The 72,089-nt window shown below is 42.8% G+C and overlaps 1 protein-coding gene across 1 annotated transcript; it reads right to left on the bottom strand.

Annotated features, from left to right (window-relative positions):
• Window positions 1–2,833: 2,833 nt before the first annotated feature.
• On the bottom strand, window positions 2,834–36,099 carry rps6kl1 (ribosomal protein S6 kinase-like 1). The gene is made up of 11 exons (XM_080202312.1): window positions 35,764–36,099; window positions 21,511–21,873; window positions 13,664–13,788; window positions 12,003–12,095; window positions 11,658–11,705; window positions 10,522–10,654; window positions 8,415–9,929; window positions 8,197–8,286; window positions 7,089–7,171; window positions 5,880–5,975; window positions 2,834–4,449 (listed from the first exon to the last, which is right to left on the bottom strand). Exons 2-11 carry the CDS (start codon window positions 21,794–21,796, stop codon window positions 4,333–4,335), a joined length of 2,586 nt encoding a protein of 861 aa, XP_080058438.1. The 5' UTR covers window positions 21,797–21,873; window positions 35,764–36,099; the 3' UTR covers window positions 2,834–4,332.
• Window positions 36,100–72,089: the final 35,990 nt, after the last annotated feature.

A 72,089-nucleotide genomic window follows, 5' to 3' on the forward strand; every position in this document is an offset into this window, starting at 1 on the left:
ATTCCTCCTTAGAATTGTATCCTCTATTTTATATTGTCTCTACTCATTCACCTCAAATACGTCACCTCACACTTCTCAGCAGTTTCATCAGCCACCTATTCCATTAGCCTACGATGTCCTGTCTGTCAGAATCGTCTGCACAGTTCATATTACTTCTGTCATCTTAAAGATCCTTAACTTACATCAACAGAAGCAGGGGTTCACTACTATTCCCTGAGGTGCCTCTATATACCTTCTCCATAGGCCAAAAGACAACTGTTCATCATTACTGTTCCTGTCACTCAGCTAACCTAGTATCCATGCATTCATTTATCCTTTTAGTCCACAAGCCTACCATGTGGCACTTTAGCAACTTTGGGAAGTCCACATACGTTATAACTGCACTGCCTTTGTCAATCCCCTTTAATATATCCACGCTGAATGTCCTTAATTAATCCAAACTTATCCAAGAACCTTAACTGTGTCACATCATTTCTAAAAACTTGTCCACCATAGTGGTTAAACTGACTGACCTGTAGTTGGAGTTTATCCATGCACACTTTTTTGAACAAGAAATGGAACATTTGCAACTCTCTAGTCCTTGGCACCATGAGGTGGTGGAATTCCTGCCATGGTGTCAGAAGCTTTGGTGAGGACAAAGTCAGATACAGATTTATATATTTGAGTACAACTATAAGAAAAAGGACCACCAAAGACCTATCAGTTTAACATCCACTCTGAGGAAGCTGACAAAGAGCCAGAATGGATTTGTAATAGGTAGGTCATATCTGAAAAATTTAATCTCAATGGCCCTGAATTAAGGAGGCCAAAATCAATGACGTTTTCCTTGCCTTATATCGCTTACGATTCCTACTGGAAAGTGGTTACGTGTACAAGCTTTCACGGTAAAATAGCCTGCTGCTACTCAATCATGATGCACAAATAAATAACGGTCACTTGGTGCCTGTAGAACTGTTTCCTAATGAGAGGTCAATACCTTCAAGGAGAGAAAAGTGTCAAGAAAATAAATATAATTTTACATCATGTACAAGTTAATCTATTTGTCTCACATGTAAAGTGCCAAGCTTGAAAGCACATATCGCACCTACAAAAGTGTGAAGTCATTCACTTTGGTAGGAAGAATGCAGAAAATATAAAGGGTACAATTCTAAACGGGTGCAGGAGATATAGGTATTGAAAGTAGGTGGACAGGTTAAGATATGCTTTGTTAAGCATTTTACCTGCTTTGTCAACAGGAGCAGAGTACAAACACAAGATGGTTATGATAAACTTGTACAGAGTTGGTTCATCCTCAACTGGAGTATTGCATCTAATTTAGGAAAAACGCAATAGCATTAGAGGGCAGAAAAGATTCACAAGAATGGTTCCAGGGATGGAGTGGAGAAGCTGGGACAGTCTTCCTTGAAGAACGTTGCGAGGAGATTTGGTAGTGCTATTCAAAATCATGAGGGCCTGGACAAAGTGGAAAGAGAAATAACTTTACATTGGCAGAAGGATTAAAAAAAAGGACACAGACTGGAGGTAATTGGAGACAAGAAGAAAATCATTTTCCCAGAGCGAGTGATTAGGATCTGGAAAGCACGATCCAAGAACACATTGGAAGCAGATTCTACCAAGGTGGTAAAGAGGGAACTGGCTTGTCGTCTGAAAGAGGAGTAAGATGCAGGGTTACAGAGGTGGTGGTGGAGTGGCAGTAAGCAGATTCTCATTTGGAGAAGTGACACAGATATGATAGGGTGTATGGCCTCCTGTGCTATAACAATTCATAAAACAGGTAAAGACAACTGAGGAGGAATAAGTAGCATCTTTAAAAAAAAATAAAAATTTTCTTCGCACCAGTTTACAAGGAGCTGTCGATCTACAAGTAACCCTCAGCGACAGCAATAACTTTTGTCATCTTAAAGAGGCAACTTTAGCAGCAAAATAATACATTGTGCATTGCGTGGTTAACACTCCTGTAATTATATAGCATAAACTTCCAATACATGAGCAAACCATGGGCATTCAGCAAACATAAACAAAAGCAGTGAGAGAGGGAGATGTCATTAGCTCAACAAACCTGTCCACAACTGGGAGGGAGGTAGATTGTCTCTTAATCAAATAGTACCCACCAAACTATTTATCGAGTGCAGTGTTGTTAACATCTTCTCATCCATGAGTTTTCATTAAGGGGATAACAACCCTCGCACAACAATGCAATTGTGAACATTGCAAGTAATTCTGATACCCAGCAAAAGACGAGGCATACTTTACAGTAATGCAGTGTGAAACTATTGCAGCATATATGACGTTATGGTAAATACTAGGGTAGAATACAAAGACACGCACAATTACTATAACCAGGCATTAAACTGAATCATTCCCCTTTACAGAAGCCAACAAAACTCCAGAGTACACAGCAGACTTACGTGAGATTAACATGCCCCAGTTTACTGGACAAGGCTGGGTGGTTCAGCAACACCCAAAACGTAAGCAAAAGATTACAAATGGACAAAAACATGTTGCTGGATCCTTTCCTGGCAGTATTTAATCTTTAAAAAAATGCATGAGTTGCTTTCACTTGCACTGAAAAGAAGGGAATGTGAAACTGTAAGACAAAGTCAAAGTTTATTTATTAGTCACAAGTAGGCTTACATTCACATTGTGATGAAGTTACTGTGAAAATCTCCCAGTTGCCACAATCTGACACCTGTTTGGCTACACCAAGGAAGAATTTAGTATGGCCAATGCACCTAACCAACAAGTCTTTTGGACTCTGGAGGAAATCCACGCGGACACCGGAGGAAAATGCAAACTCCACAGACAGTAACCCAAGCCGGGAATCAAACCCAGGTCCCTGTGAGGCAGCAGTGCTAACTAGTGCCACCATGCTGGTAGTAAAGGATGGTCACTTGTATTAGTAACAATTATTTTCACCTGTTCAAACAATCCATAAAGAGAATGAGCGCAACCCTGAAAGGAGCAAAGAGAGGTCTAACCACAAGTTCCCCCACTTACAGCTCTATCAGACTAACTTTTAAACGAGTCAGTACAACAGCAGTCACAGTGCAGCCCTTCATTCACTTGTATTTTCATGCTTTTTGTTAAAAAGTTTCTGAAGGTTATTTGAAAAAAAGTTTGGCAGCAGGGACTGTTGGAGAATTTGCAATCTCATGGGGTCAAAGGGTTATCTGACTTGAAAGGTCAGCTCTTTTCTCTCCTTACAGATACTGCCAGACCTGTTGGGATTTTCAGCATTTTCTCTTTTGGTTTCAGATTCCAGCATCCGCAGTAACTTTGTTTTTATCTCAGGGTGTATTGCCCAGGAACCTCTTCTCATTCCTGAAGGTCCTAAATGTCTGATCGCTAGCATGCCACCAATCAGAAATTTCCTCATGTGACGGAAGGGAAAAGATAAGGAATTTCCTAATACACAATTTCGTATAGTTGGAAACCGCTAAGTAGTCAAACAATAATTTTTTTTAATAAAAAGCACAATTTTTTAAGAAGTCCATATGCAAGTGTACTTTCATTTGATGCATAAAATCCCATAACCTTTTCCCCACGATGACTTCAAGGGAAAATAGTACAGAAGCCCAAAAGCAAATGGATGAACTGGGCATGTCTGGATTGAAAGAAAACCATAGTTAAACATTTTTGATACAATTAATGGACACGCTTTAGTATGTGGTTCATCGTCAATCTACTTATTACCTCATACCCTGGCTGCATTTTTCATATTCAAGGAAGGACAATAGTTTGGAACAGCTGACCATGTCAGTACTGATGTAAAGGTAGGCTCAGGAGGAGCAGCAAGCCTGGTCAGTTGGGACCAACAGGAAATGGGGAAGGGGGTGGGATGTAGGTTGGCTATTGCTACAGAGAGATTCATCTGAGCAATGAGGAAAGAGACTAAGAGGTGAAAATGGAAAAAAGTTAAAAACGGGAAAAAAGGAAGCAATCCCTTTGAGGAAAGGGAGATGCTGTCTGTCGAACAAAGAACTACTTAAATTAGCAACAGACATTATTTCCAAGTACATTTCATCACAAAGATGTGTGCATAATTAATGTCAAGGTTAAAGATTTTGTTGAACAGCATCTTGTTGGTTTTGTGCTACAGAGATATTTTCTTGGTTAACTGAAGAGACCCATGATCAGCTTTAGTGTTATATTAACTGTCCTAAACACAGCAGGTGGAGTTTCCAATCTTTGCAGCAAATGGTCATGTTCTGCTGTTGCTCATAGTTGCTGTGATTGGTTGTTAGTGTAAGAGCGTGGATTCCCTGATCTGTTCGGTTCACTCAGTTCTCCATCCCAGCCGCTGTTGCTAGTCACTAGGTTAGGCAACTTGCCTCACCGATAACCATTCAGCTTGTTCCAATGTACAGAGCTGAAGAAGGAGTGAGATTTTATTTCCTGTGCTCCATTTTCCCCTGAACCGAGTCGGCAACGATAATTCCACTGTAATAACTGGGGGAGAAAGAGATAGACGAAGAAAACCTGGTTAGACCTGGCATTCATTTGTGCCTGAAATAGGTATAAAGAAAGGTTACAGATACTATTAGCAGAATTGAGTGATGACCTTCTAGGTCTGCTGCAGCATTACATAGTTGTCTTTATTCTCCCAAACTCTTAACACAAGAAAAGAATCACTTTTTACTGCATCTACTTTCCTCACAATTACATTTAGTTATATTGTGGAGTTCACCTGCTTTCTAGTGATTGCTCTTTGTCTTCCATACACCAATACTTGCCAAATTAATTGAATGGACAATCAACTTAAAGTTTAACCTTCCAAAACCTATTTTGATTCAGTAGTGTGCAGTTAGGTAGTTAGGTGCATTGGCCATGATAAATTCTCCCTTAGCGTACCCAAAAAGGCGCCGGAGTGTGGCAACTAGGGGATTTTCACAGTAACTTCATTGTAGTGTTAACGAAAGTCAACTTGTGACTAATAAATGAAAACTTTAAAAACTCGAGTGCAGTCAATGTTAGCTCAATATCCAAAAACATTCGCTTATGAAGCAAAACTCAGTTCATGCTCTATAACTCAATTTGTATAGCTCAATTCCAATAGTCTTTTCCTATTTTAGAACTCTAGTGAGACGCTGGTTCAATTTCTAGGCCAGGTGGTCATTTATATTCCAATGAGAGGCACAGGATTCATTTGTTCAGCTTTAACCAGAAAGTGGTATCCCCATTTCATGGTCTGATCACTCTTTTCAAATAAAAGATAGATCACAAATTATGCCAAAATCCCCTCAAATTCTGATCACAGTAATGCTAACTTCAATTGAGCAAAGTCTCCATGCTTGTCACCAGTCCAGAGAAAGATGCTGTACAGGTTTGGGATGTAAAAAAAGATAATTATGGATATTATTAGAACCCACACAAGTTTATTATTGCTACTTTCTTCTTGGGAATGCTGTTACTTTATATCAAAAGTATTTGTTTCAGTTCACTTCATGATTACATGCCTCAACTTTGGTTAATTTAGTAGCAATTGTTGGTTTAAGCCTTTTCCAATCCAGGTTGACTGACATTTCACTGCATAAGCGTGGAGTATTACACCATCAGGTGCTTCTGTTGGAACAGATGTTGAACTGAAATGCTGCTGGGATAGTCTCAAAATATTTCATGATGCTATCTGAAGAGTGAGCTTTTGTGGTGCCAAGCTTTTTCCCCCAATCAGTGCTACCAAAAACAGAAAATCTCATGTTACTTGTGACAAACTGCCTGATAAAGTGCTACATAAATTGAAATAATCTATTCCTACAGTATTGATAGTCTAGATAAATTTAAAACATCATTTTCTTGATCACTAACTCAAATAGACAACCAATGTCCATTCTGAGACAGTCCGGATGTAAACAGCACAGACAGCTCATTGGTATCCTCACCTGCTGGAGAAGTGACACCGCTGCAGGGCTGAGGTGGTCTGGGAGTCGGAGTTGGGTGTGAGGATGGATTCTGGAGGGGTAGCACTGAGACAGAGCCTGAGACACACAAAGATGCAACAATCAGCCGCACACAATCTGGGTAAACAGCAGTTTCAATTTTATTTCCTTAGTAGGGGTACATCTTTTAATAACTGACTCAGTAAAATTTTAAAAATCTATATTAAGACATTAAGATTAAAGGTCGATATTGTGGGGGCTTTGAGGCTTGGGAGTATATTAAGAGTGGCTGAAGGATTGGAAATGTATTTTGTTAGAGAAGTCATGCCTCGACGGGGCATATACTCAATGGGATACCTAAGCGATCAATGTCAAGGATGCTACTGTTTCTAACTCCGATCAAATGACTCATTCATAACTCAACCTATTGCAAATTGGCCAATTTTGCAGATGAGGAGCAATGATACTAAAGAACAAGTTAAACAAAACATGCAAGCAGATAAAACAAAAGCAGATTACATTTATTGCTTATATTAAAGCATTGCATGCAAGAAGGAAAAAAAAGAACAGCATTTTAGTATAAATGGCTTTTGAATAGATTAAGGTTGAAAGAAACTAGTTTTAGCAGAATTGACATGCTGCAAATCCAACCATTGCAGGACAAACAGGATGTCCAACTACAAAATCCAAACAAGTTTGAGAAAGTTGTGACCAAACTATGTAGTCAGCCCACATCACCAGTAACGGACTCAGTCCTGGCCACCAAGATGCAAGGAACAGAAGAACTGCAATGGTGAGCAGGAGCATCAGTAGCTTGAGATAGAAGAATAAAGAAGCTTGGGTTTTTGAGCCTTGAAAGGTGGCATCAGAGAGGTGACCTTATTAGAGGTCAGCAAGATAATTAAGGGGATGGAAAAGGGAAAGACAGAATATGGTATTCGATAAAATTGAGAGTGTAGAAGGAGGACATTGATTCAGGCTAGCAAAAGATACAAACTGAGAAATGGTAATAGGGTGTTCTTCACAGAAAGAAGGTAATCAACAAATGGATTGGAGTCAGAGTGCAGGAGATCTAAACCCTGGGATCATTTAAGGAAAATTTGCAGCAATAGGGTCAGTAGGCATCAATGCACCTACTGTCTCACATACAGCCAGTATAAATCTTCATCACACAAAAGATCAGGATGTCACAAAAGTAACAAGAACAATTACCATCCCTGTTAGAAGTTCGAACAACAAAGCTCCAAGGCTCCACCAGTCACAGGCCTGTGTTACTTCTCCAACCCCACCAACCTCTGTCAAAAATCAAAAAACAATTAGAAGGGATGTTGATCTTAAATTGATGGAAACATTATGATTTTAGTATTCTACAATGTTTCTCTTAAACAGTGTAGGGACAATTCTCCTTATACCTTTTTCTTCATCTGGCCGCACATCCTTATCTTGCAGTCAAAGGTATTTAAGACTCTGGGCCAATCTTATTCATCCATTCAGAAAAAAAACTTTACACTTCTCCACTGTTGAATCTAATTGTTTTTTTTTGAATGATTTCAGGCTTTTTGCCTTTACCATCTGTTGCGAGTATCATTTTGAGTGAAGAGGTTCCTGATATCAGTCCTAAAATTTCCACCTACTGGCTTGAATCTGTCTTTGCTTTCCCCACTCCCAGATAAGCTTCTCTACAGTTTACTTCCATACATCGGGGAAACTGCACATGTCTGACGCTATCTTCCAGGCTATCTGATTAAGGATGTTGAAGAGACCAGAATTGGATGAAAGCAGGTATTTCATAGGGTTGTGGCCAGAGAAGGTTACAGAGAAATGAGGAGCGGTGTGGAGAGATTAGAAAACAAAAAAAAAATAAGAATTTTATGATCAAGGCATTGCCTGACCAGAAGCTAATGTAGATCAGTGAGCACAGGGGTAACAAGTGAACTTTGACCCTGCTTAGTTGAAAGCAAACTCATTAAGAGTCACTAGCAGGCTGTTCATACAGAGGGACATCACAAGCAAGATTTAGAGCTCAGCTAGCTACCACTTATTTGAATCTCAAGCAGCCATTTGCACAAAAAAGTAGGAGCAAAGAACCAAAATTTTAAATGATTCAAAAGCACAGCTCAGGCCAGCTAAAGCAGGCCAAGAACTGAATGTAGAATCTTTAGAATCTGTATGTCTCAGTATAGATGTTGTGATTGCCAAGTAAGTAAATCAACAATTTATATTCATATATTCCCTTCAACAATAATTCCCAAAGCATTTCATTGGGAAATCCAGTACAGCACCTGGATTCAATCTTGTACTCCCAAAGCTCAGCCCTTACCTGGTGCACAATACATATCCTCTATGGCTTTGGTGCTACACTGAACTTCAACTTCACTCCACTGACCAAAGTATGTGAGACAAATGTGACCTGTCAAGATAAAAAAAGACAGTAGTTCTAGTCAATGACGTAACACAACAACCCCCATCCCAATATGACAAAGAGGCATCATTTGAGAAATACCAATGTAAATCTTGCCTTCCCTTCTTTTCTCTCACCTGCATTATCCACAAGAATGTTTCTTGGGTTTAGATCCAGACATATAATTCCCTGCTGATGTAGACTTTCTAAAGCAAGAACCATCTCAGCTGCCCAGATTCTAATTTGATCCTCAGACAGATCAAAGGCAGTCTGACTTGGGATAGACAGTTCTGCTTTTGGATGTTGGGGTGAAATAGATGAAGACTCCCCATCATCTACTTTATCAGGAGTTGAAGACCTCAGAATCCTATTAGAACAGCTTCCATTCTCACCTCTGCAAAGAGATGTTTTGTTCAATACAGTTTTGCAACTGCAATCCTCATCGTCACAGCAAGCTTTTGATACTGAAATCTGGTTCAAAGGTTTAAGCTGGTGGTCAATCTTATCAGGATTCTCATCTTCAAAGTTCAATGCTTCCACTGCATTAGTTGAAATACCTTTCAATTTTAATGATTTTGTTGGAGGTTCAATTATAGGTAAAGATATTAAATGTGCATTGGGTTGCTGTACAGGGTTGAGTACACTTACTGAAGTTTTCTGCTCTGATTGTCCCTTTCCCAAGACAGTGACAGCTATATTTCTTACAGGCATGGCAGAAGATGATCCCATAAGGACTAGCTCAGAATTATCCATAGCACAGTTGACTTTGCTGTTCTCAATTGTATCCAAAGGATTGACTGTAATTTGATATGAACCTTTTTTCCCTTGTCTCCTGCTAGCCTTCAAGTTCAAGCTGGTGGCTCTCACGGGGCTTCTAATTGGGGTAGATCCATGCCAAGATCCCTCATTGACCAACAAAACGTTTTCTTTTGACAGATCTGAAACTGCTTGGCTTTGGTGAGTTTTTGGTGACTTTGGGCTCATTGCGGTAGTGGAACTTTTGGTCTCTGAAAAACAATCATGGGGTCGTAAAATCTTACCCTCATAGAGAAGCTGACTGTTTTCACCTTGTAGGTCTTTTTGCATCAAACGGTCCACAGTTATGGTCATGGTGTGGTTCACAGTTTTACTGCTTTGAGCTAACTCAACATCCTTTTTTGAAAGCAGGGAGGGGAGGTCAAATTTTGCATCATCACTGTATATTAGTTGCGCCACCTGCAAACTTGTCCCCTCAACACTCTCCCTCAAGCCATTCAATGCTATGCAACCTTTTGAAATTCCATTATTTCCCTGCCAAAAATTTGCCTTGTTCACACTTTCATTCTGTGTATTTAGTTGATCCATGTCATTTGCTTGGTTTGATGAATGATCATTCACAAGTTCTTGTTGTGCATCACTGATACCATCAGTACTGTACCCATATTTTTTGTTGCATTTCCCTTTCATACTGTTTTTGGTCTCTTTTTGCCAGTCCATCTCGCTGTTGGGTGTGTGTATGGAATTATCATTACACATGGATGAGAGAGAGGGAGCAGTGTAGCTGTTCTTCAGTTTAATGGTCCTGTGGTGTGGACAGGAGCATTCTGGAAATTCCATGCCTTTTTCCACAGTAGACGGACGGAAGTAGCGCAGCTGAGGCCAGAGCTTTCCTGCTGTAGGTTAAAGAGGAAAACAGTATTACACGTTGCACCAGACATAGGAAAACTTGCCAGAGATTTCTACAGTGGCTCTCCCAACATAAAGCAGTAAGCAAACTGTGTCCTAACTGTAGCTCAGTTGATAGCACTCTTTGGATTTAGAAGGTAGGGGGTTCAAGTACATAAGAGACTTGAGCACAGAATTCAGGCTGATGTTCCAGTGCAATACTACTCCACTGTCAGAGCAGTATTCTCTTGTGTATGTGAAGATTCCATGATACAGGTTGGCTCAGGGCTGACACAAACACATTTGTGTTTGGCTCTATGTATCTTTCCAGGAATGATTGCCCCGCCCCATTCATTCATTACGTACTAGGGAAATTTTGCAGCGACTTCATTGCAGTGTTAATGTAAACCTTACTTGTGACTAATAAATAAACTTTAACTTCTACATTCATAAAGCAAGACAATTAGTCACATCCACCCACTCCATGTGAGCAAACCTTGAATACCAAGCTTTGTGATTACTATGTTTTCCCTCAACAGGATCTAGGTTCTCATCGCATACTCCAATAACTGTGATCTTGTCCTTCATGCTGGTCATTACCTGGTACATGCTCCAGGTGAAGGAAGACTGCATCATCACTGACATAATACTGTAGAAGTCGCACCATAAATGGAACACCCTGTGGGATTATTGTCTGACGTTCACGGTTCACCAGGCTACATTTGGGCAGGCTCTATAAGAGGAGAAAGATGATGTCGGACTGGGTCAACTTGTATCACACACAACCCATGCCTGAACTACTGGACAGCCAATTTATTCCCAAGTCTCGAAAACCAACTGTTGCACGAAAAGGCCTTGCAAATTCATTTTCTTTTTGTCTGCCACTTAGTGCTTTCCACTGTGGGAAATCATTGTTCATAACACCCTATAATCCTACCACTCTGTGGCATTTCTGAAGTGGATATCAGCTTGTCATACTGTGATTATACAACATAATGTAATGACGTGGCACAAATGTTCAGATGATAATGGCAAAAGATAATGGCACCCATCTTATAAATGATGGATGATTAGACACAAATATTTGACGTACATCAGAAGTAACCAACTTCAAGCTCCTAAAGTGGAGTACGCTGGAGGATCCTGAACTATTTTCTGATCTTTTAAAGAAGTTATTACTGGAAAACCTCTAACAATTCTAACTTCTTTCAATTCTGATTAAAGGTCTTCGATCAAAAATATTTGCTTTGTTTTTCACTCAACGGATGCTGCCAGACCTGGGAAATTTCCAGCATTTTCTGTTTTTATTTGAGACTGCAATATATCGTGCGCAGGATTTCAAAATACCCAGTAACCGGACTGCACTTCCTCATCAAAAATCAGGATTCTGGATTAGTGCCATTCAATAACAAACTTGCTTTATATGGCACTCTCAATATAATAAAGTGTTGCAATTATCCAACAAATTTTGACATTGAATCACAGAAGATATTTGGATAGTTGACCAAAAAATTAGTCAGAGATATAGATTTTAAGGATTGTCTTAAGAGGACGTTGAGAGACAGGAATTCCCTCGCATAGCTCTCCCTAGTTTAGAGACGAAGCAAATGTAAGTACAGGTCAACAATAGAGCTTCACTGGAGAACACTGCAAAAGCTCGCTGTCCTCTACTTCAGTGTCTAATAACTGATATTTCACGAAAGCAGTTCTCATCAATTTATAATTCAGATACCTACTTTAACAACGAAGGGTTCATTTGTGGATGGATTCTGCACCAATAACACCTAAACAAAAAAATGGGCAGAAAACATTGTTTTACTTATTCTCTGAAGTATTTCTTATCAGTAATAGTTCATTAGCTGGAAGAAACACAAAGCAAAGCCTACCAGAAAATCTTTCTTGAACAACGAAAAGCAATGTAATCGTACAAGCAGTTCCACTTTAAATATTAGCCTTGAAAACCTACGCTGAATTCACAGTTTAATTACAAGTGTCTCTTACTAAAAATCAATTATACATTAGTAAACTAATGCTGTACGTTATGAGATAATTAAGGCAGAGGGAAGTGTGGGAAAGGTTACCTTGTCAATGATTGCTACAACCTTGGACATTTTGAGATCCTCTACAGGAGAGCTGAGAATTCTATTTGGTCGAAACCTCAAGCTACTGAAACCCTATAAATGGAAGGAAAGCAAGAGAGTTGATGCTGTTATTATAGAGTTAATTTTAAATATTGGGGAATAAGATAATTTGATACATTATGTATAAGCACAGTGCAAAACGGTCCTGAGAATAATTGAAAGGACAGTGTAAAAGACACCATCTAAACCCATCCTAAATCTCTGTTGAATGTTGAATGTTGAATGCTGAGAACAATGATCTGTCGCATATATTGGGATACAGTGAAAAGTATTGTTTGTGAGCTATGCAGACAAAGCATTCCATTCATAGAGTACATAGAGGAGAAGGAAATGATGGGTGCAGAATATAGTGTTGCAGTTATTGATAGGGCAAGGAGAAAGATCAGCTTAATATGTGATTGGGCCAAAGTCTGATGGCAGCAGGGAAGAAACTTCTTGAGGCAAATCCATGAGTCAGAACTATTTTCTTTCCATGCTACTGACTGACATTCTTTTCCTTGATTATGCAGGGTAGGTGTGGTGTATATTAGTGCATCTGTAAGATGCCATCTGTGCTGGAACTCCAAGCAGGCAGTCTGAAGTCTGAATGTGCACCATCATTGTAGTGATGATTTGTTTTCATTAACATATATGTAATCTAAAGATCCATCACACATTTTCTGGTGAGAAACAGACATCATGAAAGATTTGCAGTTTTCTTCAACTTGCAAGTAGTGCAATGGTGCGTTGACACAGTCACTTGATTAAGTGGTGAAACTTGAAAACATCTGCCAAATGCTATTCAAATTTGTAAATACAAGTTAAGCAAATAATGCATGTTTATGTAGGAGAAAGAACATGGTTATAATTGTTAGTATAATTAAGCATAAATATTGTGCATGTTTATGTAGATGATGATGATGGTTATATATGTTGGATAAGAAAATGTTATTTTAAAAAAACATTGCTTTAAAAGTAAAGTTTTAGTAAAGTTAGTTCATTAGTCACAAGCAGGCTTACATTCAATGTAATGAAGTTACTGTGAAAATCCCCTAGTCACCACACTCCTACACCAGTTCAAGTACACTGAGGGAAAATTTAGCACAGCCAATGCACCTCACCTACACATCTCTGGACTGTGGGGGGAGACTGGAGCAGCCAGAGGAAACCTGCGCAGACACAGGGAGAACGTGCAAACTCTGCACAGACATTGACTCAAGCCAGGATTCGAACCCAGGTCCCTATGCTGTGAGGCAGCAGTGCTAAGCACTGTGCTGCCCCTTGCTCATCTTTGTTAAATATCTGAACATTAGCACCCAGCTTTTTTTGAATATTAAAACCAGCACCATCTAACATACTTTCTAGGACTACCGAGTCTGGACATGGGCTAACTGAGGATACATTACATGGATGATACTAATCCTTAAACACCATAATACAAGTGCTATTCACAGAGCAGTCAAAGAAATTCTGATATCTGCACAAGGACTACAGAAATGAGAAATCTCAGGAAAAAGGACCGACTTTGTCAGAGGGCCTCAGCCTGCTCACTATCCTGTGTGAATTTAGTACTGCAAAACTTAAAACACATCAATTGCCAGATTCTACGCAGCTTTTCGTACCCCAGAATCGTCGGTACCATTTCCTAAGCTTCCCTGTAAGTGAGAGTTGAATATTTCTTCGGCTCGCTTCAAATACTGGGTTGTTTTGCGTTTCACAGCTTCGCGACGCTCTTTGTTTGGATCAACTGTAATTAAAAAAAGCAGAACAATAAAAGTTGCTTGAGCCAGAATAGTTAGAGAATTAAGTTGAACAGTACACACACTTCATAGCAGATGCAATAGTTAACCAACTACCAGGTCTCTGCCTACACTGGGAGAAACATATAATGTAAGAATGATTCTTTTCCACCATATTACCCTGGCAAAAGTTATGAATGTGATCACATGAATGTATAATTCAAGAACACAAGAAATGTGAGGAGGGGGCCTTTCAGCTTCTTAAGGCTTCTCTTCCATTCAGTATCATGGCTAATCTGTTGCGGTCCCAACTCCTCTTTCCTGTCTACCCACAATAACCCTTGGATTCCTTTGTTGATCAAAAATCAAACTCAGTGTTGAATATATTCAACAACCTCCACTGTTCAAGTTGCAGGTATAATAGGTATCATTCCTAATGAGATGACTGTCCTGCAGGGAAATCAGAATGGCACAGATCTCAGTATTCTTTGCCACTACCAATACTGTCTCCATCAATTAAAGTCAACTGCACCCCTTCTTGCCGGCGCAGAGTGCGATGATTATTCTATGCACACACATACAGTGCAAGACAGAGAAACCATAAGATGCCAGCTCCGACAACCTGGCTAAAACATAATCAATGTCCAAACAACTCAATTTAGAGTGGCGTGACAGCTCGCCAACTCACACCAAGGTCATTGGCTAGTTGAGATGCCACCATACTACACAGAAAATAGTTCAGCCCATGATGTCTGTGAAAGCTGAAAAACCACAGTCAAATTTTACCCCACTCTTCTGTGGGATATGCATGTGAAGTGCAATAACTTAATTTATTTTTAAAATGTGCTCAGAATTTCTGCTTCTGCCACTCCTTCCGGCAGTATGTTCCAGATTCCAACCATAATCTGGATGGAAAAAAAAACTCTGAATATCTTGCCCAGCCTGCTGACAATTCTTTTAAGTCACTGTTCCAGGACATTCTCCACCTCCCATAAAGGGATGGGCCACCGGCAAAACCACCACTTTATTGCAGTGAAGCCATGTTGTGTAACTACATTATTGAGAAAGGTGAAACTCTGCAAGTGATATCCTGACCCTGGTACATAATTAACCTAGATTAAGTTCTGCTTCACCATGCAAACAATAACTACTCTCAACTATCTCATTATTTGTGCACTAAGTATTAATTCCAGATTTTCATGTTCGCTCATTCCTGCTGAGTGTTATTTATCTATTGTCTGTCCTTGCCCTAAACCTATTCACTCTCTGGTGGGTTACAGATTCACAAGCAGCACACACCCAAGGACCTCAAACAAATAGTCCTCATTTACCCATAAACGTTTTTTTAAATTCATTATTCTTAGGATATTGGCATTGCTGGCTAGGCCAGCATTTATTGCCCATCCCTGATTGCCCCTGAACTGAGTGGCTTGCTAGACCATTTCTGACTGCATTTAAGAATTAAGCATATTGGATTTGGAAGGAAATCTTAGAGTATGAGAGCAAGCTAAGTAGATAGTAAGAGTTTCTATAAATATTTTAAAAATAAACAAGTTAAAAAAGTGTTTTAGAAACTTGAGGCTGAAGAACTGATGTGGGGAGAAGTACTGAAATGGCACATTAATTGAACAGGTACTTTGCATCAGTTTTCACTATAGAGGATACAATTAACATCCCAGAATTGGCTATAAATCTTAAAATGGAAGGGAGGAAGGAACTCAAGCAAATTACAATATCCAGAAAAGTAAATGGCATTGAGTAAATTGTTGGAGCTGTGGGTTGATAAGTGTCCAAGTCCTGATGGACCTCATCATAGAATCTTTAAAGGAGCTAGTGGGATATTCGATGCATTGGTTTTAATTTTTTGAAACTCCCAAGATTCAGGGAGGTGGCAAATGTAACTTCATTATTCAAAAAGGGAAGGAGACAGAAAGCTGGAAAGTATAGGCCAGTTAGTTTAACATCTGTCAGAGGGAAAATGTTACAAGCTATCATTAAAGAATCTATATATGAGGGCACTTGGGAAAATTCAAGATAGATCAGGCAGAGTGAATATTATTTTGTGAAAGGGAAATAATTTTTAAACACTTAATGGAGTTTTGAGGAAATAACATATGCTGTGAATAAAGGGGAACTAGTGCATCTACTGTGCTTAGATTTCCAAAAGGCATTTTTATAAAGGGCCACCATCAATGGCTATTGTGGAAAATAAAAGCTCATGGTGTAGGGCAGAGGTTCCCAACTGGTGTGCCGTGAAGGCCCCAAAGTGTTGGCATGTGCCAGGAAGACTCATTCCTGACTAGTGAATGTACAGATGGATTACCAATATAAAACAAACAATCTGAACCATTCAGGTGGCACATGTGTGGGAGACCCAAGATTTCTTGTGACCAGAAGTGTTGAGCATGGAGCTGAAGATAAAAGCACCATGTGGCTGTGTAAAAAGTGAAAACACAAAAACCCTGCGGGAAGTGAAGGAACTAAGGAGGGGGTAGCAAAACAAGAGAGAAGACAGGAAGAAAGAAAACAGTTTCCAGCAAGGAAGGAAGTCAAAGTTACAAAGCAGGAACAAATAAAGCTAATCAGAGAAAGGACTGTGAGGAGCAGAACTAAAGTGAGCTGGACTTGAGAGATGCCCCAGTAGTCGAAGAAACCCTGGAAAAGGCCCAAAGATCTGAGAAGGCAACTGAAGGTTGGTAACTGCATGTTGCAGGGGGAACTAGGGCAAGGATACACCTTTGGAGTAGTTGAGAGCTTGGCATTGCCAATGACCTGAAATTATGCTTGTAAATTGATGCTTCAGGGTATTTATTGCATAGTGTGGCATGTTTGACCACAGTTTGCTATGGATAAGTTCTTGGAGAAGTGAAGAATCCCATTCTGATTCAGATTCAGATGTCGCCGAAAATAACGGAACCTCAGGAGAAAAGTAAAATTCAATTGCAGACAGTACAGTGATGGCTACTTGGCCTTAATGCCCAATTTGCAGGGAGGAGTTTGCAAATACTGCCGTTATCATCAAGTAAGCTGAAGCACTATTTCAATACAAAATACTTTTCCAGTAATGGCATACAGAACTTCAAAAGCTTTAGAGAACAAAACATGAAGAAAAATCAATGTATGATGGAACATGTGCAGGTTTCAGATAACGCACAGGAGGCAAGTTACCTTGTGGCTGAGCTCAGTGAAATTGAAGAAACCACAGACTATTGCTGAAACTTTAATTCTGTCGGTATGCAGAAGTACTGAGGAAGTAATACTGGGAGCTGATGCTGTCCAGAAAATTGACAAAGTTCCTCTTTCTGATAGTACAATCAAACAGCATATTGACAAAACGCCAGTTGATGTTGAACAGGTGCTTCAGGAGAAATTTGGAGTGAGTGGAAAATTGGCCCTGCAGATTGATGACTCCACAAATAGTAGCCGATCCTATCCGCTCTTAGCCAATGCCAGGTACGTAGCTGGGGATTCTATCAAAGAGAATTTCCTCTTTTGCAAAGAATTGCTTGATCATGTGACCAGAGAGGAACTCTTTCATGCCACAATTATTTTTATGGAGGAAAGAAAATCTTAACTAAACCAAGCGCAGTAGCATCTGCACTGAGAGCATCTTCCATGATGGGAAGAACCAAAGGATTCATGAGTAAGGTGAAAGAACAGAATCCTGACATCCAGGTTAGCCACTGTATCCTGCATTGTGAAACCCGTGTTGCCAAAACAATGATGTGGATATGCCGGCGTTGGACTGGGGTCCAATAAATCGGTTGGACTAAAACCAGGTGTTGTCAGACTTTTTACTGCCAAAACAATGCCAGCTGAGGTGATGGCCTAGTGCTATTATTGCAAGACTATTAATCAAGAAAATCAGTTAATGCTCTGGGGACCCGGGTTCGAATCTTACCATAGCAGATGGTGGAATTTGAATTCAATAAAAAGTATCTGGAATTAAGAATTAATGATGACCACGAAATCATTGTTGATTGTCAAAAAAAAAACCCACCTGGTTCATTAATGTCCTTTAGAAAAGGGAAAGAAAATCTGCAATTCTTAAGCTGGAATGGACTATATGATCAATGTGGTTGACTCTCAGTTGCCCTCCATGGGCAACTAGGAATGGGCAATAAATGCTGGTCAGCCAATGACACCCATATCCTATGAATGAATAAAAACTGCAGGGTTGGACTAAACAGTGAAAATTGTGTGAAATTAAGTCCTTTGAAATCGCATTTGTTCTTATTTTGTGTGAAGAGATGGGAGTACCAGTGTTTATCCATCCACATGTGACTGTCTCTGCAAAAAATCCTCTCTTGTGGTTATAAGCTCCATAAAGCATTAAAAAGGGTTTTCCATCCTGCATGAATTGCTGCATAAAGATTTAATGTGATGATTCTTGATGTGCTCAACTTGCACATCTTTCAGCACGTTCAGCATGTGCATGTTAAAATTATCTGACAGCCAGAGATAGATTTTAAAGCTTCAGATCAAAACTGGCCACTTGACAGGAAAATGTAGCACATGGGTCAATTGAGATAAAGTAAAGTTTATTAGTCACAAGTAGGCTTACATTCACACTGTAACAAAGTCACTGTGAAAATCCGCTAGTCAGCGTCTAGGTTGGGTATACTGAGGGAGCATTTTGCATGGCCAATGCACCCAACTTGCACACCTTTGGACTGTGGGAGGAAACCCACTCTGGATGAGAGAGAATGTGCAAACTCCACATATAGTGACCCAAGCTGGGAATTGAACCCGGGTTCCTGGCACTGAGAGGCTGCAGTGCTAACCACTGTGCCACCGTGCTGCTGGATGTTTAAGTCCTACTGGCAAAACCATACTCAACCTTTTCACCAGACATCTGAAAACTCTACAAAAGAAGTTTGAATGTTACTTCCCCGGTCCATTTAGTTCGCTTTCTTTGAATCAAAGAAATTGTCACTAAAGGACAAGAGGAATTCACAGAATTCAGGATGGATCATACACCAATTTGCTGAAATGCCTCTGGATACATTTGAGTTGCTTGCAGGACAACAGCACCATCTGAAATAGATGGATACTATTACAGTACTCGTACAATTTCCCACAACCCACGCTTGTGAGTTGACTTTCTCAATACTGGCTTATGTAAAGAAACAATGGAAGGAAGCACCTGTTAGGGCAGTAAGACCTGCAAATGCCCTGTTATCAGTTTCTCCTTGGATCAAGAGATTGCTCACAGAGGCAGGCCCAGATGTCACATTAATGTTGTCAGTAAGATGTTGCTCACAGTATTTCTTTCAGTATGGAACTTCCATGTTGAGAAATGCAGACTTAACAAAACTGGAAATATTTGAAATCTTTAATGAGAAACTTTTAAATTGTGCACATTTTCAATAAAAATGTATATTTGACATGTAACTACTGATAAGACTGTCACTGTAAACTGCAAACTAATAAAAATCACATTGATGGTGGCTTGACTTTTTTAAAAAAAAAGGTTTGAGATAAAATGCTTTTGTTAGTGGGCAGCTTGGTTGGAGAAAATTGGAGGTGTGCCTTAAAGTTTTTTTTGAAAAAACAGTATAAGCATGTGCCCCGACACATAAAAAGTTGGGACACACTGGTATGGAGTAACACATGGGCATGAATAGAAGATTGGCTGGCTAACAGAAAGCAGAGCATAGACATAAAAAATCATTTTCAGATTGGCAAGATGTAGTGAGTGGCGTGCCACAGGAATCAGTGCTGTGACTTCTATTTACAATTTACATAAATGACCTGGCTGAAGGGGTGGTTGCAAAGTAGGAAAGTTGTAAAGACATAAGGAGACTATGAAAAGATGTAGATATATGTTAAGTGAATGAGCAAAGATCTGGCATTTGGAGTATAATGTGGGAAAACATTAAATTGCCCAGGAAGAATAAAGGAGAAACAGAGCAATCAAATGGAGAGCGATTGCAGAGCTTTGATTTTGAGGGATAGGCGTGAATTGGGTACATGAATTGCAAAAGGCTAGCATGCAGGTACTTTAACTGGAAAGCTAATAGAATATCATTTATTTCTAGGGAATCTGAATACAAAATTAGGGAGATTGTGCGTCAGTTATATGGAGCTCTAGTGGGATCACACTTGGGAGTATTTTGTACAGTAGTATTTATATCCTTCCTCAATTAAGATAAATGCATTGGAAGCACTTTTGAATGAGCGGGTTGGCTTCTGTGAAAAGGTTGATCAGGTCAGGTTTGTATGCTCTAAAGTTTAAGTAAGAGGCAACTTGATTGAAACATGCAAGACACTGTAGGGACTTTACAGGTGGATGCAGAGAGGATGTTTCCTCTAGTGGGAGAATATACATCTAGGGGTCACTGCTTAAAAGTAAGGGGTTGTCCATTTAAAATGGAGATGAGAATTTCTTTCCCTCAAGAGAAAGGACGTAGAAGCTATTGAAAGGGTACAGAGGAGATTTACAAGGATGCTGCCTGGATTGGGAGGCATGCCTTATGAGGATAGGCTGAGGGAGCTGGGACTCTTCTCCCTGGAGAGACGAAGGTTGAGAGGCGACCTGATAGAGGTTTATAAAATGTTGAGAGGAATGGATAGGGTGGATTCTCAGAAGCTATTTCCCCGGATTGAAATGGTCGCTACGAGAGGACACAGATTTAAGGTGCAGGGAAGCAAGTACAGAGGTGATGTTAGGGGTAAGTTTTTCACTCAGAGGGTGGTGAGTGAATGGAATTGGCTGCCGTCAGTGGTGGTGGAGGCGAACTTGCTGGGGTCTTTTAAAAGACTTCTGGATGAGTATATGTGATTTAATGGGGTTGGGGGTTATAGATAGGTCTATGGATTGGTAGGTATTGATGTGATCGACGCAACTTGTGGGCCGAAGGGCCTGTTTGTGCTGTAGTGTTCTATGTTAAGAGGGTCGAGTGCCTTTGAAACTCTTCCTAAACAGGCTGTGGAAGCAGTCTTTGAACATTTTTATGGATGGATTCTCTGTAAGGGGATGATAGGATATCTGGAGTAGATAGGATGCAGATTGCGATTATTAGATTAGCTCGAGGGACTGAATGGCTTATTTGATCGTGTGCTCTCTCTTTTTCCCTTGGTATCTTTCCACCCCCTTTACCTGGCACTGTCTTCACCTTTTACATACTCGCTCTTCCTCTTGATAAGCGTTTCCCTTATTCTGAGGGCTACCATTAGTTAGTAGTAAAAGAAGCACTGACAGTACTCAGTTTTTTTCTGCCATAATATCAAAGCAGAATTTACAAGATACATTTTGGGATAATTCTCTGCAAATTAGTCCTTAATTCAACAATCAAATATTTCAAACACAGCTTTTCTTCCATTGCTCCTGAGTGCAGTGATTCACGTCAGTAACTTTAACCTCAGGCGCTGCAGTTAAGCAGACTACTTTCATTGCCATCCTAGCGAACATTGCTAGCTCAACACGGATGGATGTTCAAAATGGAACTATCCTGACCTTAGTAGCATAGCTGACACAATGAGTCATCAGTAACAATGCAACAAATAATAAGATTTGCCGTATGTGTAAATAAAGAGGGCACCACTTTAAATATAGGTGATACTATATAGGTGAGTCCAAGAAGATTTTGCTGTGTGGTTTAATTCTGTCAAAATAACAATGTGCTCATCAAAACATTTGCTGTTCAATTATAAGACATCTCAGGAATCTAATCTTTTCCCAAATTACTGTAGGTTAAAGTATTTACAGCTCTAAATAAAATGCATACCTTGCACTCCCTTCAGAAGCAGATCCACTCCATTTTTGTAATAGTTAAATGCAGCTTCATAATCCTCACTGACTTCTCGATCCAGCGCTAAGCGAATCTGCTTTGCTGCATCAACAAGGTAGTCTCGTTTGGTGGCTGTGCTTCTGGTTGCCTGATGGCCCTCCTGTATGTTGGGAGATACTCGGCTCCGGATCTGCTCCAAGTATACACGAGCCTGAGACAGAGGGCGAGAATAGGGTTCAGCATCCTGCCCAGGAGGCCTCTCTCCAGCAAGGTTGTACATCATTGGTGTCTTCAGAACATGCAGGCACTTCTGCACTCAGTCCCATTCAGTCCAATGCTGCCAAAATAAGTCAGCTGAGGCTACACGGACAAGAGCAGAAAGTTGGAAAAGTTAATTATATAATCCTTCATATATGATTAAAGATAAGGGACATGGTACATTTCTCATTTTGTCAGCAATGAGTATTCACTAAATGAATCAGATACAAGTAGAGTTCTATCTGTTGTGGCAAGTCTGCCCAAATCCTTGCAACAATAGGGCAGTTCAAATTGTATTAGTGGGACACTTCCGTTTCAGACATCTACTCTCTTTATGCCTTTTGTGAGTGAAATTGTAATTAATTGCTCAATTATATTGAATGGCAGTTTTGTATTGCAACTTCCCAACTAGCAGTTTGAGACTACCCACTGTTCACTTTGAACACACACAGATGTTATAGATTTGCAGCTCATTAAACCTAATAGATAAAAATGCAAATGTCAACTTTAACTAGACTGACCGCTGACAGATGAAAAATGGCAGCAAGTTCATTTTTATAAAAGACTTCACAATGTGGTAGCAGAGTGAAGGGGTGAGCCTGAGTGGATTTATTTTGCATCTACCTTGTACCATGACCTAATCATACAATTGAGAAGCAGTCCTGTTGATGTCGACAGCTCAATTTGCATCTCACACAGCTTTTCACCTACAAGGACAACAAGCAACTGGCTGCCTGCCACCTTGAAGTGAAGTACCAATATCAGATATGCAAGTTTAAAAAAAAACAAGCAAACAGCATTTATACAGCAGCTTTTCCAAACAGAGAATTGTGAAAGTGCTTCACAGCCAAGTAATGCAGCTGTTCAAGAAAGCAACTCACCACTGCCTTTTCAAGGAAAGCAGTGATGGGCATTAAATGCTGGCCCAGCCAGCACAGCCCACATCTCTTGAAAGAATAACAAAGCCAGTATTTTTTTTAAAAATTGCTCCCATTGTAACAGGCACAAATGTAGCAGCAAGGTACATGGGTGGTACAATAGCACAGTGATTTGCACTGCAGCCTCACAGCACCAGGGATCTGGATCCAATTCCAATCTCAGATCACTGTCTGTGTGGAGTTTACACATTCTCTCTGTATCAGCGTGGGTTTCCTCCAGGTGCTCTGGTTTCCTCCCACAGTCCAAAGATATGCAGGGTAGGTTGCAGTAAACTGCCTGTTAGTGTCAGGGGGTCTAGTTGGGTGAATATGTAATGGAAATAGGGCCCAGGTGGGCTTGTGATTGGTGCAGACTTGATGGGCCAAATGGTCTCCTTCTGCACTGTAGGGATTCTATGATACCATCAACACGATGGAATTAAACGAGCAAACAGTTTTTATCAAAAATGTGATGTTGCTTAAGGGGAAAAACGTTGACCAGGACAATGGAGATCTTTCCTCCTGCTTTGTCCATATTGTCGGAGCTTTTACATCCGATTAAGATTAACTAAGCCCCAGGGTAACATAGTTCACAGGAAATTAGGGGCAGTAAACAAATACAGGCCACATCACTAGTTCCCACATTTTGTGAAAGGATCTTCCATGGCACTACATTATTACCAAGGACCGAACAAAAACTACTTCCCTCGAGACTGGTCCAAAACCAAATGAACTGTGCCTTAGCTTGGTGGCATGCTGGCAACGGAAGATTGTTTCTCAATTGTATTCATCAAGATCTAGAGAGTATAAAACAGGACTCATTGAAAGCCTAAAACAAATGTTACAAATGTCCTTTCTATACTACTGCACTAGCGGCAGTTTGCTTTCTAGGTCTCAGTGGCAAGGCATTCAGGGTCCAATGATTTCATATTTCTAGCTTGTGCAAACCTTGCCCAGCACCTGGAAAAATATGTGACCAGAAAATGGGATGATTTTTAGTTTTTTTGCTTAAAAAAAACATACATGGTTGTTACTCTGCTGTTTTGCTTATTTAACAGAACAGAAACAGGGTAAAACCTGGAGAATTGAGTGGCTCGGCAGACTGTAGAACTGTTGCATATAGAAGTGGTTCTCTGACTGAAAAGAGGCAAAGGCTGATCCATAAAGAATGGACATTTTCATTTCAGCTAATAGAAAGAGGCAGGAAAACACTACCACAACTGCAGCACATTCAGCACAATAAGTGTTAACATTAAAACTGACGACATCTGCAAGGTGGAGACAATGCACCCACACACAGCAAAAACTGAATGCCCCTTGAACACAAAAGTGCTCAATGTGGATTGGTTACTAATGACATCAGCCTGTTGTAACTGTCACAGGGAAGCACCCACCTGTGGGAGTTACGCGTTCAGCTCTCTTGTTCTTCTACAGAACTCGGCAGAAATGGAACAAACAGTATTTAACAGTACCACATGCCTGGTTTAATTACACCGATCTTGTGCAATTTAATTGAAAACACCCACGCATAAAAAACACAACTAGCTCTTTTCAGTTTTCTAGAAAAAAAAATACAGCTGCATTTAGAAAAGGGTTTAGTGTACAGCAAGTTTCACACTTAATCCCATCTTGTTCTTATTCACTATTCTCCAGAACACCAGAATATTACTGTTTATGCTCCATAGTATTCAAATTACCTCTAACCAACCTTGTCATTAGAGCCTTCAAATATCTTCTGAAAGAGATATTTAGCTAGACTTCCATCCCAAAAAAAACAGTTCAGTCTATTGAAGTCCATTGCGTAAATCCACTATTGAACAAGAAAATTGCTCCCGTTTTTAACTTAGATTTGTCATCTAATTTTTTTGTGCCTGTGCCCATTAAGAACCTAAGGAACATGGAAGCAGGAGCAGGCCATTTGGCCCATCGAACCTGCTAAGCCATTCAATTAGATCATGGCTGATTATCTACCTCAATGCCACTTTACCACACCTTCTTCAAATTCCTTGATGTAATTAGTATCCAGGAACCTACCGATTTGTGTCTTGAACATGTTCAATAGTACACCTTCCGCACCCCTGAGGGCGCGAGAATTCTAAAGATTCACCAGAGTGAAGATATCCCTCTCAACTCAGTCCTAAATAACCTACTGCTAATTCAGACTCTCTCTCTCATGGTTCCAGATTCACCAGCTAGGGGTAATATCATTCCTACATGCCTCCCAATCAAACCCTGTAAGAATTTTGTAAATTTCAATGAGATCACCTCTTATTTTTCAAAACTGAGAACACAGGTCCAGTTTCCTCAAAATCCCTCATTAGGCAAATTTGCCATTCCAGGGGTTAGTCTGATGAACCTCTATTCCATTGCCTCAATAGTAAGTACATCCTTTTAAAAAGGAAAGGAACCCAAAACTGTACACAATATTCCAGGTGCAGTTTCACCAAGGTTCTGCAGCAGAATGTCTTTACTCCTGTACTCAAATCTCCTTGTAATAAAAGGCCAACATATCAGTTACCTTTCTAATAGCTTCCTGCTTGTGCGTGTTAGCTTTTAGTGGCTTAAGAACAAGGACACCCAGGTCCCTTTGCACATCCAACACTTCGTAATCTCATTAATTTTCTATTGAAGTGAATAACTTCACACTTGTTCGTATGATATTCCCTTCATGAATCTATGTTGACTCTGCCCAATCACATCATTATTTTCTAAATGTCCAGCTATCATATTCTTTATAATAGAGTCTAACATTTTTCTCCCATGACTGACATCGAACCAACAGATCTGTGGCTGTTTTCTCCCTCCATCCCTTCTTAAATAATGGGGTGACATTTGCTACTTTCCAGTCTGCAGAAATCTTTCCAGAATCTACAGGATTTGAAAGATAACCACCAACAAAAGTCATGAAACAACATGCAGGGTTAAGTTATCTGCTTACATGCCTTACACTCCTTAAATGCCTGAGCAAGCCACTCAGTTCAGAGTAATTACAGATGGGCAATAAATGCTGGCTCACCCACATCCGACAAATGAATAAAAACAACCCGACATTATCTATATTTTAAAACCTTGCTCGCATCTCTCTATAACTCTGGTACAAACAAAAATAAATGTAACTAACTCCCTTGTATTTCTGAGTTTTCCAAATGTGTCAATGCTCTTTTAAAGCTTGGGAACCAGAACTACCTAAATTTTATGTTGTTAAAATCAATGAATTCCACAAGCTTATTAAAATAATTCTTCCACTTATGTATTTAGTAGTTCTATTAGAACATTTGAATTCACTTAAGCCCAGCCTAGGCAATTTCACTTAGTAGTCAATGAACACAGATAATAGGAGAAAATTTGCCTTTGCTGTTGGAAATGTTTTCAGCCTGTACATTGGTCACGTTCTGTTTTAGGGTGCATGACATAAGAACATAAGAAATAGGAGCAGGAGTAGGCCATCTAGCCCTTCGAGCCTGCCCCGCCATTCAATAACATCATGGCTCAGTTCCACATTCCCGCCGTCTGGCTGATTGTGGACAAGTCGCCAGGACCGGATGGAATGCATCCGAGGGTTCTGAAAGAAATGGCGGAGGTGATAGTGGATGCCTTGGTGGTTATTTTCCAGACGTCGCTGGATTCCGGGGAAGTGCCGGAAGATGGGAAAACGGCTAATGTTACGCCGTTGTTTAAGAAGGGTGCCAGGCAAAAGGCAGGGAATTATAGGCCGGTTAGTTTAACGTCTGTTGTGGGTAAAATGTTAGAATCCGTCATCAAGGAGGAAATAGCGAGGCATCTTAAGGGGAATTGCTTGATAGAGCAGACGCAGCATGGTTTCGTTAAAGGGAAGTCGTGTCTGACAAATTTACTGGAGTTCTATGAGGATTTGTCTAGGGCGGTGGATAGAGGAGAGGCGGTGGATGTGGTCTTTCTTGATTTTCAGAAGGCGTTTGACAAGGTACCTCACAAGAGGTTATTGAAGAAGGTCAGGGGGCATGGAGTTGGGGGTAGGGTGTTAGCGTGGATAGAGGATTGGTTGTCAAATAGGAGGCAGAGAGTGGGGGTCAATGGGTGCTATTCGGATTGGCGGATGGTGACTAGTGGCGTGCCCCAGGGGTCGGTGCTGGGGCCTCAGCTATTTACCATTTGGGATGCTGGCCTTCATAGCGAGGGCGATTGAATATAAAAGTAGGGAGGTCTTGCTGCGGCTGTATAGGGCATTGGTGAGGCCGCAGCTGGAGTACTGTGTGCAGTTTTGGGTGCCGCACTTACGCAAGGATATTTTGGCCTTGGAGGGAGTGCAGAGGAGGTTTACTAGGCTGATGCCGGAGTTGAGGGGGTTGAGCTAAGAGGAGAGGCTGAATAAACTAGGCTTGTACTCGTTAGAGTTTAGAAGAATGAGGGGAGATCTCATTGATCGAGCACCGCCTCTCTAGTAACAGTAATGTCATTAAGACCCTCCAGTCCTACCACCTTTCCATCTCTAACACCTGGCAAATTATTCACGTCCTCCTCTGTGAAGACAGAAACAAAAAAGTTATTCAAGACCTTAGCCAAATCCCCATCCCCTACCACTAAGTCCCCCTTCTCATCCTCTAAGACATCTCATTTGCTAACAGACATGACAACTGGATTTTATAAGTCAATAAAAGGCTTAGCTCCTTTGAATGGCACAAGTCAAAATACTGCTGGCAATTAAATCTCATTAATATTTCAGCATAATCAAAAACATGTAGCAAGAAATATTGATACTTTTTTTAAAATTTGGGAAGGAGACAAAATAAATACAGCAACTATCACTCGAGAAAATGTAATGGGGCTCTGAACTAATAGAGTCATAGAGGTTTACAGCATGGAAACAGGCCCTTCAGCCCAACTTGTCCATGCCGTCCTTTTTTGCATTGGAGGCAGTCCAGAGAAGGTCAACTAGGTTGATCCTGTGCATGGAGGGATTTTGTTTTTAGTGAGGCGAGGTTAAGCAGGCTGGGCCTGTACTCATTGAAGTTTAAAAGAATGAGAGGCAACGTTATAGAGACATATAGGATTCTCGGGGGGCTTGACAGGGTAAATGCTGACAGGCTTTTTCCCTTGCGGGAAGAGTCCAGGATCAGATGGCATAATCTCAGATTAAGAGACACCCATTTAAGACAGAGTTCAAGGCAGAGATAGATCTTTGATCAATAAAGGGAATCAAGAGTTATAGGGATAAGGCAGGAGAGTAGAGTGGAGGACTATGTCAGAGCAGTCATGATCCGCGCTAATGGCTGAGCAGACTCGATGGGCTGAATGGTCGTCTTCTCCTTCTCTTGTGTCTTATGGTCTTATGAACCTGACAGCCTACACAATTGGGTTTTAAAAGAAATGGCCATAAAAGATAGTGGATACATTGATTTTGATCTTCCAGTATTCCCTAGATTTTAGAACTATTGCTATGGATTTGGAAGGTAGCAAATCTCACCTGGTGGTTCAAGAAATGTGAGAAAGAAAACAGAAAACTCTAAATCAAGTTAGCCCTGATGTCAGTGGTGAAGACAATGCTAGAATCTGCTATTGAGGATGAGGTTACAGCAGTCTTTGGCGGTGGGGGGACAATACAATTATCTGAATGAACATTGTTTTATGTACAGAAATTGCCTTTAACAAATCTTTTGGCACCTTTTGAGGGCACAATTAACAGGGTAGGAATAGTGAAAGGGAACCATTGGATATAATGTGTTTTTTGGTAAGGTACCATGCAACAGTTTTTGGAATTGGGGGCAATAACTAGCATTAATTCAGGATTGATGGACAAACAAAGAAGTGTGGAAATAATAGGACATTTGCAGGATGGCAGGGTTCCTGAGGCATCAAGCAAGTACCCATACTTGCATTACAGCTATTTACAATCTATATCAATGACATAGATGACACGGCTGAGACTAAGAGCGGGTTTTCTGATGACAAATAGGAAACTGGGCAGTATAACGTAGGCATGAAGAATGGCAAGAGGTATAGACCAGTGAATTATTTGGTATGTACTTGGACGTGTAGTACAATGTGGGAAAATGTAGAATTATTCACACCAGTAAGAATAATAGCAAAGTAGATTTATTTTTAAAAAGGCAAATGTCAAGTAAATAGGATAATTTAGAGGAAAGTGGTGGGCCTTGGTGGTAAAGCAAGCAATTAGGAAAGCAGTAGTATTGTTACAATCCTAGTTAACTGAACAGGAAGAATCCAGAATGGAATCCTAGCTCAAAGGACTGTGACTTTATTTTTTTTTTTAAAATAAAACACAGAAGAATAAAAGCATAGGATAGTAATTAGTTTTTAACAAGGAAAACAAATATTAAACAGGAAAAACTGGATTATGATAGTACTCCTTTACTGCTCCCTTAGCTTAATAATTAGACACAAATTTTAAGATTAGCGTGGATTAGAACTACATCTCAAGTTACAACAGTCTCATTATCACAACTTCCTTTTAAGCACACAGATCAACTGTGGTCAAGTACACACACAGATGTCTGTGTATTTCTTCTCAGCATCCCCCCCCCCCCCCCGCACCCCCCCATGAAAGTTTCCAAATTCCACTCCCAAAAACATGCTTTAAAATTTTCTTCCACAATAATGCTTTCCATCAACAGTTTACATTCCAAATCAAGTTTTCCAAATGACTTAAGCAATGCTTCCACTCTACTTAAGTGAATCCAGTATCCAGGTTTTATACTACTCTTTTGGACGTTTTTGTACTGCTGTAAAAATTGTTCACAACTGCTTTATCTCTTAATTCCCAGACTCCATAAATTGCGTCAAACTTTTGACTTACATCTGAAGTTTGCTTTTCCACTTTAAATCAGGTTGCTGCAATTGTCTCTAACATCAGAACATTCTGTTTACTTTTCTGAACAATACCTTGATCTCCCTTCTCTTGACTTTAGTTGTCTTAAGACGTGTCTGTCTTTAGTTATCTGGACAGTAACTGCTTCTTTGGGAAGTCTGTCTCTTCGCAGCTTCCATCTTATCTGATCTCTCTTCTGGCAAAGTTGAGAGATGTTTATTCTCTGGTGTTTAGTGCTGGACTTGAACCCCAAGGTATATAATGAAACCAGATTAGACCTCCAACAATGCTTCTATTTTAGCATTGAGAGGATAGAATGTTTCACTCCAGGAGTGATTCCACTGACAAATTAGGGTTATCATCAAAACAAGCTCTATTCATAACAGAATAAATATAACTCAAAATGTAGCAGGTTAATTCTTAACAGCTGAACAATCTTTGAACATGAAACAATTCTAATTTCTAATATCACTATTTGAGTTCCAATTAAGCAACATTCTGTTATGGACTTAAAAATGCACTTAAGTATAGTTAGCAATCCAAAAATACTTGCTCTAACTTGAGTAACAGCTGTGAAGGTTGCAAAGAGACTTTTGAGAGAGAAAGAGAACAGTTTGTAGGTGTCGATCTTTCAACAGCCCCCTCCAGTAACTGAACAGTGGAAGCTGTTTTTGCCCTCTGTTACAAACCTAGTTCCTCCCATTTCTAGTATCACATGACTATATGACCTTGTATAGTTTAACGAGGAAAACACCCCCAGGGTTTTTTTCCTTTGTAAACAAAAGCCTATTAAGCCTTCTGCTAAATAAATATTTGCATGGCTAAAACAGTAATTATCCTGCTTTCCAGTATTTGCTGCACTCCTACTAGACAGACCGACTCCTATAACTAAACTCAATCTCAAAGCACTCTCCCTTAAACATAAAATATGTTAATAGCAGTACCATCACAAACAGCCATCAAATTCAGCAAAGTGAAGAATAAAAGGCCTTTCTACCTTAAAAGAGCCTCCAGTTGCTAAGCAACCACTACTACTCCTGCCTATTTACCGTTCACACCATAACCCGCCCTAAGAGCAACAGAAACAGTTGGAACTGAAATCAACACCTATACAAATACTTTTGTCCAGCATGAATCCAACAATATTAATTCGATGTAGTTGAAAATAAGTGATGAGTTTACAAACGTCTGGACCTGGATTTGGGGAATCAGCCTGGCCAGGTGGTCGACGTTTCAGCAGGGGAGCAGTTCGGGAACAGTGACCACAATTCTGTAAACTTTAAGGTACTGATGGGTAAAGGTAAGTATAGTCCTCAAGTTAAGGCTAATTACAACAATATTAGACAGGAACTGGGACAGATGTTTAGGGGCAAATCAACATCTGGCATGTGGGAGACTTTGAAGTGTAAGTTGATAGGGATTCAGGACTAGTACATTCCTTAAGGATGAAGGTTAAGTATGGCAAGTTTTGGAAACCTTGGATAACAAGAGATATTGTGAGCCTAGTCAAAGAGAAAAAGGAGGCTTTTGTCAAAGTTAGGAGGCTGGGAACAAACAAAGCAAGTGTGGAATACAAGGAAAGTAGAAAGAAACGTAAGCAAAGAGTAAGAAGAGCTAAAAGAGGTCATGAAAAAGCATTGGCCAGCAGGATTAAGGAAAATTCCAAGGCTTTTTATACATATAACCCAGATAAACGTGTAGTAGTCCATTTTGGCAGGTCAAATGGGATGAAGGAGTATAATATCAAGGGTAAGACTCTTAGCAGTTTAGAGGATCAGAAGGACCTTGGGGTCCAGGTCCATAGGACTCTTAAATCGACCTCGCAGGTACAGGATGTGGTTAAGAAGGCGTAAAGTGCACTCGCCTTCATCAATCAAGGGATTGAGTTTAGGAGTTGGGAGATATTGCTGCAGCTTTATAAGACTCTGGTCAGACCCCACTTGGAGTGCTGTGCTCAGTTCTGGTCGCCTCATTACAGGAGGGATGTGGAGGCTATTGAAAGGGTGCAGAGGAGATTTACAAGGATGTTGCCTGGATAGGGTGAGGGATAGGTTGAGGGAGCTTGATCTTTTCTCCTTGGAGAGACAAAGGGTGAGAGGTGATCTGATAGAGGTGTATAAGATGTTGAGAGGTATTGGTTGGGTGGATTCTCAGAGGCTTTTTCTCAGGGCTGAAATGGTTGCTACGAGAGGACACAGGTTTAAAGTGATAGGAAGTAGGTACAGAGGAGATGTCAGGGATAAGTTTTTCCACTCAGAGGGTGGTGGGTGAGTGGAATCGGCTGTCATCGGTGGTGGTGGAGGTAAATTCGATAGGTTCTTTTAAGAGACTTCTGGATGAGTACATAGGACTTAATAGGATTGAGGGTTACAGATAAACCTAGTAAGTAGCGATATGATCGGTGCAACTTGTGAGCTGAATGGCCTGTTTGTGCTGTAGTTTTTCTACGTTCATATATAAAGAGCAGAGGGTAGCCAGGGAGAGGATTGGCCCACTCAAGGACAAGGGAGGAAACCTGTGTGTGGAGCCAGAGGATATGGATGAGGTATTAAATGATACTTTGCATCAGTATTCATCAAAGAGAAGGACTTGGTGGATGATGAGTCTGGGAAAGGATATGTAGATACTTCAAGTCATGTTGAGGTCAAAAAGGAGATGGTATTGGGGTTCTTGAGAAACATCAAGGTAGACAAGTCTTCAGGGCCTGATGGGATATACCCCAGAATACTGAGAGAGGCAAGAGAGGAAATTGCTGGGGCCTTGAGAAATCTTTGTATCTTCACTGGCTACAGGGGAGGTCCTAGAGAATAGCCAATGTTGTTCCTTTGTTTAAGAAGGGTAGCAAGAATAATCCAGGTAATTACAGGCTGGTGAGCCTTACATCAGTGGTGGGGAAATTATTGGGGAGGATTCTTCAAGACTAGGATTTATTGTCACTTGGAAATAAGTGGACATATTAGCGAGAGGCAACATGGTTTTGTGAAGGGGAGGTCATGTCTCACGAACTTGATCGAGTTTTTCAAGGAAGTGATGAGGATGATTGATGAGGGTAGGGCGGTGAACGTTGTCTACATGGACTTTAGTAAGGCCTTTGACAAGGTCCCTCATGGCAGACTGGTGCAGAAGGTGAAGTCGCATGGGATCAGGGGTGAGCTGGCAAGGTGGATACAAAACTGGCTCGGTCAAAGACAGAGGGTAGCAGTGAAGGGTGTTTCTGAATGGAGGGCTGTGACAGGTGGTGTTCCTCAGGGATCAGTGCTGGGACCTTTGCTGTTTGTAATATATAAGTAAAGGAGAAAAATGTAACTGGAGTGATTAGTAAGTTTGTGGACAACACAAAGGTTGGTGGATTTGCAGACAGTGATGAGGACCATCAGAGGATACAGTAGGATATAGATCAGTTGGAGACTTGGGCACAGAGACGGCAGATGGAGTTTAATCCAGACAAATGTGAGGTAATGCATTTTGGAAGGTTTAATACAGATAGGAAATATACAGTAAATGGCAGAACTCTTAGGAGTACTGATAGGCAAATGGATCTGGGTGTACAGTTACACAGGTCGCTGGAAGTGGCAAAGCAGGTGGAGAAGGTAGTCAAGCAGGCATACGGCATTCTTGTCTCCATAGGCCAAGATATTGAGTTTAAAAATTGGGAAGTCATGCTGCCTCTTTATAGAACCTTGATTAGGCCGCACTTGGAATATAGTGTTCAATTCTGGTTGTCACACTACAAAGATGTGGAGGCATTGGAGAAGGTACAGAAAAGATTGACCAGGATGTTGCCTGGTATGGAGGGCATTAGCTATGAGGAGAGATTGGAGAAACTTGGTTTGTTCTCACTGGAGTGAAAGTTGAGGGGAGATCTGAGAGAAGTCTACAAGATTATGAGAGGCATGGACAGAGCAGATGGTTAGAAGCTTTTTCCCAGGGTGGAAGAGTCAATTAGTCGGGGGCATAGTTTAAGATGCGAAGCATAAGGTTTTTAAACAGAGCGGTGGGTGCCTGGAACTCATTGCCAGGGGATATGGTGGAAGCGGATACAGTACTGACTTTTAAGGGGTGGCTTGACAAGTACATGAATGAGATGGGAATAGAGGGATATAGTCCCTGGAAGCATAGGGGGTTTTAGTTAAGTTGGGTAGCATGGTCAGTGCAGGCTTGGAGGGCCTGTTCCTGTGCTGTAATTTTCTTTGCATTACATTTCAGATAAGCCAAAACTTCCAGCAACGCAACATCTGAAGGATAATTTTCAAAGGCTTTAAAGTTTCATTTTCTGCCATTGATTCTATGGCCTCTAATTTGAGCTAAATCAGACTGTGAAAGCCAAGTATTCCTTCTGAACCACAGCTAGGCTTTAACTTCCACCCTTTCCTCAACCTTACAGGATGCCATATTTACAGCTTTAGTCTCAAAGATTCTCCATATCTTTGATATCAGTCACAGTTTCTACATCTTTCATAGACCAACGCATCTAAACGCACTTGGCAACAAATACCATTTGCTCATCACTGCCATCTTTATTGGCTAACCTAGCTCATCGTGTCCTTTACAAGACAGTTATCTCCTTATTCTCTTGTTAAAGGAAATCTCCCCATTACCCAAAACTCTCCAAAATGCAGTTTACCTCCTCACGCAGCACCACTTGGTCCTTTGTTCTTGCCCTCTTTGCACCACCATTGGCGGTAGAGGTTGCAGTGACCTCAGTTTTACGCTGAAACTCTTCTACCTCTGTATTTTAAAATGTCTCTAAAAAACTGCTTTACTTGATCAATCTTTGTCATCTCTTCTGACTTTCCATTGTTACTAAGTGTTTATTCCTTCTGCAAGATTATAGACTAAAGCCATCACCCATCCAGAGACTGTAATACCTTGCAGCATTCAGCTGATTAAGTTAGTCCCAGGTTTTCATTTGCACTACTTTATCCAGAACTCCACTCCATAAATTTAATCACTTTACATGAAAAAAGCTTGAATAAACCAAATATTTATTTAAATAACAAGCTTGAAGCTTTGCCTCATAATTCCAAAGAAGTTGTAATGGTTCAAAAAGTAAAGACATTATTTTAAATATCTTTTGGACCATTTTGGCTGAAAATCCATTTTTCCCATCTCTCCCTTCCTGTGCACACTTAAAGGACATTGAGACATTTTAAGTCTCAATGAAAGGTGCAATGTGATTTGTACGTTTCAAGTAGATGGGTTTTTGATAAGAGAGGGGATTAAGGGTTATGGGGAGAGGGCGGGAATGTGGAACTGAGCCACGACAGATCAGCCATGATCTTATTGAATGGCGGGGCAGGCTCGAAGGGCTAGATGGCCTACTCCTGCTCCTATTTCTTATATACTTACAATCATCTGGCTACCCCTTGTATATCCTACAGTAAGTTATAAGAAAGATCACATTCATTATACAACAACCATTTTGTGAACATTTGAAAATTAGACAAGAGAAGTCTACAGAACCAGTACTACAATAATACAGATGAGACATCATCAATCTGGGCATTCAGACAACGTCAGCACCTGTGGCTCGCTTCAACTACAACATACATCCCCTCCATGTGGTGTGATCCATTGGGGATTTTGTACAACACTAGAACCATGTTGGCTTCTTACCATATTGTCTCAAGAGAGTCAGGTATTAAAGAGACAAAACAGATTTGAAAAAAAAAGAGCAAAACTTCATATTTATTGACCTATAAACAGTGTTTATAACAACCACAAAATAAACACCGACTAAAGCGATTGCCAGTTTCTCTGAGACATTCAAAAGAATGAATTATAAATTCACCGTACATGGCATACTAGTAGTACTAATCTTTTAATTGCCTTCTACTTCCCAAACAAAAAAGCTTGTCAAACACTTTCCTTGAAGCCGAGTGCCTTTTTGAAAATCTTATGTTAACACAAGCCGCTTATATCCCATCAGAATATTAGAGGTGCTAATTTGCTAAATCTTCCCTTGGTACTCACAGCTGTTACACTCAACATGTCACGCACTTCACACATTTAAACAGCAATGATATCAGACATTCAAACGAGCTATCTGCTGGGAGGGAATCCAAGTTGGATTCACTTCTCTGCTCATTTTAATAACTATTAGTTAATTAACAGACACGTTTGGCGTTCTAACATCTGCACTTTAGATAGTGGGTGGAAGAACATTTGAATTTTACTCAATTTGAAACCAACCTATAACATAATAGCCACTCTCCATATGTTTCTATATCTAGATTTTTAAAAAAATCTTAGTTGGAAGGGTGTAAGTACCTTAACATTTGGGAATTTGATACCTCGATTTCCTTTACAAGACAGTCTGAAAAGGTAGGATTAGATTTATTTGAAACGTGGTTCTTGCTACTAGAATACAGGCTGTGTGCCTCCCACTCTCCTCCAGTACGATGAGCAGACATCTCTGGCCCTGGGGCTGTGTTACACCGTGCAAGCTCCGGATTCACTCACTCACCACCGGGTTACAATGTATCACCAAAGAGCAACTGTATCACCTTCGCCCACCATCCGGCTTCATTTCCTGCCAACTCTCTCATCCACCTCCCGCTGCACCAATTCCTTTTCCCTAATCCTTTTTCCTACCGGAAATCTCCTACTCCTGCAGCTTTCACTACATTTTCCCCACCCACACCTAACCACTTTACGACAACGTTGTAAAATTTCCCAAAAAAACAAAGGTTTTGTTCCACGCCCCTTCTAAATATTGTCGCAAACTGATACAAGAGGGTGGATCCGATAACTTGATTGGCGGCAACGAGTTCTTATTGTATTCTTCACTTTGGCGAGACGGATTTATTGAACATCTGAGTTGATGGACGAAGAGATTTTGCAGTGGCATTTACAACAAGGTTTTCTACTAACCATGTTTTGACTTGACATATTTGCCTTATTCATGTCCCGATTCGTGCTGGACCTTTGATTAATGTACCAGAAGTATTCTCTTTACTATATTTTCCAAGAAAATTCTGTAACCGTGTACATCTCATCGGAACGGAAATTTCGTTCTTTCTCATTACCACCCCCATTTTACCTTGCACCTTCAGCCCCTTCGTCACGTAAACTCTCTTGCCATTCACCCTATCTGAATCTTTTTATCTCCTTCCTTTCACTATACCCCTTTTCCCCGACTATTATCAATCGCTGCTGTGAACGAGTATTCAGTTATTTCAGCAATTTCCTGCTTAAAAAAAACTATCGTTTCGTGAAAAACAATATGAAATAACTTGAGATATTTCTAATGATCCGAACTAACTTCCCTGAGTTAATTTGAGTTGGTTTATTTGGTTTGCCCTAAAAGAGGCACAGGGAGAATGTGCAAATTCTGCACAATGACCCAAACCAGGAATCCCTAAGTTAATTTAAGTTTGTTTACTTGTTTGGCACGCAAAGAGCACCCAAGCCAGGAATCCAACCTGGGTCCCTGACGCTGTGAGGCAGCAGTGCTAACCACTGTGCCGCCCAAAATGACTCTTATGTATTAATCCCATGTAATAATCATTTAAATCCTTAAACTTCAGTGAAATTATGCTTTTTAAGAATCAGAGGTGTTATTGAGGGGAACTTCTTTATACAACAAGTTGTTTTAAATTGATGCTTGGGGATGTGGGCATCACAATTATTGTCCTAATTGTCCATGAGTAAGTGGTGATGAGCCACCTTTTTAAACTGCTGCAGTCCATGTGGTGCAAGTATACTTTGTGCTGGTAGAAGATCATGTCATTTTATTTATTTTCATTAATTACATTTTTACATTCCCTTATACAAATGGACATTGCTGGATTGAGAGATCCAAGAGAAATTGAGAGCTATTTGAAATAAGAACATAAGAAATAGGAGCAGGAGTAGGCCATCCAGCCCTTCGAGCCTGCCCCGCCATTCAATAAGATCATGGCTGATCTGTTGTGGCTCAGTTCCACATTCCCGCCCTCTCCCCATAACCCCTAATCCCCTCGCTTATCAAAAACCCATCAACCCGCGTCTTAAAAATATTTAGCGAGGCAGCCTCCACCACGTCAACGGGCAGAGAATTCCAGAGATTCACCACCCTTTGAGTGAAGAAGTTCCTCCTCAACTCCGTTCTAAACCGCCCCCCCTTTATCTTGAGGCTGTGCCCCTTAGTCCTACTGTCCTTTCTGAGCGGGAAGAGTCTCTCCACCTCTATCCTATCCATCCCATTCATCATCTTATGTGTCTCAATGAGATCTCCCCTCATTCTTCTAAACTCTAACGAGTACAAGCCCAGTTTATTCAGCCTCTCCTCATAGCTCAACCCCCTCATCTCCGGTATCAGCCTAGTAAACCTCCTCTGCACTCCCTCCAAGGCCAAAATATCCTTGTGTAAGTGCGGCGACCAAAACTGCACACAGTACTCCAGCTGCGGCCTCACCAATGCCCTATACAGCTGCAGCAAGACCTCCCTACTTTTATATTCAATCCCCCTCGCTATGAAGGCCAGCATCCCATTCGCCTTCCTGACCACCTGCTGCACCTGCAGGTTGGGTTTTTGCGACTCATGCACAAGGACCCCGAGGTCCCTCTGCACCGTCGCCTGCTGCAGTTTTTCACCACGTAAGTAATAGTCCTTCCTACCATTATTCCTACCAAAGTGGACCACCTCGCACTTGCCAACATTAAATTCCATTTGCCAGTTCCTGGCCCATTCGTCCAGCCTATCTAGATCCTTCTGCAGACTCTCCACACCCTCCGCACAATTTGCCATTCCACCACTCTTGGTGTCATCAGCAAATTTCGACACCATACACTCGGTTCCCTCCTCCAGATCATCTATATAAATGGTAAATAGCTGAGGCCCCAGCACCGACCCCTGGGGCACTCCACTAGTCACCAACTGCCAATCCGAATAGCACCCATTAACCCCCACTCTCTGCCTCCTATTTGACAACCAATCCTCTATCCACGCTAACACCCTACCCCCAACTCCATGCCCCCTTACCTTCTGCAATAACCTCTTGTGAGGTACCTTGTCAAACGCCTTCTGAAAATCAAGAAAGACCACATCCACCGGCTCGCCTCTATCCACCGCCCTAGACACATCCTCATAGAACTCCAATAAATTTGTCAGACACGACTTCCCCTTAACAAAACCGTGCTGCGTCTGCTCTATCAAGCAATTCCCCTCAAGATGCCTCGCTATTTCCTCCTTGATGATGGATTCTAACATTTTACCTACAACAGACATTAAACTAACCGGCCTATAATTCCCTGCCTTTTGCCTGCCACCCTTCTTAAACAACGGCGTAACATTAGCCGTTTTCCCGTCTTCCGGCACTTCCCCGGAATCCAGCGACATTTGGAAAATAACCACCAAGGCATCCACTATCACCTCCGCCATTTCTTTCAGAACCCTCGGATGCATTCCATCCAGTCCTGGGGACTTGTCCACAATCAGTCCCTCCAGTCTGTCGAGCACCGCCTCTCTAGTAACAATAATGTCACTGAGTTCCTCCAGTCCTACCACCTTTCTAACGCTAACACCCGGCAAATTATTCACGTCCTCCTCCGTGAAGACCGAAACGAAAAAGTTATTCAAGACCTCAGCCATTTCCCCATCCCCTACCACTAAGTCCCCCCTCTCATCCTCTAAGGGTCCAACGTTCACCCTAGCCAGCCTCTTCCTTTTTATATATTTATAAAAACTCTTGCTATCCTTTTTTATATTAAGCGCTAGCCCAGCTTCATAGTTTCTCCTAGCCTTCTTTATCAACTTTTTTGTTAATCTTTGTTGACATTTAAACCTCTCCCAATCCATTCTCACCCACTACTCTTAGTTACTTTAAATGCCTCCGCTTTTAATTTAACACTTTCCTTCACCTCCTTCGTTATCCACGGCTTATTACCTCTCCTCCTACGGTCCTTTTTAACCATCGGAATAAATTTCTGCTGAGCACCAAGAAAGATCTCCTTAAAGATCCTCCACTGCTCCTCAGCAGACCTACCTTCCAACGCGCTCCCCCAGTCAACATTCGCCAATTCTTCTCTCATCCTACCATACTCCCCTCTGTTCAAACAAAGGATGCGTGTCTGGGAACCCACTTTCTCCTCCTCCATCTGCACCAGAAACTCCACCATACAATGATCACTCTCCCCAAGAGGATCCTTCACCACAAGGTCCCTAATTCTACCCGCCTCATTACATAACACCAGATCCAAGATAGCTCGCTCCCTCGTCAGCTCCAACACACACTGTTCAAGGAAACTATCCCGGCAGCATTCCAAGAACTCCTCCTCGAGCCCACCGCATCCAACATGGGTCGACCAATCAATATGTGGATTGAAATCCCCCATAATTATCACCGTTCCATTCCTGCACACCGCACTTATTTGCGCGTTAACAGCCCACCCCACCTCCAGATCATTATTCGGGGGCCTATAGACGACACCCACCAGCGTCTTCCTCCCTTTGCCGTTCCTAACCTCCACCCACAACGATTCCACTTTCTGCTCTTTGATTCCTGTATCATCCCTTGCTACCACCCTGATGCTATCCTTAATCAGCAGAGCTACGCCCCCCCCCCTTTTCCTCCCGCCTATCCTTCCTAAACACTTGATACTCCTAGACATTCAGCTCCCAGTCCCTGTCACCTTGCAGCCACGTCTCTGTACTGGCCACCAGATCATATCCATTTGTGCTGATCTGCGCCACCAGCTCATCCACTTTATTCTGAATGCTTCGTGCATTCAGATAAAGTGCCTTCATCCCAGCCTTCACCTGTACCCTATTTGCCAGAACGCCACCAACCATACTCACGCCCCCTACTCCCTTTATTATTGGGACATCCTCGGCCTCTTCCCTTACCTGTACCCTCTCCTTAACTTTAGACCCCATAATGTCACCTACCCTCGCACCCTCCCCCCCTCTAATTAGTTTAAAGCCCTGTCTACAGTCCTATTTACACGATTCGCCAGACTCTGGTCCCAGCACAGTTCAGACCAACCCCATCCCACCTGAACAGGTCGCACCTACCCCAATACTGATGCCAATGTCCCATAAATTCAAACCCATTCCTCCCACACCAATCCCTGAGCCACCCATTCACTTCCTTAATCTTATCGACCTTACGCCCGTCTGCACTCGGTTCAGGCAGTAGCCCAGAGATAATCACCTTGTCGGTTCTACTTTTTAATTCCATTCCCAGCTTTTCATACTCCCTCCTCAGATCCTCAGTTCGCATTTTGCCTACGTCGTTGGCACCCACATGTACCACAACGACCGGATTCTCACCTTCCCATTCCAGGTTCCTGGATACAGGAAAGTAAGCAATTTTTACAGCTGAGGAATTGATATATAATGTCATCCACATGGGTGCTAGTTTTTTTTACTTTGGTTTCTGCCATATTCTCTTTCTACTCTAGACTTCCGTACCAATCCCTCCCTATCTATTGGCTTAGGCTGAATCAGACTGTGCAACTTCAGCATCCTATTTAAACCCCAAGCTGAGCTTTTGACTGCACATGCTCACCTTTGAAATCACCATTCATTTCCATCTCTGTAAGATTGCCCATCTCATACTGTTTCAAAGCATCTGATATTAATGTATTTATCTATGACTTTGTCACTTCAAGATTTGATTATTCATATGTTTGACTGACCAGTCTTCCATGTTCTACCCTATGTAAACTTAAGCTCACCAAATACTCTGCTGTCTATATTGAATTCACATCAATTTATACTCATCCATCACTTCTGTTTTTCACTGAACTACACTGGACCCATGAACTCCCATTCTTTGAATCTGAAATTTCTAACTTTTTCTTGGAACGTAACATCATGGCCTTGCCCTATCCTGATCTCTGTAACCATCATCTGCATTCCACCCAGAACTAATTGTTCCTTCAGGTGTTCCCTCATGTGCATTCCTCCCTCCCTTCACTTCACCACTTGGTTCCTTTAGTTGCAGGCTCTGAAATCCTGGCTGAAAATCCCTTTGCCTCTTCACTTCCATCTTCTACTTAGAGACAGTCCTGAAAACCCATCTCTTTTACAAAGCTTCTGGACACTCCTTAATATGTCCTCCTCCACCTCAACCTTCATTTTTTTAAGATATGCCTCTTTCAACCAACATAGAATATTTTCCGTTAGTTCAAGGAGCTTGATAAATTGGTATTTTTATTTTGTAAGTTCCAAGTGCAAACTGAAGCTAAATAAAATCTCAGTCCTAGTAACCATGCTATAAAATTTATTATTAATATCTGAGAAAAAAATCAGGAGTGAGATTTATTAACTGTACTATGATTTCCCAACTGGGGTATTCGCAGACATCTTCAATCTCTCGTTACAACAATCTGAGGTCCTATCTGCTTCATGAAGACGACCAACATCCCGGTACCTAAAAGCCAAGCAGCGTGCCCTAATGACTATCATCCGCTCGCTCTGATATCCATCATTATGAAGTACTTCGAAAGGTTAGAAATAGCACAAATCAATTCCAGCCTCCTGGACTGCCTGGATCCACTATAGTTTGTCTACCACCATAACAGGTCTGCAGCAGATGCCATCTCCCTGGTTCTGCACTCAACCCTGGAACACCTGGATAACAAAAGACCTATGTCAGAATACTATTCATTGACTACAGCTCAGCTTTCAACACCATTGTGTTTTACTATCTCATTATTCCTATGAAACCCATTTCCAAACTCTGTGGCCTGAGCCTTGGCTCCTCCATTTGCGACTGGATCCTGAACTTCCAAGCCCACAGACCACAATCAATAAAGATAGGCAACAACACCTCCTCCACGATCATCCTCACTACTGGTGCCCCACAAGCCCCCTACTCCTTTAAATCTGTGACAGTGTGGCCAAATTCCCCTCCAACTCAATTTTCAAGTTTGCTGATGATACCACCAAAATGGGTTGGATCTCAAACAATGATGAGACCAATTACAGCAATGAGATAGAGAATCTGGTGAACTGATGTGACAACAATAATCTCTCCCTCAATGTCAACAAAACGAAGCAGACTGTCTTCACCTTCAGGAAGTGTAAAGGAGAACATGTCCCTGTCTACATTAACAGGGATGAAGTAGACAGGGTCAAGAACTTCAAGGTTTTAGGTGTCCAGATCACCACCAACCTGCCCTGGCACCCCCCATGCTGACACTATAGTTAAGAAAGCCCACCAATGCCTCTGCTTTCTCAGAAGACTAAGGAAATTTGGCATGTCAGCTACAACTCTCATCAACTTTTACAGATGCACCATAGAAAGCACTCTTTCTGGTTGTATCACAGGTTGGTATGGCTCCTGCTCTGCCCAAGACTGCAAGAAACAACAAAAGGTCGTGAATGTAGCCCAATCCATCACGCAAACCAGCCTCCCATCCATTTACTCTGTCTACACTTCCTGCTGCCTCGGCAAAGCAGCCAGCATAATTAAGGACCCCACGCATCCCAGACATCCTGTCTTCCATCTTTTTTCCTTCAGAAAAAAGATACAAAATTCTGAAGTCACATATCAACCAACTCAAGAACAGTTTCTTCCCTGCTGCCATCAGACTTTTGAATGGAATTACCTTGCATTAAGTTGATCTTTTTCTACACCCTAGTTGTGACTGTAACACTACATTCTGCACTCTTGTTTCCTTCTCTGTGAACAGTATGGTCCGTCTGTATAGCATGCAAGAAACAATACTTTTCATGCTAATACATGTTACCGTAATAAATCAAATCAAATCAAATGCTGTAGCCAAAGAACCCTTTTGACCTGCCAAAAGTACTGATGGAACCCCTGAGAAACATTTTTATAATGTTGCAAAGTTAAACCACAAATAATTATTTTTTTGAACAAGTACGAATATACAAAGACAAATCAATAAAAGGATTTACTATTCCTTATATGTATCCATTTATTACAACTAAAAAAATTATTATTCAACAAAGTAGTTAAATCTTACCTTTTTATCATTTTTAGCAGGAGTGATGCTGCTTCTGGCAGCTCGGTGTTCTCACCAGCCTTACCAACAGTACAATTTTAAAGGGGATGACAGACCAGAGTGACCTTGGGGTGTAGGCAAACAAATCATTGAAGGTGGAATGACTAGCTGAGAATGCTATTTAAAAAAGGTGGAATGTCTAGCTGAGAATGCTATTAAAATCTATGCAGTACTTGGTTTTATTAATAGAGGAATAGAATACAAAAACAAGAAAACTGTGCTTAACCTTAATGAAACACTGGCTAGTCCTCAACTGGAGTACTGTGTATGTTTCTGGGCACCACACTTTAGGAAGAATGCCAAGGCCTTGGAGAATGATATTAAAGATGAGGGACTTCAGTTATATGGAGTGGAGAAGCTGGGTTCGTTCTTATTAGACCTGATTAAGAAGAGATTTGATAGTGTTCAAAATTCTGAATGTCTTTGATAGAGTAACTAAAGAAATTGTTTTGTGACAATAGTCTACAAAATTATGAGAGGTATAGGCAGGGTTGATAGTCAAAGGCTTTTTCCTAGGTGGAAGTGTCAATTACAAGGGGGCACAGGTTCGAGGTGAGAAGGAAGAAGTAGAAGGAAGAAGTTTAAGGGAGAAGTGCAGTGGAAGATTTTCACACAAGTGGTGGGTGCCTGGAACACACTGCCAGAGGAGGTGGTGGAAGCAAGCACATTAGCAACATTTAAGAGGCATCTGAATGGGCACATGAATAAGGGAGGGAATCATAGGATATGGACCGAGTAAGGGCAGTAGTTTTTTTTAGTATAGTTAGGGCAACATGATTGGCACAAAGTTGGAAGACCGAAGGGCCTGTTCCTGCACTTTGTCTTTCTTTGTTCTTTTTGTTCTAGATGTGTTGGTTTTCAGAGGATATTGATTTAAGGTGAAAGGCAAAAACAAAAGTTATATAAAGTTAAAAAATACAGTCAGTTATGATTTGTAATGCACTGCCTGAAATGATAATGGAAGCAGATTCAGTTGTTATATTCAACAAAGAATTTGATAAATAATTGAAGAGAAATAATTTGCAAAGCTGTGCAGCAAAGCAAATAGGATTAATCATGTAGCTTTCCAGGATGAATGAATCAAGTAGCTTCCATTGTGCTGTATCCTTGTAGTAATTCAATCAAATGTCAATTTTCCATCACCAATATCTTTTATTGTGTAGCAAAGGAAAAGGTTGCTTCAGCAGTTTACAATCAGGTTGTATTCACTTTAGGAGTTACAGCTCCAAACTGGGTAAAGTTACAAGCTTAAAAACCCCACTGGCTGCTTCCCATTGGGCAACTCTCCACTCACTCAATAAAGCAGCTGGTATTCCACAAAGCCCACAGGCAGATTTATTGATGATGCTCCATGTCCAACACTTGTCATAACACTTGCATAGCTTGAAATGTTCTTCCTTCTCATTCAAAGTGCTCCTATTTTTAACAGCATCTATGGGAAGAGAATACAACCCATGTTTTGTGTCTAGATGACCCTCTATCAGAGCTGGACAAAAGGTCATCTAGACTTGAAACGTTGGCTCAATTCTCTCTCCACCGATGCTGTCAGACCTATTGAGATTTTACAGCACTTTTTATTTTTGTTTGAGATTCCAGCATCTGCAGTATTTTGCTTTTTTGCTACCAGTTTTGATTGGTTGAGTTGGGTGACATTGCAACTGCAGAGGGCACACTTCTGCACATGCAGTACTTATGTCATAGTATCAGTGGGTGGCATGGTGGCAGTGGTTAGCACTGCTGTCCCACAGTGCCAGGACCGAAGTTTGATTCTGGCTTTGGGGAACTGTGTTGAGGTTGCATGTTCTTCCGTGCCTGCATGGGTTTCCTCTGAGTGCTCTGGTTTCCCCCCCATAGTCCAAAGATTTGCAGGTTGGTGGACTGGCCATGCTGAATTGCCCCTTATACACAAAGGTGCGTAAATTAGGTGATTAGCCATGGTAAATATGCAGCGTTAGAGGGATAGGGCAGGACGGTGATCCTGAGTAAAATGCTCTTTCGGAGAGTTGGTGTGGGCTCGATGGGTCAAATGGTCTCCTTCTGCACGGTATGGTTCTATGGTCAATGTCAGCAATGTCCCAAAGATAGTGGAGATAAAATGCTGCCTGAAGAAAATTACATAGTGAACTGGAAACTACAAACAATCCTATAGCCTAATCTCTAAAAAAAAATTGCTTTTTGAAATATAAAAATGGTAGTATTTTAGCAAATTGAGTATCAGCTAATTATTGCATGAGATTGGACAGATGCTGAGATAACTTTTTCCAAGGCATGATTGCAATATTCCAGAAAGAGCACTTCTATGAATGGATGAGAGACTGAGATATTTTGACAATTTAAATGGACAATCTGAATCTAACCCCAGTTGTATCTTTCTTGGGAAATGTGTGATGGGACAGTATCCTGGTTACTTTCCTCTGCTGTAAGAGCAGGAAAGGGGCAGTGAAGGCTTGGTGGAGGACATGTGAGACCTTGAAGGGGGTGGCAACCAAAAGCATCAGAGGGGCTGGGTGAAGATGGGAGAAGGGTGCTGGGCAAGAGGATAGGGAGGATCAGTGAGGACTCAAGAATGGTGAGCGAGTGGTGATGGCGAAGAGAGGTGCCGCTTGGGCAAGAGGCAGCAAAAGTTCAGACCAGTGGTAGCCTGGATAGCACATGCACATATATGCAAAGGAGCAAACACCAATGAGCTCAATAATAGGAGAAATTGCCGCATGTGCCAGTGGACACAGTGCTAGTGGAACGCACCTGCATCAGTGCTCCTGGTGCTTGGCTGGTTGACTTTAGGATAAGTCACAAAATCACAGAATATCAGAATGGTTACTGCATAGGAGCCATTTGGCCTCTCATGTCTATGCTGGGTCTCCAAAAGAGCAATTCACCTCTTCCATGCTTTTTCCATGTAGCCATGTACATTCTTTCTTTTCAGATAATAACTCAATTCCCTCTTAAATGCCTCATTAAACCTAAAGCCGTCAAACACTCAGGCAATACATTCCAGAACCTGCTTGCTGAGTGAAAAAAAATTCCCTCATGTCATTATGACTTATTTTGCCAATGACCCTAAATCTTTAAAAATAAAGTTTATTTATTAGTGTCACAAATAGGCTTACATTAATACTGCAATGAAGTAACTGAAAATTCCCTAGATGCCACATTCTGGCACCTGTTCGGGTACACTGAGGGAAAATTTAGCATGGCCAATGCACCTAACTATCATGTGTTTTGGATTGTGGGAGAAAACCAGAGCACCTGAAGGAAACCCACGAAGACTCATGGGGACAATGTGCAGACTCTGCAGTAACCTAAGCTGGGAATCGAACCCGGGTTTCTGGCACTGTGAAGCAGCAGTGCTAACCATTGTGCTGCCAGTCTGTGTCCCTTTGTACAATTCTTCCAACAGTTTATTTGTCAATTCTCTGCAGCCATCTCAAGAGTTTTAACACTTGTTTCAAACCCTCTCAAACTTCTCTAAGGAAAACAGTCCCAGTGTCTCCAATCCACATATAACTGAAGTTTCTCATTCGTGTGGGATCACCATCCTGAATCTTTTCTGCACTCTTGCTTTCCCTCTATAACGTCTTCACATCCTTCCCCTAAAGTGCGACACGCACAATGGCGCAATAGTCTAATCGACACCAAATCAGGCTTAGGAATGTTACATTCCTTGCTTCAGTACGCAAGACCCATGCTCATGATCTCAGTCTCAGAATTAAATTCAACTTGATGGGGGGTGGGCTGTATTCCTGGGTGGAACCTAGGATGGGGAGTAGGTTCCCAGCTAGTCTCCATCCTGCTGGCTAATCTTGTGACGGTGGCAGTGATTCTGAAAGGCTTCCAACAGAAGAGCGACCATTTTGTTGGTTGCTGCGGATCCTCGAGGCCCGGGCGGAGACCGGAAACAGTGCCGAGCTCTCGCGCCCCCTTTGAAACGGTGGTTGCCAGGGGTTACCAACCGCCAGGCTGGGCGCCCAGACGAGGAGGTAGGGAGAGAGAATAAAAGCAACCGCTCTAATGAGCTGCGTAGGGGGGGGGAATTGGGAGTAAACAACACGATGCCCAAAATGTGATCACCATTAGTCATTCGAATTAACGGTGATTTCGAAGTTTCTGTCTATTTTGAGCAGAAACGACAAACGATACTTGTGAGCTTGTGTGAGTGAAGTACACACAAAGGACATAATGCATTTAAAGAAAAATGGATTTGCCCTTGATGGCACTGCAACTTCAGAAGGTGCACTCAAGTATTTCACTTCAACTGCACCCACGGCCAAAAGGAGTTCAGGAGATGGCTACCGTCTCATGCAGCACAAAATGCCCTCCTGTCATTTTATCTGGTCGATTCACTGCCACCCCCGCCCCAACCCTTCTTTCTCTTTCCATAGGAAGTGCAAACCTGTGATGGGCAATTGTCCTGTCCTGGAAACCTTCTGAAAATGCAATTTAATGGCAAACATTGAATGAGGGAAATATGCCATATCTGTTGTGCTCCTTCCCTCCATACCCTTCCCCCAACACTTTCATTTCCATTTCTTCTCCATTGTTTAGCCTGCTTTCATTTTTGCTACTCTTACCCTGAAGTTTTTGTAGCTCCTGTATTATTTTCCTAGGAGGGTGATCCTTCCCTCCCCATTCTGTGCACCCCATCCACATCTGATGCATTGCGCCCACCAATTTGAAATGACCATGTTTAAAATGGGCTCTGAACTCTTGCTGGTATGGGCTTGTTAAAATGGCCTGTTGTGCAGCCTTACAGTAAAGAGACGACCCTTTGGAACCGAGATGAGGAGGAATTTCTTCAGCCAGAGGGTGATGAATCTATGGAATTAATTGCCACAGAGGCTGTGGAGGCCAGGTCACTGAGTGTATTTAATACAGAGATAAATAGATTCTTGATTGGCAAAGGGATCAAAGGTTATGGGGAAAATGTGGGAGAAGGGGTTGAGAAACTTATCAGCTATGATTGAATGGCAGAGCAGATTTGATGGGCTGAATGGCCTAATTCTGTTCCTATATCTTATGGTCTAATGGCATTGTCCAAAGTATGATCACCATTACCCATTTGAGTTAATGTTGATTCACTTGTATGAGTGACGTACACACAAAGAATATAGTATGGATTTGCCCTTAAAGTTGGCTGAGTTTGATGGTACTTCAACTAGTGCACTACCCAAAAATTCTGTGATGTCAAATCTAGTGATGGACCGTACAACCTTCTACTCCCAAAACCTACATCCTTGCATATACTAACTGATAGTAGCCTGAGTATGTTAATCATGTGGATGTGAACTTCACCAAAGAGAATTCCATGTATTTTCTTCACAGGCCCCCCTCCCATCTGAAGTATTCGTTGATTTTCTTATTCATTCCTCCAAAGGCCAGCAGACACATGGAAACACCACCACCTAGAAGCTCCCCTTAGTTACTCATCATTCTGACTTGGAAATACATCACTGTTCCTTCACTGTTCGTGGGTTAAAATCCTGGAACTCTGTCTCTAACAGGAATGTGAATGAACCTACAATGGGTCAAGAAAGCAGCTCACAGCTTCATGCCAAGAGGAATTAGGAATGGGCAATAAGTGCCAACAACACATTTTGTAATTCTTTTTAAATTGTCAATCTATGTTGTTCATTTGAACAGAAAGAAACAAATGTTGTGTCAATTAATGTGGAAGTTTCAAAGAGGAACTTGGAGGTGCAGCTCTACATTTAATGCTGTTAAAGTTTTTGGTTCAATAATAGAAAGCTGCAGTACCATTTCAATAAGGACAGCCTGACACATTATGTGTTCATAATGTCAGCTGTCCAGAAATTATATACTTTTCTCAACATTTGGCATGAAATAAATTTGAACAATGAATTGAGATAGACTTGACACTCGTAATTGCCAAAGGCAAGTGCATTGAAAGTGCATAGGAGAAAGTGGGTGCTGTTTGGGATGACAGAGGGAGCTGGCCAGTGATTGATAGGAATTGAGGGGTAGGCTAAGAGGTGGTGTAGGAAGTGTGACGAAGGGCATTGGTGAACAACAGGCCAGAGGCAACAGAGTTGTTGGCTGAATGATCATGTGTAGGCACATTTGGCTGTAGCTTCCAAGCTTCAGGTCAATGTAACTGGGAGTCAGCTCAAAGATGGGTTGGGGAACAATCTCGCTCCCCTCACCCTGCCCACCCCCCTCATAAGTTCCCAGGTTTGCAAACAAAAGTGCAAACCTCAAGTGGACAATGTCCTGCACTGGGAAGCATCTGAAATTGCAATTTAAATTGCAAATTTTGGATGGTTCTGCTGTTTTACATCAATAGTTACGTAGAAAAAGATAAGAGTAATTAAAACCACTTCTAGCTTCTGGGCAACTATTGTTGAGACACACACTGACTTGCCCCCACCACCACCATGGGACTTCCCTAACCCTCCCAACTACAATGGGACTTCTCTAACCCTCCCAACTAACCCCCGTTTCCATGGTAAGCCCCCTCCAGGAGACTCCCCCACCCAGAGAGGATTTTTTTCCTGTGCAAAAGTTCTCCATATTATGTAGTGTTTGAATCTCAAGTACTTGATTGAATTTTGTGAGAATAGTAAATCTAGAAAAAGATTTTAATTATGAACATAATACAAGATATCAATAGTAGAAATAAAGAAATAGGAGTTTTGTCTAAATAGTTGACATCTAGTTGAATTTTTGCCACCTGAAATTAAAGAACACTCTTTCAACTCCAGAATTAAAAGTAAAAGAAATATAAATGGCTGTACTTAGGTAATTACATGTTTAATTTAATAATTAAAAACAAGACTTTGATTTTGCAATGTTTATCCCCCCATTAATCTTCAAATCATATAGCATGCCTCAGAATGAGGATGAGAGACTGACCTACTTCCATGCCCAGCAACATGCTACTGCATTTTATCCATTCAAAGTGATGTGTTTTAAACCAAGAACTGATCTTAATATTTTTAAATCATGATACAATACATTATCATCAATTCATATGAAATTGTTGTTTGAAGATGTGTAATGGTGTTTTATTGATAATTGCACCCTCAGTAACTGCTGTACTATTTCTTAATTTCAGGAATTTCTTTTAGCAGCATGGAATGGATACATGTACATATACTCATAATTGCACAACAGCTCTTTTCTACATCAGAGCACATGTTGAATGCCAAAGGTGCTGTATAATTAAGAGCTTTTTAAAAATCCCATCTCGTCGCATCATTTATCAGTCCATCTTTGTATCGTGCTTAAGCATAGGGAAACTTTCGGTAAATGTTGATGTTTGACAAGTTTCATGTGTGGAATCAGTAATACATCCCATAACCATGCTTTAGCTTATCAGGAAACTTGTGTTATTAGCCACTGAGTGGATATTATTATCTACTGTGCCTGGTGCCGCATATTATGGTGAGAATTTTACAGTCTTCCACTAGTGGGTTTGCAGCGAAGGGGGTATGTAAATTTCTCTGGATGGTCTTTGCACCACTATCCCGCCCACTTGTGACGTCCACAATTTTGTGGGATGCAGGTGATTTCAAATCTGTCCTCTTGATCAAATTCAGGTCTGCGTTGGCCGCTCAAGGGCTGCCTGGCTGCAATGTTTCAACTGGTGGGAGGAATTCATGGATGGGATGGAAACAAAGAAAAGGCTGACCAACTAAATACACACTTTGGTTCTGCCTTCACAAAGAAGGACATAAATAATACCAGAAATGTTGGGGAACACAGGATTTAGTGAGAGGGAGGAACTGAAGGAAAACAGTATTAATACAGTAATGATGTTGGGGAAATTGATGGGATTGAAAGCCAATAAATTCCCAGGGCTTGATAATCTACATCCAAGTGTACTTAAGGAAGTGACCTGAGAAATAGTGGATGCATTGATGGTCATTCTATAGATTCTGGAACAGTTCCTATAAATTGGAGGGTAGTTAATGTAACCTCACTATTTAAAAAGTGAGAAGGATGCACAGATACTTTACTATGATTTGGACAAACTGAGTGAGTGGGCAAAAGAATGGCAGATGCAGTATATGGATAAATGTGAGGTTACCCACTTTGGTAGCAAAAACAGGAAGGTAGATTATTAGCCGAATGACTATTAACTAAGAGAGTGAAATGTGCAACAGAAAGCAGTGTGACCAAACATTCTGTGACTAGATATAGCTCTTAGGGCAAAGGGGAAGGTGGGATCAGGCTATTGAGTTGGATGATCAACCATGATAGTAATAAACGGTGGAACAGGAACGAAGGACAAAGTGGCCTACTTCTGTTTCTATTTTCTATGTTCTATGTTTCAATGGGTGGCGAGGGTGGAGGATTTTAGCCCGGCAGATTATCCTACCCAAAGCTTTGTGAGGGAAAAAAACAGCTGCCTCCATTATTGGCCCCTTTCCAAATTGGATGTCCCCCCTCCACGGGTGTCACCTCCTCATCTGGTCGAACAACTACAATCCCTAACCTCTTCTTTCCTCATCCTCCACAGCTCCTGTCCAGTCTCCAGTACAAGATCCAATACCTATCTGGTCCCATGGGCACTGGCACTTAGACTAGTGGGACTGATTGTAGTCCCAACAATAACTACCACTCCTGGTGGTGCTGCTGATTGTCATGCCCAACTAAGTCATGTCAGCTGCCCCACAGCTACTTAACGCTCTGTCGTGCATTATGTGGCTGGAGGCAGGAGTGCAATGGGATGTAGATCAGTTAATTGACTGATCAAAAAATTGGCATTGGGATTTAATGTGAGGAAATGTGAATTAATGCATTTTGGTAGAAAGAATAGAAAAAATAAATAATTAAATTGAGAGACTATGGAATTTTTTGACACAGAGGGATCTAGGTATCCTTGTGCACAAAACATCAAAAGATAGCGTAGAAGTAATTAGGAAGGCAAATGGAATATTGGCTATTTTGCAAGGTGATTTTGGTACAAGGATAACTAAGCCTTGCCACAACTGTAAAGAGTGTTGGTGAGACTGCACCTAGAGTACTGCATACTGTTTTGATTGACTTTTTTAAGGAGGGATATGCTCCTCTTGCTTTGGAGGTAGTTCTCAGAAGGTTCACTCAATTAATTCCTGGGATGAAGGGGGTTGGCCTATGAAGAAAGGTTGAGCTCAATCTCAGTAGAATTTAGAAGTGTGAGAGATGATCTTGTTGAAACATAAAGATTTGAGGCTTGAAAGGGTAGATGCTGAGAGGATATTTTCCATTGTCGGGGAATCTAGGTCTGGGAAGCATAGTTTAAAACTAAAGGGCCCTTCATCTAAGACATAGATGAGAAGCAATTTCTTCTCGGAGGGTCATGAATCTTTGGAATTCCCTACCAAAGAGAATTATGGGTAGAGTCATTGAACATATTCAAGACTAAGAATGATATATTCTTGAATTGTAGAGGAGTCAAGGTATTAGGGAACAGGTGGTGAGGTGGAGTTAAGATCACAATCAGATCAGACATAATTTTATTGAATGGTGGTGCAGTCTTGACGGATCATATGGGCTTCTCCTCCTATTACTTATGTTCTTATTTTATGCTTTATGAAGTTCACCTGTGTAAGATTATGACCATTTTCTTTCCTTCTAGTTCAAGATGCTGCAAAATTTAAATGTACAACAAAAGAAGAAGGAGATCATTTTGCTGACAGGATAAGAATGTTTCTTTATTTAGATAAATTGGTAATGAGTATAAACATATAGGAATTACTTTTGCTATTATATTAATAACTACATTTTAATATGTTTCAAAAGTGCTCTTGCTGAAACCATCATTTAGGTCTTTGTTATTTCCATACTCACCTTACCCTTTCCTCTTTAAGTCGCTCCTTACAATTCACTAATTTGATTAGTTTTTCTTCACCTACCCTAACTTCTATATGTGGCTAATTGTGAAGTGCCTTGGGATATCTTACATCATTAAATGTAAGTAATTATTATATTTCTCTCCTTGTCTGGATCTTACAATAATTGATAGAATCATAGAATCCCTACAGTGTAGAAGGAGGCCAATAGGCTCATCGAGCCTACACTGACAACAATTCCACCTAGGCCCTATCCCTATAACCTCACATATTTACCTTGCCAGACTCCCTGACACCAAGGGACAATTTAGCGTAGCCTGGGAGGAAATCGGAGTACCTGGAGGAAACACAAACAGACATGGGGAGAACATGCAAAGTCCACACAGACAGTGACAGTGACCTGGGCTAGAATTGAACCTGGGTCCCTGGTGCTGTGAGACAACAGTGTTAACCATTGTGCCACCGTACTGCCCTTAAGTAGATCTTCTGAAAAAGATTAAAGTCTTTGAGAAAAAGATTGTTTGAGTGAAGATGCATTAATATATTACCTTGCAGATTATGTTGATTCCCTGGGGACAGAGAATGCTATTGGCTATTATTTGCATGACCTGTGTGGATTTCCTCAGTGATATTAATGGAGAAATGACTTCAAATTTCCCCCTTCAACTTGTTTACATAGTTTTTGTCAAGACTTTTGAGCAAACGTGAAACTGTAAAAGTTTTAATGAAACAAATTACCATACTGTTTGAACAACATATTTATTTTTGTGTGCTATGAGTTTGGACTGACTCCTGACTCCCGTACCCAGGTGACCACAGCTGATTTAACGGTAACTGAATGCAAAATAAATGTAATGCTGTGTGGTATTGAAGTAGGGAAAAGGTGAATGCATTTTGTACCTGAAGGGAAAGGGTTAATGGATTTTGTACCTAGAATATGTCACAAACATAACCCTTCATCATGACTGATCTCAGGTTTATACTGCTCCTGGCAGTAATATAAGTTATTTGTTTATGTATTACATGCTTTAACTCTCATTTTTATAAAGACAGATAGTTTAATGTGACTGTTATTTTGTAGACTTTGCAAATCTATTTGTGTTAGTAGCCATCGTTACACAGATGGTGGTTTACGATACCTGCTTTTAATAGCTGCTGATGGCAGATCATGATACTGGCTTTTAACAGGAAGGGTCCTGCTGGGACAGCTGCGATTGCACAAGTAACTTCAAAGACTGGGATGCTGGTACTGCTGCAGAAGGAATTTTCTGTGTCCTGACTGCAGGACTGTAATTCCTGATTAACTCTGGGCCTACATCACAACCCAGGAAGGAAGAACTGGAGGTCTGGCAGGAATTGGAACTTTAAATCGTGATTTCTGCTGGAGCTCATAATGTATAAATACCCACTTGTGTTTGTGTTCTGTGAGAAGTCTGTAGTCCTACTTCTCCCAAAATTCTGGAATACACCCCAGAGTTTTGAAATAAAAACCACTGTATTTTGACACACTAACAGTCTGAGGTATTATTTTACGTACAACAGTATTTTCTGAGTGTAGTAATTTATTTGTCAAACATTTGCAGGTAGCCTTCACTCTGGAAATCACCCACTTGGGCAACTGATTAATTGCCTACTTCCATAATCTTGACATTTTCTCATTCTTCTTCTTCAGCGATTGCATAAGGAACTGTGTTTCTGGTTATGGGTTCTGTGGGTCCTTGTGTGGCTGATGAGCCTGATCCTATCTGGGAGGTGGGTTTAGCCGTTGGACTCTCAATTGCTGGGATTCCTTTCTCAGGTTCCTGTTCCAGGCCTCCTCTTGCCATTAAGTGTCCTTGAAGAATTCTATTCTCTCAATCAGAGGGCTCCTCCAAGTAGGCCTCTTCTAAGCACTGACATCTGTGTTGCATTTCTTGAGGTAAGCTTTAGGATGTCTCTGAAGTGCTTCTTTTGTCCTCCTCTTGTCCTTACTTGAGCTGGGTGAAGAAGATTTGCTACGGCAGTCAAGACTCTGACATCTGAAGCACATGGCCAGCCCAGTGGTGTTGCTTCCATATGATCATGGCCTCGATATTGGTGCTTTTGGCTTCTTCAATGATGCTGATGTTAGTACGCCTGTCCTCCTAGCTGATGTGGAAAATCTGTCTCAGATGGCATTGATGGTACCTTTCCATGGCCTTGAGTTGGTGTCTGTATGTAATCCAAATTTCTGAGCTATATCGAATAGTTGGGAGGGCAACTACCTTGTAGATGAGGATCTTGGTGTCAGCAAGAATGTTCCAGTGGTGTTTGGAGGTTGGTCTGTACCATAATTAATCAGGAGTTGGAGTAATTTTAATCATTCTAACTTTTCCTGGATAACAGTCCTAAGAGTGTTGGAGCTATCTGAAGTGTGTGCTTAAAATCAAAGTTTTGGATTGTTTCCAGTGCAGTGTAATTGCTCAATGGAAGTTTAAATTTCCTGGGCAGTTGCTGTATAATCCTTGAACGGGGACTTTTGGGGATTCCCCCAGCACATCTTTTTGGGAATGATCCTCAGAAATTAGAAAAGCCAGAAAACCCAAAGAAAAGTCAGGCAGTGTACCTTAGAACATAGAACATCGAACACTGCAGCACAAACAGGCCCTTCGGCCCACAAGTTTGTTACCAGGCCTATGTGTAACCCTCAATCCCATTAAATCCCATGTACTCATCCAGAAGTCTCTTAAAATACTCCAGCGAGTTCGCCTCCACCACCACCGACAGCAGCCGATTCCAGTCACTCACCACCCTCTTTGTGAAAAACTTACCCCGACATCTCCCCTGTACCTACTCCCCAGCACTTTAAACCTGTGTCCTCTCGTAGTGACCATTTCAGCCCTGGGAAATAGCCTCTGAGAATCCACCCTATCTATACCTCTCAACATCTTATGAACCTCTAACAGGTCACCTCTCATTCTTCGCCTCTCCAGGGAGAAAAGACCTAGCTCCCTGAACTTATCCTCATAAGGCATGCCACTCAATCCAGGCAACATTCTTGTACATCTCCTCCACACCCTTTCAATAGCCTCCACATCCTTCTTGTAGTGAGGCGACCAGAACTGCATACAGTACTCCAAGTGGGGTCTGACAAGGGTCTTATAAAGTTGCAGCATTATCTCCCGACTCCTAAATTCAATCCCTCGATTGATGAAGGCTAGTACACCATACGCCTTCTTGACCACATCTTCCACCTGCGAGGCCGATTTAAGAGTCCTATGAACCCAGACCCCAAGGTCTTTCTGATCCTCTACACTGCCAAGAGTCCTACCCTTGATATTACACTCCTTCATCCCATTGGACCTGCCAAAATGGACCACTACACATTTATTCGTGTTGAAGTCCATCTGCCACTTCTCCACCTAGTCTTGCATCCTACCTATGTCTCGCTGCAGCATCTGACATCCCTCCAGACTATCCACAACACCACCAACCTTCGTGTCGTCACTTACTCATCCAGGTCATTTATGAAAATGACAAACAGCAAGGGTCCTAGAACAGATCCCTGGGGCACTCCACTGGTGACTGACCTCCATACAGAAAAAGACCCATCCACAACCACTCTCCGCCTTCTGCAGGCAAGCCAGTTCTGGATCCACAAGGCAACAGCCCCTTGGACCCCATGCCCTCGTTCACTTTCTCAAGAAGTCCTGCATGGGGGACCTTATCAAATGCCTTGCTGAAGTCCATATAAACCACATCCACCGTTCTTCCTTCGTCAATGTGTTTAGTCACATTTTCAAAGAACTCACCTAGGCTCGTAGGGCATGACCTGCCCTTGACAAAGCTGTGCTGACTACTTCTGATCATACTAACTTCTCTAAATGTTCATAAACCCTGTCCCTCAGTATCCTCTCCATCAACTTACCAACCACTGAGGTCAGACTCACCGGTCGGTAATTTCCCGGGCTATCCCTGTTCCCTTTCTTGAAAACAGGAACCATATCCGCAATCCTCCAATCCCCCAGAACCTCTCCCGTCTCCATCAACGACGCAAAGATCATCGCCAGGGGCTCTGCAATCTCTTCCCTCACCTCCCACAGTAACCTGAGGTACGTCCCATCCAGTCCTGGCGATTTATCTGTCTTGATGCAATTTAAAAGTTCCAGCACATCCTCTTTTTTAACATCCACATACTCAATCTTTTCAGTCCACTGCAAACCTGCAGTACAACCACTCAGATCATTCTCCACCGTGAATATCGAGGCAAAGTATTCATTAAGCACCTCTGCCATTTCTACTGGTTCCGCACAGACTTTTCCCCCTTCACCTTTTATAGGTCATATTCCTTCACATCTCATCCTTTTACTCTTCCCTTAATGACTGTCGTCCGGTGGCTCTGACATGTATCATTATGAAGTGCTTCAAAAGGTTAGTCATAGTATGAAACAGTTCCAGCTTCCCAGATTGCCTAGGTCCACCACAATTCACTTACCGCTTCAATAGGTCCACAGCAGATGCATCTTCCTGGCTCTACACTCAACCCTGGAACACCTAGACAACAAGGACACCTATGTCAGACTCCTATTTATTGATTACAGCTCAGCCTTCAACACCATTATTCCTACAAAACTTATCTCCGAACTCCATGGTCTAGGGCTCAGTTCCTCTCTCAGCGACTGGATCTTAGACTTCTTAACCCACAGACCGCAATCAAAAAGGATAGGCAACAACACCTCCTCCACGATCATCCTCAGCACCAGTGCTCCACAAGGTTGTGTCCTCAGTCCCTAACTATACTCCTTATATTCCTATGACTGTGTGGCCAAATTCTCCTCCAACTCGGTTTTCAAGGTTGCGGATGACACCATCATGGTGGATCGGATCTCAAACAATGATGAGACAGAGTACAGGAAAGAGATAAAGAATCTGGTGAACTGATGCAATGACTATAATCTCTCCCTCAATGTCAACAAAATGAAGGAGATAATCAGGAAGCGTAGTGTAGGACATGCCCCTGTCTGCATCAATGGGGATGAAGTGGAAATGGTCGAGAGCTTCAAGTTTCTAGGTGTCCAGATCACCAACAAGCTGTCCTGGTCCCTCCATGCCGATGCTATAGTTAAGAAAGCCCATCAATGCCTCTACTTTCTCAGGAGGCTAAGGAAATTTGGCATCTCTGGTACAACTCTCACCAACTTTTATCACAGCATGGTATGGCTCCTGCTCTGTTCGAAATCACAAAAAACTGAAAAGGGGCGTGAACGAAGCCCAGTCCATTATGTAAACCAGCCTTCCATCCATTGACTTTGTCTACACTTCCCGCTATCTTGGAAAAGCAGAAAGCATTATCAAGTACCCCATGCATCCAGACATTGCCTCTTCCATCTTCTTCTGTTGGGAAAAAGATACAAAAGTCTGAGAGCACATACCAACCGCCTCAAGAACAGATTCTTGCCTGCTGCCATCGAAGTTTTGAATGGATCTACCTTGTGTTAATTTGAACTTTACACCGAGGCTATGACTGTAACACTATGTCCTTCACTCCCTGTTTTTCTTCTCTATGTGCGGTATGTTTTGTCTGTATAGCATGCAAGAAACAATACTTTTCACTGTATACTAATACTTGTGACAATAATAAATCAAGTCAAATCAAATGAGAAGTCCTGGACCAAAATTTAAATGAAACCTACTACTTACTTAACACCCACACACTGCATCTCCCACAGGCCGATTCTTCTTTTTAGTGATTCCCTGCCTCACTGTCCTTGCTATTTGCTTCCCTGCCTGACCATCCCTGCTCATACTTCCTTGTGTGAGCATTCCTGTTCTTTATTTCCATGCCCAACTATCCCGCTCTCCACTTATCTGTCAACCACCCTTGCTTTTCACTTCCTTTTCTGACCATCCTTGCTCTTTGCTTACCTGCGCAATTATTCCAGCTATTTGCTGCCCAGTTCCACTATCCCCACTTGCTATTTTCCTGCCCGACCATGATTTCATAGCATTTTATAGCAAAAAAAACCATTCGGCCCATTGTGTCTGTACCAGCCATCAAGCACCTATCTACTCAAAATCCCATTTTCCAGTGTTTGCTCTGTAGCCTTGAATGTTAAGGTATTTCAAGTGCTCATCTCAATGCTTTTTTAATGTTGTCAGAGTTCGTGCTTCTACCATCCTTTAAGATAGTGGGCCCGATTTTAACATCAAGTTGCGCCTGGTTTCAGGTGTGAAAACTTGGTAAAGTCAGGCGTGAGGTGAGGAGCACAATCCGTGACTGCCTTGCAGCTGTTCCCCCTTTAGCAGTGGCTGAAAATGGCCACGATTGGGACCGCACCCAAAAAGGGCGTAACAGCAATTTAAGTGCATTTAGAACATAAGAACATAAGAAATAGGAGCAGGAGTAGGCCATCTAGCCCTTCGAGCCTGCCCCGCCATTCAATAAGATCACGGCTGATCTGTCGTGGCTCAGTTCCACTTTCCCGCCCTCTCCCCATAACCCTTAATCCCCTCTCTTATCAAGAACCCATCAACCCGCTTCTTAAAAATATTTAGCGAGGCAGCCTCCACCACTTCAACGGGCAGAGAATTCCAGAGATTCACCACCCTTTGAGTGAAGAAGTTCCTCCTCAACTCCGTTCTAAACCGCCTCCCCCTTATCTTGAGGCTGTGCCCCCTAGTCCTACTGTCTTTTTTGAGCGGGAAGAGTCTCTCCACCTCTATCCTATCCATCCCATTCATCATCTTATACGTCTCAATGAGATCTCCCCTCATTCTTCTAAACTCTAACGAGTACAAGCCTAGTTTATTCAGCCTCTCCTCATAGCTCAATCCCCTCAACTCCGGTATCAGCCTAGTAAACCTCCTCTGCACTCCCTCCAGGGCCAAAATATCCTTGCGCAGGTGCGGCGACCAAAACTGCACACAGTACTCCAGCTGCGGCCTCACCAATGCCCTATACAGCTGCAGCAAGACCTCCCTACTTTTATATTCAATCCCCCTCACTATGAAGGCCAGCATCCCATTAGCCTTCCTGACCACCTGCTGCACCTGCAAGCTGGGTTTTTGCGACTCATGCACAAGGACCCCGAGGTCCCTCTGCACCGTCGCCTGCTGCAGTTTTTCGCCACGTAAGTAATAGTCCTTCCTACCATTCTTCCATTCTTACATTCAAATACATTTGAATGTATTTAAATTGAATTAGTGGGCTGGACGCCCAACTTTACCAACACTTCCCCTTTTACCAGCATGTTCGCCAATCAGGATCAGACATGCTCAATAAAAGTCCAATTTGGGAGCTCCATTAGTGAGGGTTAGTGAGGAGCTAAGTGCATAGTGTCCGACGGCTCTCTGCTACTCAGAGATGTCCTGTTGTTGCAGCCATTTTCTGTGTTGGGGCAGTGGCAGCTCTGTGAGTGTATGGTGGGGTGGAGGGTTGTTGCTCTGCAGGGTTTCCGATGTCAGATTTGCAGCATGGACCCAGGTCTCAGTACTGACCTCGTGTCTTGCTGGGTCCTAGTGCACTGAGCTGTCTTCCAGCTGAAGGATATACACAAAGCCCTTGCAAATTGCACTACTGCAGCCTCTCAACTTCAAGGAGCTGTGATTGTGGGGAGCTGTGATTGAGGGAATTGGGGGAGGCTGTGTCTTTTGACGTGCTAGGGGCAAGCAATGTTCCTTAACTTCTACATGTGTTCCTCTCCATCTCCCCCCTCTTCAGAGTGATGAGATGGCTTTTGCGACGCAGCCAATTGATCTTGCCATTGTTTTCATTGCTGTGGAGCTGAGGAGGAGGAACTGGAGAAAGAATTGCAGACATAGGAGGCCCAGGCTTTACCACTTGCGGGAGTAGAGGGCGACGACTATCAGAGGCAGGAGGTCACCGAGAGGTGGGGGGGGGGGTGCGCAGGAGAAGGAGAGACCAGTCACCCTGCCGCTTCCATGCACAAGTTCATTTGAACATATGTTGGACACTGTGTGCCACTGACATCTCCACCTTTGAAAGGAGACAGTGCAACACCTGTGCAACCTGTTGCAGTACCTGGCTCCTCGAGGAAGGTGGGGGCATCCCTCTCAGAGGCTGTCAAATTGATGGCCACTCTGAACTTTTATTCGATTGGTTTCTTCCAGACCCCTAGCAGAGATGTCTGTGGCATCTTCCAGTCAGCTGCGCACACCTGTGTCAAGCAGGCACAGAAACGCTGTATGCCCAGGCTGGGCAGTACATTAAATTTAACCTGGACCAGGCTCATCAGGCTGCAAGCTTTGCAGCCATTGTGAGGACGCTAACATTCAGCATCAATCGACTGCGCTCACGTCGCCCTCAAGATCTCTCTACAAAATCCATGGAGATTCATCAACAGAAAGGGGTTCCACACCCTGAATATTCAGCTCGTGTGCAACCATAGCATGAATATTATGCATGTCTGCACAAGACATCCAGGTAGTGTGCACGATAGTTTCATTGTCAGGAGCTCGGACATCCTGGAGGCATTTGGAGGAGGAGCCCAGGCTGCGAGGGAGGTTCATGGGCTACCCACTTCGGACATGGCTGGTGACGCCTGTGGCGAGGCCTGTGACTGAGGTGGAGACTCACTATAATGATGTGGAGGCTGACCAGCTGGGCATCACTGGTGAGGATGACCAGCAGGAGGAGGAAGAGGAAGATGAGGAAGATCATGCCAAGGAACACCAACCAGGCGCTCGAAAGCTGGCAGCTCAAATAAGGCTTGTGAGGACAGCTAGGGGGGCCCTGAACATCAGGCGGTTTACTCGCTAGGGGTTTGTGTCTGTGGGTTTCATCCCCTCCCCCCACCCCTAGAATTCCTTCTATATCCTGCAACATGTCACATCAGAGTGTTGTGTCTAGATACCCTGTGTTAGCAATTTTTCAGGCAGAAGGGTGATGACAACTCGCTAAGCACCATTATGATGATGCGCTGGCGCAAACTAGTCTGACTCCTACCTGAGTTCTGCATGCAGGCTGGCACCTGTGCCCACGTCTGTGTAGTGAGTAAGGGATCTGAAACCCCCATACAGGGCCCTGGGGTGGGGGACGGGAGGGAATTGTTTGTGGGCTCTGGGAAACCTATCCATTCCTTTTCTCAGTGACATAGCATGGACGGGCCTCCCCAGCTGGCATCAACATGAAGCATCCCTCTGGCAATCATCAATGGAAGAGGATTCATAACTGAGACAAATTAGTCACAGGTGGTGGTGAAAAAACATTTATTTGAAATTAAGGTATTTAAATAAGATGTTCTGGCATAAAAACTTGTGAACAGAAAACATTAACGTGCTTAAATATCTTTCTAACTAGTGCAGCCCTTCACCCATGCTCAGTGCAACTACAACTTTCTAACCTTATGTGGCCTACCACTATGTCTCAGTGACTCCTCAAAATGTTCATCGGAGGTGGAGGAGGCCAGCTGTCTACCATGCCTCGTAGCCTGTGATGGCGCATAGTGGGCATCTTTTGCAGACCTTCGACCTTGAGAGCCCTGATCTGCTTCTAAGTGCCTGGGATGTTTCCATGACACCCTCTTCATCCCACTGCCCCTGCGATGCCCCAGTGTCAGGAAGGGGGGAGGCAGAAAGTATAGCCACAGCTACAATCTCCTGGCTGGAAGGTCCCGGCATGGGCTTGAGCCCTTCCTCCTCCCTTGGGGTTCCTGTGGGCCCCGGGTCAGTCCATGGATGGCGGTGCTTCTGCAGTGAGCTCCAGAAACTGCAGCGTCACCTGGCACTGCCAGTCCTGGAGGACCACCTGCCCATGGTGTTCAAATGCTGTGCGATGGCCCCTAGAATCCGGGGCCACCTCTCAATGGCCACAGCAAGTGCCTTCTGAGACTCTGAGACTAAGGCTCTGCAACCCCTCAGCCATGGTCCTCTGAAACTGAGCCACGCTCTGCAAACCCTCAGTTATGACCCTCAGACTTCCACATTCTCATGGGCTGCTGCCATAGCCAGGTATACCTCAGTGCTGTCTTGCTGGGTCTCCTGCAAGTTCTTGAGCCTCTCAGCCATGGGCCGCAAAATCTTGAGAAGCCAGTTCAGTCCCTCAGCTGCGGCCTGCCATCACTTGGAGCCTGACACTCATGGTGAGGATCCCCTGACCCAAGCTTTCCACTGCAGGTGCCACATTTGTAGTGTTGGCCTGGAAAGCATGCAAGACAGGCAACAGCTAGTCCACGTAAAAGCTTTGGGACTCCTCCCAACAGCCTTGCAATCAGTCCAGTGTGGCCATAAGCCCCTCCTGCATTCCCTGACTCTGTTGCTGCAGAGGCCTTGGACATTCCCTCCTCCACCTGATGTACATCAGCAGATGTGACGTGCTCACCAGAGAGTGACCCAGAAGTCTCAACACTAACTGAGCCACCGACGAATCAGTCTCTGGAATGGTCTGTTGTGAGGCGGAACTGATGCCAAAACAGTGCCACTCTCGGAAGTCTCTTCACCCACACCCTCTGAGGACTCATCTGAGCTGCCTTGACCAGGATGGATGGGAGCTGCAGCAGGGGCCTGTAGTGCTGGCGTCCGGATCTGTCCCCTGTAACACAGGGCACGAGGTTAAGTGTAAGAGAGAGAGAGGAATCCGGGACGCCAAACACATGATTCACATGTCTCCATTGAACATAGAACGAAGCACCAACAAAATTACATCAGACGAACAGGCCCTTCAGCCCTCCAAGCCTATAGCCGACCAGGCTGCCCATCTGACTTGTAACCTCCTACCCTTCCAGGGACCATATGCCTGTATTCCCATCCCATTCACGTAGATGTAGAGATGCCCCTTAAATGTCACTATCGTATCAGCATCCATGACCTACCCCGGAAGCGACTTCTGTGCAAATAAACATGCCTTGTACATCTCCTTTAAACCTTGCCCCTCACACCCGAAACTCATGCCTCCGAGAAGTTGCCTCAAAGTAATTGAAGGAATGACAGGTGCTCACTCTTGATGGCAACCCAACCATGCTGTCGCTGACAGCCCGCATCTCACCTTCCCTTAAGAGCTCCAGCACCCGCTCTTCAAAGGGGGTGAGGACCTAGAGGTCTGGCCCACCACGTCCTGTCTTTGTCCTCTCATGGGTGTTGTACCGGTCTTCTCCTGTGGAGCCATGAAACAAATGGTGATGTGACTCCTGCAGAGTATCAGGTGGTGGAGACCACCACCCAAGGGGTAGCTTGACCTTAGAGGGCAAGCGCAGTGAGGCTCATTGGGGGAAACAAAGGAGGTGCAAGGGGGTCAGGAGGTGGAAGCATGCAAGGTGCTGGGGATGGGAAGATCTGGGGGAAGATGCGAGACTCACCCATGCTGAATGTAAGAGGTCATTGACCTTTTCTGGCACTGCTTCCAGCCTGGGGAGGCCAGTGATTTGGCACTGACCGACGCAATGGTTTCCTCCCAGGACGCATTTCCATCAGTCCCCCTTGGTCTATGTCCTAGGGGGAAGAGGATGTCTCACCTTGCCTCTGCTGCATCCAGTAGCCTCCCCAGTTTGCCCTCAGAAAATCAGGGGTGGGGAGGGTTGCTGGTCATGCACACATTTTGCGCAGTAATGCCTGCCTGCCCATTCTTGAGTTTTTATTGAAGCTGCCCCTCATTAGGGCAGATCAGCTGCAGGCAGTTTGGCAGAGCATTCCAGCAAATTATATGTCATTTGCTTATTAGCATTGAGGGGAAGGCAAGTGAGCACTTGCAGGTTGCTGATGGATGGGGTTGGGTGGGGGGTGGATCAGTGCCTCATTGACTGGGGACAGGAGAGAGAGAGGGAACATAGAACATAGAACATAGAACATTACAGCGCAGAACAGGCCCTTCGGCCCACGATGTTGCGCCGACCAGTTACAAAAACAATGACCCACTAGCCTATACCAATCCCTTTTCGTCCATAAACCTATCCAGAGATCTCTTAAACGCCCCCAAACTAGACGCATTTACAACTGCAGCAGGCAGGGGATTCCAATCCCTCACCACCCGCTGGGTAAAGAACCTACCCCTGACATCCGTCCTGTAGCTACCCCCCCTTAATTTAAAGCCATGCCCCCTCGTGCTAGCTTTCTCCATCCGAGGAAAAAGGCTATCACTATCCACCCTATCTAAACCTCTAATCATCTTATATGTTTCAATAAGATCCCCTCTTAGCCGCCTTCTTTCCAACGAAAACAACCCTAAATCCCTCAGTCTCTCCTCATAGGACCTCCCCACCATACCAGGCAACATCCTAGTAAACCTCCTCTGCACCCTCTCCAACGCCTCCACATCCTTCTTGTAATGCGGGGACCAGAACTGCACACAGTACTCCAAGTGCGGCCGCACTAGAGTAGTGTACAGTTGCAACATTACACTGCGACTCCTAAATTCAATCCCCCTACCAATAAACGCCAAGACACCGTACGCCTTCTTAACAACCTTATCTACTTGATTCCCAACTTTCAGGGATCTATGTACACACACACCTAGATCCCTCTGTTCATCCACACTATTCAAAGTCCTCCCGTTAGCCCTATACTCGACACATCTGTTGTTCCTACCAAAGTGAATTACCTCACACTTCTCCGCATTAAATTCCATCCGCCACCTCTCGGCCCAGCTCTGCAACCTATCTAAGTCTCCCTGCAGACTATGACACCCTTCCTCACAATCTACCACACCTCCAACTTTGGTGTCATCAGCAAATTTACTAATCCACCCAACTATACCCTCATCCAGATCATTAATAAAAATTACAAACAACAGTGGCCCCAAAACAGATCCCTGAGGCACACCACTCGTAACTGTACTCCATGATGAATATTTACCATCCACCACCACCCTCTGTCTCCTATCTGATAGCCAATTCCTGATCCAACTTCCTAGATTACCCACAATCCCATACATCTGCATTTTCTGCAGAAGCCTACCATGGTGAACCTTATCGAACGCCTTACTAAAATCCATGTATACCACGTCAACTGCCTTGCCCCCATCCACCTCTTTGGTCACCTTCTCAAAAAACTCAATAAGGTTAGTAAGGCACGACCTACCCGCTACAAAACCATGCTGACTATTTCTAATCAATTCATTACACTCCAAATAACTATAAATCCTATCCCTAATAATTTTTTCTAAAACCTTGCCCACAACAGAAGTAAGACTCACCGGTCTATAATTCCCGGCAAAGTCTCTGTTCCCCTTCTTAAACAATGGGACAACATTCGCTATCCTCCAATCCTCCGGGACTACACCAGAGACCAATGACGACCTGAAGATCTGAGCCAGAGGCTCTGCAATCACCTCTCTAGCCTCCCAGAGAATCCTAGGGTAGATCCCATCCGGACCAGGGGACTTATCTATTTTCAGCCCCTCAAGAATTTCCAGCACATCCCCTTTATCAACCGTAATACTGTCTATTTTACACCCCTGCAACCCAATGTCCTCCTCAGCTATATTCATGTCCCCCTGCGTGAACACCGAAGAGAAATATTGGTTCAATACTTCTCCAATCTCCTCCGGTTCCACACACAACTTCCCCCTGCTGTCTGTAACTGGCCCTAATCTTGCCCTGACCAACCTTCTGTTCTTGACATACCTATAGAACGCCTTAGGATTCTCCTTAATCCTATCAGCCAAATTCTTCTCATGTCCTCTTTTAGCCCTTCTCAACTCACTCTTCAACTCCCTCCTAGCCAATCTAAAGCTTTCTAGTGCACTATCTGAGCCCTCCAATCTCATCCGAACATAAGCCTCCTTTTTCTTTTTAACCATCGACTCAACTCTTTTAGTGCACCACGGTTCCCTAGATCTACCAAATCCACCATGCCTGACAGGGACATACCTATCAAGGACTCGCAGTAGCTGCTTCTTGAAAAAACTCCACATTTCAGACGTTCCCAGTCCCTGTAATCCCCTAATCCAATCCATGCTTCCTAATTCACTCCTGATAGCCTCATAATCGCCCTTACCCCAGCTAAAATTGCTGACCCGAGGTTCATGCCTATCTCTTCCCATCACTAAGGTGAACGTAACCGAATTGTGGTCACTATCACCAAAATGCACACCAACTTCCAAGTCTAGCACCTGGTCTGGCTCATTTCCCAGCACCAAATCCAATATAGCCTCACCTCTAGTTGGCCTGTCTACATACTGAGACAAAAAACCTTCCTGCACGCTTTGTACAAACACTGACCCCTCTAGCGAGCTAGAACTATAGCAACTCCAATCAATATTCGTAAAGTTAAAGTCCCCCATAACAATTACCCTATTACTTTCACTCCTAACCAGGATTGTCTCCGCAATCCTTTCCTCAACCTCTCTAGAACTTTTAGGAGGTCTATAAAAGACTCCCAACAGGGTGACCTCTCCTCTCCTATTTCTAATCTCCGCCCATACTACCTCAACTGACAAGTCCTCATCAAACTTTCTCTCCGACACTGTAATACAGTCCTTGACTAGCAATGCTACCCCACCCCCCCTTCTACCTTCTTCTCTACTCCGACTAAAGCATTTGTACCCCGGAACCTGCAACGTCCATTCCTGACCCTGCTCTATCCATGTCTCAGAAATGGCCACAACATCAAAGTCCCAGGTACTGATCCACGCTGCAAGTTCATCCACTTTATTGCGAATACTCCTCGCATTAAAGTACACGCATTTCAAACCCTGCTCCGCCCCACCCCCACTATGCCGTGCCTTGCATTCCCCAACTATGCCCCCCTCACTTTCACCCCCTTTCCTCACTATCCCTCCCCCCCTCCGAATCAGTTTAAACCTTCCTGCATCGCTTTTGCAAATTTACCCCCCAGGATATTGATTCCCCTCTGGTTCAGGTGTAGACCATCCCTCTTATAGAGGTCCCACCTTCCCCAGAATGAGCCCCAATTGCTCAAGTACCTGAACCCCTCCCTCCTGCACCATCCCCTCAGCCACGAGTTCAAACTTTCCCTCTCCCTATTCCTCTCTAAACTATCCCGTGGCACAGGCAAGAGTCCAGATATAACTACTCTTTCTGACTTCGCCTTTAGTTTCCACCCCAACTCCATAAATCTTTGCTTAATATCCCCTTCCCTTAATCTCCCTATGTCATGTGTCCCCACATGAACTATAACTTGGGGTTGATCTCCCTCTCCCCTAAGAGTCCTGAATACTCTGTCCGATACATCCTGGACCCCAGCCCCTGGTAGGCAACACACCAGCCCAGAGTCCCTACCCTTACCTCCAACTCTCCTATCCGTCCCCATAACTGTGGAGTCCCCAATCACGAGGCCCAATCTCTTACCCCTAACCACCTGAGGCTTGCCAATAGGCTCACCCCCAGAGACCTGCTCCCTTTGGCTATCCCCAGTTGATTTCTCCTCAACTGTAGCCTCCAGGACCGAAAACCTATTTTGGAGGGGAACAGCCCCAGGGGATTGTCCCCCCAACTGCTTTTTGCCCCTCTTCCTGGCAGTGACCCAAGACTTATTCCTAGGAGTGACTATCTCCTTATAACTCCTTTCTATGTCCTGCTCCACTTCCCGAATTATACGGAGCTCCTCTAATTCCCCTTCCAGCTCCTTTACACGCTCCTCCAGAAACTGCAATCTAACACACTTCCCACAAGTAAAATCACCTGAAACACTGTGGGAGTCCCTCACTACATACATCCCACAGGAGATGCAGCTTACAGCCTGAACTGCCATCCCTGAATCAATTACCAGCAGAAAAGTAAAAATATAAAAAAAAACTTCCCTCACACTTATAATTAGGTTAGAGGAGGTGGAAGGGTGGGATTCTCTACCAGTGTAGAGAATCGGGAATCCTCTCTGCACTAATTTATAGTGTTAGGGGCACGAGAAAAAAAAACTACAACTACCGGTAAGCGTCCTAGTGACGACTTCCGGTTTCTAACTAATTTTAAAAAAACCGCCGAAACTCGCGACTTAGCACTAAAAATAAAAAGTTAAACGGAATAAACAGAAAAATATACCTTGTTTTTGCCTCCTCGCACGCCCAAAAATCGCTGCCTCTCGACTCTGCTCCACAGGAACAATGAGGCCTGAGGGAGGTATCACTCAGCCATCAGAGTCCAGAGGAGACGGGCCCTTGTGTGGGAGGGTCCGGGTGGGGGTGAGCGGGATCATCCTGGTGGGGGAGGGTGGATCTGTCTGCCTGTGATGAGTGAGGGAGAAGGGGGATCACACCACTTTGCCTGAGATGAGTGAGGGGGAAGGGGGGGTTCCACTTCCATTCTGCCTGAGATGATTGAGGCGGAAGGGGAGTTCTGCTGCCACTCTGCCTGAGATTTTTGGGGGGAAGTGGGGGAGGAGGCAGTGATTGGTCTGGGGGGATAAAGGGTCAGTAATGTTATGGGGTTGTGGCAATGTCTGTGAGGGCCGGGGGAGGCATTATCCTGGCCAAGTGCGATGTGGGTAGGGGAGCAGCATTCTATCATTTTTTTCTGTGCGTGCACAGATGGAGGCGCCGATCAGAGCAGCAGCATTTCGGATGCGATAAGCCCCACCCACATGCTTCTGCAGACGATTCAGAATTGCTGATATTTTTTCAGGCAGAGTGCATATGGGGACCCTGGAGAACAGATCTAAAAGTCAGTTCTGAAACATTTCCAGATTCAAGTCTGCCCTGCACTTAGAATCAAAGTGGTAAAATAGGGCCAACTGAGTCTGAAACCTCCTGCTCCTTAAGTCACAGGTAGATAGATTTCTGATCATTAAGGAAATTGAGGGTTATGGGGAGCATGAGGGTAAGTGGAACTGAACCACTTTCAGATCAGCCATGATCTTATTGAATGGCGGGGCAGGCCCCAAGGGCTAGATGGCCTCTTCCTGCTCCTATTTCTTATGTTTCTTATGTTCTTCATGATTTACTACAGCATTAGTTTTCATGTCACATGTGAACTTACTGATCATACCTCCTACTTTTATTTCTAAATTATTAATGCACACCACTGGATTTCAGAAGGTATTTGACAAGGCACTGCACCAAAGGCTGCTGCATACGTTAAGGTGCCTAGTCTTACAGGTTATGTATTAGCATGGATAGAGGATTGATTAACTAACAGAAAGCAAAGAGTGGGGGTAAATGGGTGTTTTTCTGGTTCGCGATCAGTGACTAGGGATGTGCCTCAGGGATCAGTGTTGGGACCATAATTGTTTACAATTTACACAGATGATTTGGAGGTAGAGACAAAGTAGAGGGTGTCAAGATTTGCAGATAACACTAAGATGAGGGCTGGAGCAAGGGATCTGGCTGCCCTTGTGTATGAATCGCAAAATGTTGGTTTGCAGGTGCAGCAGGTAATTAAGAAGACAAATGGAATTTTGTCCTTCATTGCAAGAGGGATGGAGTTTAAAAGCAGGGAGACTATGGTGCAGCTGTATAAGGTGCTGGTGAGGCTGGTGCTGGACTACTGTATAAAGCTTTGGTCTACTTGAGAAAGGATATACTGGCACTGGAGGGGGTGCAGAGGAGATTCACAACGTAGATTCCAGAGTTGAGAGGGTTGGCCAATGAGGAGAGACTGAGTAGACTGAGACTATACTCATTGGAATTTAGAAGAATGAGGAGAGATCTTATAGAAACATATCAAATTATGAAGACAATAAATAAGATAGAGGCTGGGAGGTTGTTTCCACTGGCGGGTGAAACTATAGCTAGAGGGGATGGCCTCAAAATAAGGGAGAGCAGATGTAGGTTTGAGTTGAGGAGGTATTTCTTCACCCTAACGGTTGTGAATCAGTGGAATTCCTTGCCCAGTGAAGCAGTTGAGGCCACCTTGTTGAATGTTTTTAAGGAAAGATAGATAGATTTTTGGACAGTAAAGTGTTTAAGGATTATGGTGAGTGGGCGGTTAAGTGGATCTGAGGCCACATCAGTCACGATCTTATTGAATGGTGGAGCAGACTCAAGGGGCCAAATGGCCTACTCCTGCTTTTAGTTCTTATGTTCTTACAAACAGCAAGGGATCCAGCACTGATCTCTGCAGTACACCACTGAACATAGACTTGCAGTTGCAAAAACAACCTTCGACCATTATCCTCTGCCTGCTGCTACTAAGCCCATTTTGGATCCAATTTGCCAAACTGCCCTCGAGCCCATAAATTGTAACCTTCTCGACCAATCTCCCATCCCGACCTTGTGAAAAGCCGTACTGAAGTACATATAGACTATATCAACTGCACTGTCCTCGTCTACACACTTAGTCACCTCCTTGAAAAATTCAACCAAATTTGTTGGACATGATCTCCCCACTCTTTCCTCCCTGTCCATCCCAGCTCTTCGCTTCCCTGCTCAACCATCCCCATGCTCTGCTTCCCTGCCTATCTAGCCCTGTTCTTTGCTTCCCTGCTGCTTACTTTTCCGAAAGCTTCCAGTGAGCAAGGACTCAGGAGAGAGTTGGTGAGATGGAGGAAGTAAGTCGAAGGAACTGCTAATGAGAGAATTAGGAAAGAAAGTGAAGAGTGAGGATAGTCATGAAAGTATGTGAAGAGTAAAGATGATCTAATAGGAAAGTGAAAAGCAGTGATGGTCAAGCAGTGAAGTGAAGAACAGGGTGGTTGAGCAGGCAAGTGAAGAGCATGAATGGTTGAGCAGTGAGATGAAGAGCAGCGAGAGAATAAAGAGCAGAAGAGGCTTCTCTTGAAGAGCACCGATTGAATCATGCATGCTCCATTAACCCTGGAGTAAAATAATGCTGAAAGAAAACCAAGAGTGTTAATGCTAAATGCTTATACTGGTCCCTTAATCATGATAATAAAGCAAAATGATGCTAAGTGAGGCAACATAAATAGGATTGATTTGTATCAAATGGGCCACTACTTGCATGTAATAGGTGCTCAGAGACTATTTCCTGGTCCCTCCTTCTAACTACATCATGTTCTCCTACCCCTCTTTACTGTTTCTTC

Source organism: Carcharhinus amblyrhynchos, chromosome 14 (assembly GCF_965287045.1).
Source record: "Carcharhinus amblyrhynchos chromosome 14, sCarAmb.v2.hapA, whole genome shotgun sequence".
NCBI lineage: Eukaryota > Metazoa > Chordata > Chondrichthyes > Carcharhiniformes > Carcharhinidae > Carcharhinus > Carcharhinus amblyrhynchos.

Coding starts and splice junctions, on each gene's coding strand:
- rps6kl1 (XM_080202312.1), bottom strand. CDS start 21,796: ATGATGTACAACCTTGCTGGAGAGAGGCCTCCTGGGCAGGATGCTGAA. Junction 12,096..13,663: donor ATGGTACCGACGATTCTGGG/GTACGAAAAGCT, acceptor TTCCATTTATAG/GGTTTCAGTAGCTTGAGGTT. Junction 7,172..8,196: donor GGATATGTATTGTGCACCAG/GTAAGGGCTGAG, acceptor GATTTTTGACAG/AGGTTGGTGGGGTTGGAGAA.